The sequence below is a fragment of the Trichomycterus rosablanca genome, chromosome 7 (genome assembly GCF_030014385.1).
Source record: "Trichomycterus rosablanca isolate fTriRos1 chromosome 7, fTriRos1.hap1, whole genome shotgun sequence".
NCBI lineage: Eukaryota > Metazoa > Chordata > Actinopteri > Siluriformes > Trichomycteridae > Trichomycterus > Trichomycterus rosablanca.
This window is the reverse complement of record NC_085994.1, coordinates 10,862,439-10,934,527: the sequence shown is the minus strand read 5'-3', so window position 1 is coordinate 10,934,527 and position 72,089 is coordinate 10,862,439. Positions and strand designations below refer to the sequence as shown.

The 72,089-nt window shown below is 38.7% G+C and overlaps 3 protein-coding genes across 3 annotated transcripts; 1 reads left to right on the top strand and 2 right to left on the bottom strand.

The window, feature by feature from the left end:
• The first annotated feature begins 17,008 nt into the window (after positions 1-17,008).
• On the top strand, positions 17,009-24,614 carry LOC134318174 (uncharacterized). Its single transcript, XM_062998974.1, has 3 exons — positions 17,009-18,118; positions 20,753-23,337; positions 24,401-24,614. The coding sequence occupies exons 1-2, from the start codon at positions 17,389-17,391 to the stop codon at positions 20,878-20,880; spliced, it is 858 nt and encodes a 285-aa protein (XP_062855044.1). The 5' UTR covers positions 17,009-17,388; the 3' UTR covers positions 20,881-23,337; positions 24,401-24,614.
• LOC134317995 (THAP domain-containing protein 6-like) lies at positions 22,934-24,473 on the bottom strand. Its single transcript, XM_062998740.1, has 3 exons — positions 24,301-24,473; positions 23,952-24,147; positions 22,934-23,415 (listed from the first exon to the last, which is right to left on the bottom strand). Exons 1-3 carry the CDS (start codon positions 24,460-24,462, stop codon positions 22,934-22,936), a joined length of 840 nt encoding a protein of 279 aa, XP_062854810.1. The 5' UTR covers positions 24,463-24,473.
• An 8,171-nt stretch (positions 24,615-32,785) lies between the features above and the next one.
• slc6a17 (solute carrier family 6 member 17) lies at positions 32,786-52,738 on the bottom strand. Its single transcript, XM_062998362.1, has 11 exons — positions 52,373-52,738; positions 44,163-44,320; positions 40,590-40,716; positions 39,487-39,668; positions 38,394-38,504; positions 37,647-37,888; positions 36,304-36,496; positions 35,994-36,186; positions 35,299-35,458; positions 35,007-35,169; positions 32,786-33,366 (listed from the first exon to the last, which is right to left on the bottom strand). Exons 1-11 carry the CDS (start codon positions 52,659-52,661, stop codon positions 32,989-32,991), a joined length of 2,196 nt encoding a protein of 731 aa, XP_062854432.1. The 5' UTR covers positions 52,662-52,738; the 3' UTR covers positions 32,786-32,988.
• Positions 52,739-72,089: the final 19,351 nt, after the last annotated feature.

The following is a 72,089-nucleotide window of genomic DNA, read 5'->3' as shown; positions in this document are numbered from 1 at the left end:
GAGGGAAAATGACAAGCAGTGCTCAATTTGGACATTTAGGGGTGTAGTCTCTTAGGGGTGTACTCACTTTTGTTGCCGGTGGTTTAGACATTAATGGCTGTATATTGAGTTATTTTGAGGGAAGAATAAATTTACACTGTTATATAAGCTGCACACAGACTACTTTTCATTGTGTCAAAGTGTCATTTTGTCAGTGTTGTCCCATGAAAAGATATACTTAAATATCTGCAGAAATGTAAAAGGGGGGTACTCACTTTTGTGATACACTGTATATATATATATATATATATACTGTATATATATATAATCTGATATCTCTACACCCGCTCTCTGGGTAAGGTCATAGCCTCCCATGGCTTCTCCTACCACTCCTATGCAGATGACACTCAGCTCGTTCTGTCATTTCCTTCTTCAGACACACAAGTCTCAGCTCGTATCTCAGCATGTCTGCGAGATATCTCACAATGGATGTCAGCTCATCATCTGAAACTTAATCCCAGCAAGACAGAGATGTTGCTCATTCCCGGAGATCAGTCTCCAACCCAGGACCTAGTCATTTCTCTTGATGACTCCCAGATCAGACCATCTGATAAGGTAAGAAGCCTTGGTGTTGTCCTGGATAACCAGCTGACCTTCTCTCCTTATATAGTCCACATGACAAGATCGTGCCGATTCTTCAGTGTTGCGTTCTCTTCAGTGGCTTCCTGTAGCTGCACGCATTCAGTTTAAAACACTGATGCTCGCCTACAAAGCCAAAAATGGACCAGCCCCAAGCTACCTTCGAGGCCTAATCAAACCCCGCTCTGTACCACGCAACCTCCGAGCCACTAGTCTCGCTCGACTTGAGCCTCCACCCAGGACTAAAGGAAGACAAGCATCAAGGCCCTTCTCTGTTCTAGCACCCAAGTGGTGGAATGAACTTCCTCTGTCTGTCCAAACATCTGAGTCTCTTGCTGTCTTTAAAAAACGATTAAAAACCCACCTCTTTACTAAGCACTTAAGCTGACTTGTACCTATTTACTAACATTTTTTCCATAAAAAAAAACAAAAAACAAAAAAACACTGGTTCTAACAGGTTTCAGCAGATTTGTGTTCTTTGACTGTTGTTTACTAAAACTTGAGAAATGAAATGTTTACTATGGAAGCACTTCTGTAAGGATAAGGGCATCTGCTAAATGCAGAAAATGTAAATGTAAATGTAAAATGTAAATGATATGTCACTGGCCTTTCTTTTCACAGAAGAACTGGACACTGGTGACAGTGTGTATTTTGGTCGTTGTTAGGGTTTGCTTGCATGAAACGAGCCATTCCAAAGTCGTAATGTGTCTGTCTGCATGCAGACGCCGACTGCAGACTAGCACATACTGTACATCACCATGGCAATGAGTAGCAATAAATCCCTCTAATTATTGTTGAGATCTCGTGTTCTCTTCTATCTCTCTCTCCAGTTGTGCTCTCTCACAGCATTTATTTTTCTCATATGTAGGAAAGGATGGTGGCAAACGTGTTCAAGAGCTTAAAGGAACACTGTCTTACATTTAATAACAGTTTAAAGGAAACCCTGTAATAAAGCAAAACAAATTCAGTGTGTAAAAATCTTAAAGTGAATATACACTGATCAGCCATAACATTAAAACCACCTCCTTGTTTCTACACTAACTGTTCATTTTATCAGCTCTACTTACCATATAGAAGCACTTTGTAGTTCTACAATTACTGACTGTAGTCCATCTGTTTCTCTACATGCTTTTTTAGCCTGCTTTCACCCTGTTCTTCAATGGTCAGGACCCCCACAGGACCACCACAGAGCAGGTATTATTTAGGTGGTAGATCATTCTCAGCACTGCAGTGACAATGACATGGTGGTGGTGTGTTAGTGTGTGCTGTGTTGGTATGAGTGGATCAGACACAGCAGCGCTGCTGGAGTTGCAGTGCTGAGAATAATCCACCACCCAAATAATACCATTCTTTTCTCTTTTTTCTCTTTTATCAATACAAAAAATGCTCTGTGGTGGTCCTGACAATTGAAGAACAGCACGAAAAGGGGCTAAAAAAGCATGTAGAGAAACAGATGGACTACAGTCAGTAATTGTAAAGCTACAAAGTGCTTCTGTATGGTAAGTGGAGCTAAATTGACAGTGAGTGTAGAAACAAGGAGGTGGTTTTAATGTTATGGCTGATCAGTGTATAATGGCTACACAGCCCTGTTAAAATTCCTGGGTTTGTGATTCAAAAAAATCAGACCTAGTTAAATTATTTCAGATTTTAGTCCACATTTAATGTTAAAGAAAAAAGAATAATGAACTAAAAATAATGTAGTTGCATATGTTTGCACACACTCTTATAATTGGAGGTGTGGCTGAATTTAGAATGAACCAATCACATGCTAAACTCATGTTAAACAATAGTGACACCTGCCGTCAATTAACAAGACTGATTAACCTAATACAAAATTCAGCTCTTCTAGTAGCATCTAGTTGCATCTTAAAGCAAAAGCCAAGCTCTGCAAAGATCTTACAAATGATCAAAGGAATCCTACTGTTGAAACACATGAAGTGCACAAAACAATTGAAAATTAAAGATGGTCATCAAAAGGTGAATAAATTAAAGTGAATGTCCTTCCAAAACTGATGACAAGACAAAAACTGGTCCAAGAGGCCTACAGCAACATTACAGAAGCTGCAGGAATTTCTGGCAAGTACTGGTTGTACTGGTTTGTACTACATGTGACAACAATCTCCTGTATTCCTCACATGTCTGGGCTGTAGAGTAGGGAGGTAAGTGAAAAAACACTTTCTTAACATCCAAGCCTGGCTAGGTTTTTTTTTTTTTTTTTTTTAAATCTACATATTGTCTGCCAAAAGCATTTGGGAAATGTTATGGAGCTATTTTTCCTCAACTGGAACTGGGGGTTTAGTGAAGATGGGGTAAATTAATAACAGGCCTCTGCCAAAAAGATGTAAATGAAAAGGAATATCACATTTTAGTATGACAATGATCCAAAGCATACCTTCTTATCACCAAAAGAATTGCTTTACTATTCTGTATTTTGATAAATCAGTGAGCTGAAGAGAGCTGTGCACAAGGGATGCCTTCACAATCTGACAGACCTGGAGTGCTTTTGCAAGGAAGAGTGGGCAAAGATTGGTAAGTCAAGATGCTGATAGACTCCATGCTGATAGACTCCAACCCATATTATTGTAGTCCACATTAAAGGTGGAAAAAGTTCTAAAAATATTCATCTTTGTCTCATTTTTACATCACAAAAACCTGCCAATGTGACAGTGGTGTGCAGACTTGACTAGACTCAGTATACGCAAAAGACACTAAAGTGCCAAGAGCTCCCTCTATTGTGGCAGAATTCCCAAGACAGTAAATAAATGAAAATGCAGAAATGAAAGATAAATGGCCATAATAAAAGATAAAAATTGCTAAAGTGTACAATAATTTAGGTTGGTAAAATATTTCCGTTACTAAATCCTTTAGTTTTAGCCTCGATGTTCTGGATGGGATACAGGAAAACAGGGTGGCACAGCTGGATTCATGGATCCTGCATGTGTATATTATTCTGCAATGGATTGACACCCAGTCCAGGGTAAATTTGTGCCCTGCACATTTCTGGATCCATTGCAGTCCTAACAAAATAAGGGAACTAGTAAAAAAAATAAAGAAATGATTTAATTTTTCAAAATGCAACTTGTTAAATCAAGAATGAAATGTAAATGTAATAATACAGACTATGGAATTTAGTAGTAAGAAAAGATACTAATAAAAATAATTGAAACTGGAACACCTGTAGCATCATTAAGATCTAGCATTTAACTATTAAAAATATGATTAAAAAAAACACTTGCCATAGAAATATTCTTGTGTTTGAACAGTTTTGCTCACTGGTTTAATTGTTGGGTAGAAATCATGTACATAATGTTGCACCTCTTTATTTGTTTGCTTGGGTTTCTTAGCAGGTCTTATTTCTGGCAGTAATATTATGGGTCATTGATAAAAGAATGGCATAATTTTAAACATGGCAAAACCATAATATAAAATATTTCTAGAATCAGACATCTGAAACAAGATTTTAACACACAGTTTGAATATTTCTTTATCATTTACACGTTACCTTTAAGCACATGATTTTAATGACCTACACCCAATTAATGCTAATATATATTTCAAGATTCATCAGCTGCACCCTAAAACATGAACACTCGAACATATCTGACTGAGTTCTTAATTCAGCCTTGACACAAAAGATGCTTCAAGAAAGAACATTGTGATGTTTATCAGACATGTTAGATGTCTTCCGTCTGTGTCTTCTATTCAACCCACATTTGCTGTCTTTTTTTTACCCCACCAACCCAGTTGTCATGGCAATTTAGCACACGGTTGCCATGGGGAGATGCTCATCTGCTATTTCAGCCCGGTCACAAATGCGGCCAACTGAAAATTAAAAGGAAGGAAAACATCTCTATCTCGATGCTTTAGGAGCTGAGGAGAGGAGAGAAGCGTGGAAAGTTACATTTCTGTAAAAGCCACAAACAGTTAGATTTAAGTGTAGCTGAACAATTAGCTCCTTATTTATTGTGATTGCTATTGGGAAGTTTTCCAGACAAAACATGATCTCAGACATTGGCAGCTTTTATTACTGAAAGGACTGCTCACTCCAAAATGAGTGTTTTGACGAGTTTGGTGTGAAAGAAAAAGCCAAGCTAGCTCACCACTTTGGGCCAAACTTTGTAAGAAAATTGTCATTCAGATCAAAAAGAATGTTTCTCAATGCAATTTTACAAAGAATTGCAAATAAGTCTTTTATTGTCTATCGTAGAAATCTCAGTCCATGCTGGGCAAGGCTGAAAACCACTGTTTAATGTATGTGACTATTGAACCCTCAGATGGCACTGCATGAGAAACTGTTTAGTGTTGTGATAAATATAGCCACATGGGCTTAGAAGTAATTCTGAAAACCTTGTCACCTGTCACCTGTGATTTAACACAGTCTGCCGCTGCATCAAGAAATCAAACCCGAAACTCTATTATGCAAAGAGAACAGCATACATTCTTTGCTTAAATGCTGAAGACTTCTCTGGGCCTGAGCTCATCTCAGAGGGATCAAAGACAGTGAAAATTTGTGTTGATATCAGATCAATCCACGTTTTTGGGAAAACTGGACGTCAAGTTTTAAAAAGGGCCATCCAGACTGTTATCAGTGAAAGGTGCAACAGCCAACATCTGTCATAGTATAGTGGTGTATCAGTGTCCACAGCACATGTGACATGATATGTGGATATATATCCAGGGACCTGGAGGTGTATGCTGGGATTTAAGTAAGACATTTTCTGTCATCAGGGTGAAGTCCTTTTCTGGAAAGTTCATGATTATTTCAGCAGGACAGGGCCAGGTCTTATACCACATGCTTCAACAGTGTTTGAAAATGTATCACGCATCATGAACAACAGAATTAAACAACAGAAACTACAGACAACTGGTATTTCCAAAGATTAAAAAGATGACATAACACAGAGGTAACAAGCCTCTGTTTAAACTTTTTTTTAGTGTATTGCAGGAATCAAATTTTAAATGTGTTTATATTTACAGAATACAATAAAGCTGGTCAGTGAAAACATCAAGATAATCAACACATCATGAATTCTTCATTTTTATTGCATTTTCAACATGTCCCAACTTGTCCAGTAATTGCAGTTAAGGGGTTTGTATTTTCAAGGTTTAAAGTACACTGAACATACCTTGTTTTTAAACTATCAAAATGTATTACAATCATGGCTGGATTACTGACCGGGCCAGTGGGGCCAGCGCCCAGGGGCCCTCGAGGTTAGGGGGTCCTGAGGGGGGGCTCCGGGGGCCCTAGCCATGCTTTTGGGGCCCCTAGACTTCTACAGAAGTCGTTCACCATGGGTCCTTGATCTTCTAGGGACCTAGAAATTGCCAGGCAAGCCACCGTACGCACCAACTCCACAAGGGGAGGGGGGGGGGGGCCGCCGATCGAGCGTTGCTCCACCAAGGGGGAGGGGGCGTGGCGGAAGCAGTGCCTATCATTAACTGGGAGCTGCTGGTTCACCAAGGGGAGGGGAGGGGGGTGTGGTGCGAGGAGGGACGCAGAGATGAAGTGCCTTTCAATACATTGTAGGCTGGGGTAATTCAATATTTTGAACACTTTTAAAGGGTGCCGTGACTGAGTAAAGGTTCAGAAACTCTGGTTTAATGTATTAATCTATTTATGTTTTTGGAGGGGGCCCTGGGCAACTCTTTGCCCAGGGGCCCAGACTATCCTTGTTCCGTCCTTGATTACAATGCACTCATTAAATGTTGTCTTTTTGTTTGTACCTTAAAATTATGCCCTGTTTTTTTTTTTATTTCTACTCTTTGCACATTGTGCTCTTATCATTATTTTTGCAGTATGCACACTTCTATAGAAAGTAGCAACAGTACTAGTCTGTGTTTTATATACACCAATCAGCCATAGCATTAAAATCACCTCCTTGTTTCTACACTCACTGTCCATTTTATTAGCTCCACTTACCATATAGATGCACTTTGTAGTTGTACAATTACTGACTGTAGTCCATCTATTTCTCTGCATGCTTTGTTAGCCCCCCTTTCATGCTGTTCTTCACTGGTCAGGACCCCCCCCCAGGACCACTACAGAGTAGGTATTATTTAGGTGGTGGATGAATCTCAGCACTGCAGAGACACTGACATGGTGGTGGTGTGTTAGTGTGTGTTGTGCTGGTATGAGTGGATCAGACACAGCAGTGCTGAGGGAGTTTTTAAACACCTCACTGTCACTGCTGGACTGAGAATAGTCCACCAACCAAAAACATCCAGCCAACAGCGCCCCGTGGACAGCATCCTGTGACCACTGATGAAGGTGTAGAAGGTGACCAACTCAAACAGCAGCAATAGATGAGCGATTATCTCTGACTTTACATCTACAAGGTGGACCAACTAGGTAGGAGTGTCTAATAGAGTGGACAGTGAGTGGACACGGTATTTAAAAACTCCAGCAGCGCTGCTGTGTCTGATCCACTCATACCAGCACAACACACACGAACACACCAGCACCATGTCATTGTCACTGCAGCGCTGAGAATCATCCACCACCTAAATAATACCTGCTCTGTGGTGGTCCTGTAGGGGTCCTGACCATTGAAGACCAGGGTGAAAGCAGGCTAAAAAACTATGTAGAGAAATAGATGGACTACAGTCAGTAATTGTAGAACTACAAAGTGCTTCTATATGGTAAGTGGAGCTGATAAAATGGACAGTGAGTGTAGAAACAAGGAGGTGGTTTTAATGTTATGGCTGATCAGTGTATATTTATAGCAACAGTATTAGCCTGTGTGTTTTATGAAGACATTTGTCTGTGGTTATTATTTTTTGCTTCTTTGTTAGTCATTGTATTACGAGACTCAAGTTTTCGCTGTCATTTATGAAAGTGCTTTAACCAGACAGAAGAAGTTGCTACAAGCAACATGGTAATAGCCCATACATCAGAAACGGCCGTTTGTTTCTGTAAGTGTTTGGTCAGACTGGTGGGGGGCTAGCATAATGCACGGCTGCATCCTGTCTGTGTATTATTAATGTAGACAGAATGAGTTTGACTTGCTGGTACAAAATACAAAGTACAAAATAATTACGGACAAACTATTTCATGAAACTGTATGTTAGACCCTACACTGCTCTGTGCCCTTAAGCTGTAATGAAAATAGGATGTGGCAGAAAGAAGTTGTCATGGTAACATTGATCTGTGGCTTCTTTGTTTTTTTCCAATGCCATTTTTTTCTCTTTTGCATCACTCTCATCATCTTCCTCACTTTAAGAAACAAGATGTTTCCTGCCACAGTCTGACAAAGTCTGGATGTTTTTTTTTACTCTTCCTCTAATTAGTGTCTCTGTTTCTCTGTTGATCTGCAGGGAACTGTTTTTAGGTCTGATTCAGTATTTATTCACGTTGTACTTACCATATTGTTTAGAGAATTTTTCATTCATCAGCAGGCATCAGCTCTTATTGTCCAAATAGTTGCTTGAAACACTAATTCACTTTTATTTCACTTTGTATCAGTATCATGTTCGATTGATACTGATGGACAATCCTGTAGTCTATGATGAGAAGAATTTCTAAGGTTTTCATATTACATGTAGTGTCATTACAAATTATGAGATATTTTTACTGCAAATAAAAAAAACCCCAAAAAATTACATTAAATGTGCTCTTCACCTGCTTGTAAGCTTGTTGGATATCCTATTCCAAAATCATGGCCATAAATATGTAGTCACTACCTTCCATTTCAAGTTATGCCAGCCAGAAATGTTTGCTCAAAATGATCTGTTTACATGCCCATTTAGTCAGGCATCTAAAATGCATTTCAAAATTTTTGGAAATGCTGTCAAATTCTTTGGGACAAACTAATCTCAGATGGAGCAAGACAGTGGAAATATGTGCTGCGGTCGGATGCGTCCAAGTTTATGCTTGTTTTTGGGAAAAAATTGGACATCGAATTATCTGTGCTAAAGACAAAAAGGACCATCCAGACTGTTATTATTGAAAGGTACAAAAGCCAACATATGCCTACTACTGGATCTGAATCCTGTTTAAATTATAGTGCATCATTTATGTCAGGATATGTACACTATATGACCAAAAACATGTGGGCAACCATTTAAATTAATACTAATAGGTGTATCACCTGCATCAGTTGCAAGAGGTATACAATTATATACATTAATTGGTGCTTTTTAATTTTGTTTGGGCAGGCATTTTCCTGTTCCAGATGACTGTGGCATAAAGCAATGCCTATAAAGACAAGATTTGATGAGTTATGGTTTGATGATGTACAGGAACTCTAGTAGCCTACACAGAGCCCTGACATCAACCAATGGAAAAACTTTTGGATAATTTAAAGATTAATTAAAAGGCCTTCTTGTACAGGCCTTCTCGTTCAGTAACCTTATAAATGCTCTTTGTCTAAATGAGCAGAAATTCCTATAGAATTTTCAAAATCTTGTGCCTTGCCAAAATCTTAAACGTTGTTATAGGCACAACAGGAAAACATGGTTTTGGACTGTATATCCAGCTAATGGTCAGGTGTCCACATATTTTGGCAGTATAGTATATATACATGCTTGTTAAAAGTATAAAAAGCTTTCAGTTTGTACTACAGTTAACTGGCTGACAGTTTGTGTGCTTGTAAACAGCATGTTTAATTGGGCAGTTTAAACGTTTGCTGCACTGGTGAGCTAGTTGCTAGCAGGATAATTGGTACAGTTTATGTTCTGCAGCTTTCAGGCTATACAACATGTAGTTTCATGTCAGTTTAAGTGTGACACACAGCCAGTGACCAGAGGACCATAAAATAATGAACGAAGCCCAAAGTTATTTGGTCCTACAGGGCTTTTAGCCTGTAATGTGTCTGTTTGTTTTCTTGTTTTTTTTTGGACTACTTTATATATTTTTATTTTCATCAACCGGTTCATCCTATTCAGGGTCACTGCAGGCCTGGGAAACACTGGGCTCAAGGCAGAAATACTTTGGACAAATCCATCACAGGGCTTCAGCCATCAGCTACCAAAAAGAAGAAGGGAATGGTTAGGCAGTTAAGAAAGAACCCAATGGTCAATGTAACAGAGCTTCAACAGTCATGTGCAGAAATAGAAGAGATTGGATGTGCAACCATCTCAGCACTGTTGAGTAAAAGGCAAATGACAGCTCACTTGGAGTTTGCCATACTGCATGTAAAGACGACTGGCAAAAAATCACAGGCTCTGAATACTTTTTTTAAATAAGAGATTTTAGGATTCACTGTGGGTGAACATTGTGGGTGATTAAATGTTGATTGATCTGTAAAAATGGCATTTACATCCATTCAAAATGAAATTCACAACACAAAGTGCACAAAAAGTCAAGAGTTCCTTTAGAATCCACTGTACATACTCCAATCAGTCATAATGTTTAAACCACCTGTCTTATATCCTGTCTAAACAGCTGTGATCCGCTGAGACATGGACTCTACAAGACATCTGAAGGAGCCCTGTGGCATCTGATACCAGGACATTACCAGCCGACCTCTGTATGTTGTAAGTTTTATTGTCCTACAGTGCCTTCTGGTGCCATTTATTTCATTAGTAAACCATGCAGATGTGTCCAGCCATCCATATGATCTTGGAATAAACAGGATTTGTCAGACCAGATGATCATGTTTCATGGCTCTGATGTCCAGTTCAGATGCCAGCATGCTCATTATAGAGTGTAGATTGTACAGTGGACAGGAGAAGACATCAAAGCAGCCCCATACACAGAAGGGCCTGATGCACTGTGTTGTGACACATTCATCTCATCACCAGTATTAAGATGATCTGCAATTTGAGCCACAGTAGTTCTTCTGTTGGTCTGTCCTCTGGCATTATTGAATGCTGGTTGCCCATCACCTTGTTGGTGGTTCATGGCTTGTCCCTCTTTGGGACCTCTGTCAGCGGTTACTCACCATGATTGCCTGCAAGCACCCCTTGCTATTTTGCAAGATCACTATTTTTTATGCCTGATCAACTAGAAGTAACTACCATCAGCCCAACATTTACAACTAGGCATTGCCATGCACATTTTGGAGGCTTATCCTACTGTTTTGGCTCATCAGATGATATTCGCATATAAATAGTTTTGCTTATTGTTAGTATGTGTTTAGTACTACGAAAGGAAAAAGGAAAGGAACATTATTTTTTGGTGTCAGGGTTGGCAGCAGGAGAATCAGAAATGTTTGTTGCTAAATCAGTTGTTCCAGTTGTGGGAAAGGGGAAACAACCTCTTTCACCACTGCCCTGTTCACCATGTAAACATGTACAGAGGAACCCACAATCCAGCACTTCCTCTGCTTTAATTAGCCTATCAGGATGTCAGTTCCAGCTGTGTGTGAGTAAAAAGGATGTGTGGTTTGATAGTGTGTTATTTGTGTGTATGTAAGTAAGAGGGTAAGACGATGTGCATGTGTGAGTGTGATTGATAGTGTACAGTATATGTGCAGAGCTGGGTGTTTTCACAGGATATTGATGAGAGAGATGCTTATCGAAGAGAACATCGAAAAATGCTAAAGTTCATACATGATGCACATATAAAGCAAAACAGAAATCTGTCAGCCATGAATACCTCTTTGTTCCTGTGACATTGTACCCAAATATAACTACATAAAACAAAAACAAAAACACATTCACAAAAAAGGACATAATGTTATTCAGGGAAATGGTTGGGAACTGGCCAAAAATCACACACATACAAAAACGGGACATACTGTTACAGGGGAAATGGGCTTAAGTGGATTTTTTTTTGCTTTATTTACTCACAACATACATTAGTCTTAATTACAGACAATCTAAATCTGCTTGAGTTCATGACATGCAATTTTAGTTTAGTCAATGCAATGAAGAGTTACTGCAAACCTAAAGGAATAAAAAGCCACCATGGAGAAAACATATCACTTTACTATGCTTTAAAGCCTGGTGGAGGAAGAATCATAATTTGGGTATACTTTTAATTATGAAGAAAACAATGATACTGTTTGGCGAGGCAAAGTGGCTTGGTGAGTAGCACTGTTGCCTCACAGAAAAAAGGTCCTGGTTTTGATTCACAGGTGGGGCGGTCTGGGTCCTTTCTTGCCTAGCGGTTAGCTACTGGACTAGAAATCAGAGGGTCACTGGTTCAAGCCCTACCACTGCCAGGCTGTCACTTTTGGACCCTTGAGCAAGGCCCTTAACCCTCAATTGCTTAGACTGTATTGTCACAGTAATGTAAGTCGCTTTGGAAAAAAACGTCCACTAAATGCCGAAAATGTAAATACATGCAGTCAGGTTAATTGGAGATACTAAATTGTGAATGTGTGTGTGTGTTTGCCCTGTGATGGACTGGCACCCTGTCCAGGATGTTTCAGAGTATCCACCATGACCCTGAATTGGATAAAGCAGTGGTAAAACCGACAGTGAATGAATGAATGCATTTATTAATGCATCTAAGAATGTCAAGGTAGCAGCCCATCACCTAAGGCTGCATGATGCACTCACTAATGAGGGCTGTTTATGCAAAAAATTCCTGTTTAACACTGTGCAAATCTGATTACCAGCTACAGAAAACATTAAAGCAGATGAAGAATATTTTACCTGTCATTAAAAGAAACAAAATGTATAGACTGGACTGTCAATTATCAGAACTAATAGGAATAAAAATAACAATAAAACTTTTAACATAACAATTTTAAGATGTGTTTGTCTATTGTGAAGATCAGATCAGATTAAAGTATTTAATAAAAAAGCCAGGTGTGGTGAATGCTTAACAAACATGTCCTTGAATGTTTGTATCTCCTTCCATTTCAACCAGTTCAAAGCTTTTTGAAAAGCCATTTCAATTCCCCCGTCTTTAGTAAATCATCATGCTTTTGGCACCACAGATGAGATAAAAAGTTTAAAAGCTGAAATAGCTGCCGAGGTCTTTTTGTTAGTGACAGTTGTTAATCGAGGTTTTTGCATTGTGAGTGCCACTCGCCTCTTCAGGCTCATGCTGGGTAATTTGTGTCAGAGCTGAAATATTAAGCTGCTCTAATGTCAAGGTCCATGTGAGCTGCTCACAGCTAAATTGCTTCATGTGACAATATGGCCAACAAACATCTCAGAACTGAAATGTCCATTTTCAGGGAAATCTGCTCCATCAGGGCATCTCTACAGCAATTTCATCCAATTAGTAAAATAGCTCTAAAAAAGCTTGTGGAAAGGGGTGTGAAAAGAAGCTGTGTAGCTGGGCCAAAAGCAACTACACGGCCCTTTTATCCAATCACATCTCCAGATTCAGTCAGTTCATGTTGAGTTAGTTTACTGAGAGATGGACAAAAAATCACGAGCAAATGAAGAAAAATCTTTCTGCTATTCTGTTTTTGATAAACATAAATCATGATGTTTGTTTGTTTATTAGGATTTTAATGTCATGTTTTTACACTTTTGGTTACATTCATGACAGGAACGGTAGTTACTCATCACACAATGTTTATCACTTCACAAGGTTATATCAAACACAGTCATGGACAATTTTGTGCCTCCAATTCATCTCACTTGCATGTCTTTGGACTGTGGGAGGAAACCCACGCAGACACGGGGAGAACATGCAAACTCCACACAGAAAGGACCCGGACCGCCCAACCTGGGGATCAAACCCAGGACCTTCTTGCTATGAGGCAACAGTGCAAAGTCAGTTTTGAAAGTTAGTTCCTGTTTAATATTTTAATGGACTGTTTTCTCATAATTAAATACAGATAGGAAGGATTATTATCTTTTTATTATAACTAACTATCCACTACCTTAACCACTAGGCTACAACTGCCCTACTACTATCTCCCAAAAACATGACTGTACCTTTTTTTTGCTAATTGCCCTAGGAGGAGTAAAAGAGTTAATAATGCCCTGCAATGGACTGGCACCCTGTCCAAGTTGTATGACATACAGTTTTGTAATATCAGGGGGTTAGAATGATTTCATTACCATATTTTAATTCAATCCATTACTCCAGGCACTATCTGTTACGAGTTTTGGATGTTTGTAGCTTCCTGGTTTCTATCCTGGTTTCCCATCCATCACTTTTTTCATAGTGTATTGCTGCTCTGCTCCCAGTTTTTCTATCTGGTACCAAACCCACTGCAACTCCAACCATAATGACATGGTAAGTGAAATCGAATACATATTTTGTCCATACATCTGGGCATTTACAACATTATTTTAACAAGTAAACACACATATACTGATCCATGTAATATGCAGTAGATACTTTTCCACCTTTCTCCTGAAATACCTCGTTATTGATCTGTAGGCAGTATTTGTTTCCAGTCAGTAAGAAGACTGGCTCTTGTTTTTTTGTTTCTAACTTTCTGCCTGACTTCCTCTTGGAGAAGGATCTTTAACCTCACACACTTGGCTGAACAGACTCCCTATAGACACAGGATGTGCGGGCAATTTCCCAAGGGCTAAATGAATGCAGGGAGGGGATTCATCTACTTATGTATATATCAATCTACATATCTCTCATGAAATGAAAGTGGTTCCTTCTTCCTATCAAAGCAACTAGCCAGCATTATCAATTAAGAAAACAAGTAAGTTCACAGGGAGCCGACTGAATTCATTGCCAGACTGAACAATTCTGCTGTCATTCTGTCATTAACAAAGAACATAAGATTTGGTAAACATGCCTCTGTCCCAAGTTTTGTGTGGGAGCAGCTATCAAATGTGGAATTACAATTTATACTGTGAATTCAGAAAGTATTCAGCCCCCATGATGCTTTGCACACTTAGTTGTGTTGTAGATTTGATTTAAAGTGAATTGGCATTTTACCCACCATGTACTTTTAACATGTTTTTAGAGTTTTTTAAAAAATAAAATAAAATGAAAAACTAAAATTAAACAAAAGAATTTAGACACTATTGTCTTGTGGTGGGCGCCACGGTGGCTAAGTGGGTAGCACTGTCTCCTCACAGCAAGAAGGTCCTGGGTCCTTTCTATGTGGAGTTTACATGTTTCCCTCGTGTCTGCGTGGGTTTCCTCTGGAAACTCCGGTTTCCTCCCACAGTCTGCCCTGGCGCCCCGTCCAGGGTGTTACCGTGTGCCTTGCGCCCATTGAAAAGCTGGGATAGGCTCCAGCACCCCCCTTCCTCGCGACCCTGATTGAATAAGCGGTTAAGACAGTGAGTGAGTGAGTAAGTCATCTTGTGGTCAACGACTTGTGGTCAGGTGCACCAATTGTTGCAATAATTGCGCTAATCATTCTTGAGATGTGTCTAGCTTAACTGGGTCCATCTAATAAAATATGAATTTACTGGCAAAGTTTGGAACCTCTGACAACCTGCTTCTATATGGACCCCAGGTATTACTTAAATGTGAGACCAAAAGTCATGAAGTCCAAGGAAGTGTCTGTGAATATCCGTGTTTAAACTGTAGAAAGGCAAAAATCAGGGCAAGGATAAAAAATTTTACTAAGGCTGTGAGTGTCCCCAGGACCAGATATGAGATATTTTTAAACCCCAATAACTTTGAAATGGAAGAAGCTGTGCACAGCCTTGAACCTTTCTAGAGTTGTCCATCTGGTCAAATTGGGTATTAGGGCAAGAAGGGCCTTGGTTAGGGGAGTAATAAAGAACCCAGCAGTGACTGCAACTGGGCTCTAAATGGCCTGTACAGTGATGGGAAAACTTGTTGGACAGAAAGTTATCTCTATGCCTCTACAGCACTTTGCAAATATGTGTTATACCACTGTTAGGTTAAAGGCAAATGACCTCCCTCTTGGAGTTTGCTAAATAATATGTAAAGGAAAAATACCTTCTGGTATGATGACACAAATACTTAACTCTGGGCAAATTGCAAGCACTATGTCTAACTAATGCCATCTCTAGGGTAAAATATGGTGGTGGAGTTATCATGCTATGAAGGTGCTTCTCAGCAGAAGCAGGTTCATCTTTCAAAACCCGAAGTATTCATCCAAAACAACACTGAAGTGGCTTGGGGGCAAGTTACTTACAGTCCTTAAATGGCCCAGGCAAAACCCTGACATAAACCCCATCAAACATCTGTGGAGTGACATGAAGATGACAGTTCACAAACGCTTGCAATCCAATTTGATTGAATAAATACTTTTGTGAATAAGATGTCAAATTTTTATCCATTTTCAAAAGCCTCTAAAACATGTTTTGAAATTTCTTTGGGTATTTTATGTTCAGGAATTGGTCTTTTTATATGTATTTGTCATATTATGGTAAAAGAAGAAAGCAGTTAGCATCTCTCTAGCATTGTTATCTTTGTCATTGTGAAGTGTTATTCACTGTTCATGTGTGTAGGCTGTAAGGACTGTAAGAGCCACTACTTAACACAGTGAGTCACACTTCATTCTGCAGGTTAAAAAGACAGTTTTGCTAATGCATATGCAACTTTTGTTTGCATCAATGTGTTCACATAACGCAGCATGCAAAGACAACGCAATACGTTTGTTATTCTCGAAAACAGATGCACCATACTCAACATCAATAACTGTGAAATTTTTTTAGGTATCACTATTTTTTAATGGCTCAAAATATTTGTCGTTAGGCCAAGTGTGAACTACAAAAGACAAAGCAGTAGTCCGGTTTAGTCAAATGTATTTGTATAGCACTTTTTACAACAGACATCTCAAAACCACTGACCAGCATTCAGGACCAACAAACAGAAAGCCCCGATCCTTAAGTGGAACCAGACTCAACAGGGGTATAGAGTTTAATTTATTAATATAAATGAAATAGATGTAAAACAAACCATTCATACACAAAAATAATCTTAAACAAAAGTTATAACTAGTGAAAAGGAAAAAAAAAAGTTATTCAGCATTCAGTCCAGTGTCGTAGATCTTTCTGAAGCATGCCCAGCCCTTACTAAGAGGTACCTGTTCCAAAATAGATACAGACACAAATACAGACTACGAAAGAAAAACTGAATTGATTATTTGACCCATTTAGAAAGCTGAGCTAGAACACAATGGCTAGACAGCTTATATAGGACTATAGTGACAGTAGCATTTCAGTTAGCACAGGAATAAACTGAAAGGTAGTACCAGGCTAACACTGAGAAATAAGTTTTATTGCAGACTGCAAAAAACTGGGAATGAATTACACATATTAAAAAAGACATCCTGACTACAGATTAGTGATACAATATAGCAAAAAAGTTAATGTTTCGATTTTCATTAGCTTAGCACCTAAAGTCTATACCAGGGGTGCACAACTTCTTCTTACCAAGGGCCGATTTCACATAAACACCTAAACCAGAGGGCCACACATTTCATTTTTACAGATTCCACGTCTAACCATATGGACTACAATTCCCATGAGCCCCTGGACTGTCACGTGACTACTGTTGTAATATACCTTTAGGATGTTAAAGGGTTAACACATAAAACAGAGTTATGCTTGATGTCATATGCGCATGCGTGGGTTGAAGGGCAATAAAACAAAGCTCTACTAAATAGTTCATCTCCTGTTTTCTTTCAAATAATACTTCATGGTGGCAGCGTAAATGGTTCGCCCGGAAGGACTGAAACTATCCCTTGCATGTAAACGTTGTAAGGAGGGTAACTACTGCTTCTGTGTTACCTAAACTGGTGAATCGCGGGAAAAAGTTCACGCTCACTGCTATCGCGGTATCATTATAAAAGAAAAGCAAGCATAGTTCATGCCGTTTGAGCCACTGTGCACTGTTTCTCAGCGGAACATCAAGAAGCCCGAGTACAAGTTCACCAGCGGAAGAGTTTCACTGAGTTCACATAAAATTTCCTTGCGCATCCTTAGTGAGAGCTGTGACGTGCGTGATTACAGAGCCAAACAAACGAAATGGCAGCGCACTTACCTGTGATGAACTGGTCCGACCAAGACCTAAGTGAGGCAATGTCCTTATTTAAACAAAAAATGACTCTTTATCTTGAAGATGATGAAATAACAGATGCAGCAAAGCAAGCAAGGAAAATATGTCGTGGTATTGGAGATGAAGGACTGAAACGGCTGAATGCCAGTGGGCTTAGTGATGATGAAAAAAAAGTGCCAAACACGTTATGGAACTTTTTCGAAGGTCAGTTAAAACTTAATGTTAATTTCAGAATTCACAGACTACAATTAATGCAGTACAGACAAAAACCAGGAGAGTGCATTGATGATTTTGTGACTAGAGCCAGAACTTTAGCACTAAAATGTCAGTTCACAGATGAAGAACTCAATGAACGTTTAATTGAGCTCATCATTGCAAGCACTCCACATGATGCTCTGCGAAACGATCTTTACAGCAAACCTAAAGGATACCTCATTACTGATGTGCTGGCAGAAGGGCGAAAATATGAAGCTTTGTCAGCAGGCAATGAACAGTTACATCAGCTTGGGTTATCACATACTGAAAAAATCCATGCTATGATGAGAGGTCGAACGTGCCAGAGATGCGATACACACCACAAGCCACACCAGTGTCCAGCATATAATGATGTGTGCTCTGAATGTGGAAAAAAAGGTCACTGGATGAAGTGCTGCAAAAAGAACAGACAGCGGAAACAAAACTCCAGTTGTAACCGAAAAAGTAAGTCTCGACCACCACACAACAAGCATCGCACATACCCTAACCCGAAGAAGGAACATAAGCAAAGGGGAGAGTCACACATTGATAGCAATGATGACAATGATAATGATCATCAAAACAGCGAAGAATGCTGTTACCAAAGACATTTTTATTCTATCACTGTCAGTGCAAAGTGCATGCATAGCATCCATGTCAAACCACCCCGAGATGAAGCGTACACAACTCTGAATATAAAACCACCTCACATGTCAGGTTGTACACATACACTACGCCTGAAAATTTATACAGGTGCTTCTGGGAATACGCTCCCATTGCGTACATTTATGCAAATGTATGGAACAAACAATCATGCCATGAAAAAACTGGGACCAGCACCCGACATAAAACTGACATCATATAGCGGTGATGAGATTCCTTGTTTTGGTGTCATTGACATTTCATGCCAGTACAAGGAGTCTAAGTGGGTCATTGCAAAGTTTTACGTTGTGGACGTACCAGGGCCAGCTGTAGTTGGATTACCCACAAGTGAATTGCTGAATCTGGTAACTGTCAATGTTGATATGATGGCAGAGGAAAGAGGCAATACTCAAAAAACTCAGCTTAAGAAACTCTGCTCGTCAAAAAGCATATCTGATATCACCAAGCTAAAGGAGGCATACCCCAATCAGTTTGACAGGATTGGTAGTTTCAGTGGAACAGCCAAGCTCATCCTAAAGGTATATTACAACATCCCCCCTGTTTAACCATAATACTGAAAGTGTTATGGTTAAACAGGGGGGATGTTGTAATATACCTTTAGGATGTTAAAGGGTTAACACATAAAACAGAGTTATGCTTGATGTCATATGCGCATGCGTGGGTTGAAGGGCAATAAAACAAAGCTCTACTAAATAGTTCATCTCCTGTTTTCTTTCAAATAATACTTCAACTACCACATGTCCCCGGTCAGCCAATCCTGATCGCGCTCACCGGAGTTTTGATTCAGTTCAGCTGTGTTCGGTTCCATGAATCTTATTTAAACTCTTCAGTTTTAGTCTCGTTGTGAAGTTTTGTCGATCGTGTTTGTGTCCTTATTTCTGAATCTAACCGTTACCGTGTATGATCCTTGTTGTCTTCCGTTTGCTGCCTGTCTGTTTATCCTCTGGTTTTGGACTCTGCAGGGTTTTGTACACTGTTTTTGCCCTTTTAATATTAAACGTTCCCTGATTTATATTCCGCGAGCGTCTGGTCAGTTTCTGCCTCGTGACATGTTGGTATTTTAATTAAAATATAAAGTATGTAAACAATCGCGATTGTCACATTCTAACATCATGTGAAAACGTTCATTTTAACTAACAGAATTAATCGTGAAAATCGCCCAGCACTAAATACAGTTACATAACATCAGGTACTGACCAATAACATTGGTCTGACACCAACTGATTAATGTGGTCGCAAGCACAGCAGACATGAGAAAATACCTGTAAGTCCATTCAGGGTTAAATTTTATATGCTCGAGATCCACTTTTCTTTGTTTACTCGTACTTGGTTTGGACAAACACATGGTACAGCTGAAGTAACTTGTATTTACATCATTTACTTTTCAGTCGCAAGTTCATGGAATTACCCGGTGAATTTAAAGTGACAGCATCATTTATTTAAAAATGCATCAGCACTTCATTTGGCGGGCCGGATCGAGAGTTTTGCCGGGCCGGATGTGGCCCGCGGGCCGTATGTTGTGCACACCTGGTCTATACAAAGGCATGGCTATGGGCTAACTCAGAGCGGTAGAGAGAACAGAGTGGCGACACTCCCATAGGGAACCGTTGGAAAGGGGGCGGGACATATTTTCTGTGCAGCTTCCGGGTTGTGGAGCTCTGTATAGTTCCAAACAACCCATAGAGCCCCATTCATTTCCACTACTTATCAAACATTTTTAGCTGTATGTTGCTTTGTTTTAAAAAAATTATGAATTTAATGTCATTAATATACTTAATACTGTTATTGTTTAGCATTTTCTCAGCACTAAATGTTACATGTTTATCTTAATTAATAGGTATAACCGAATTTAGCTTAGCCAGTTAGCTAGCTATCGAGGTTGTTTCACTGCTGAGTTTCAGTCAAATCACTCTTAGTTGTTGACGTAGGGTAAAGTTACATTTTAAATTGTTCTGGTTATCAACTGGTTTATGTTTACACTTAATGTTAGCTGCACTACTGCCGTTTTAGTGCATGGTTGTGTTAAAATGAATGAAAATTGATTTGGGTAACCTGACATTAGCTGGCTAGCTTGCTGGTTTTAGACAACCTCTTAGGAAAAACGAGTGAGGACACAGTGAGAGAAGCTGCTCCATGTGTATTTTCACAAGTATGTTAAATGAAAATTGTACTCTTCACCTCAAAAGAATATACTTTAAGTGCTCTTAAGTGTACTTCCTTTTCACAAGGGATATTTTTGTATTAACAGTATTAATGATTGACGATGGAACAATATTAGATTAATGATAGAAAACAATTAATAAAACAATTAATAAAAATATTAGAACATTATCATAAAGGCTCAAAAATAAAACACACATGAAACCAAAGGGATGAAGAAGCTGACATAACAATGTTTGTTTGTTTATTAGGATTTTTAACATTTTTTTTTTTCAGATCTCCAAACAGAAAGGACCCGGACCGCCCCACCTGGGGATCGAACCCAGGACCTTTTTGCTGTGAGGCGACAGTGCTACCACTTAGCCACCGTGCCACCCGGCATAACAACGACTAGGCTGGCATGACTTATGAGGTTATATGAGTGTTGATGAGGCTGTTGGAGCAACCAGGCTTCCAGTTCCTCCACAGCTTGAAACTGCAGCTGCAGGTTCACAACTAATGTTTATGGCATTGATCAAGGTACTTGACAGTGATGTAATTGTCATAGTTGTTGGTGCTGAAGAATATTTGGTCTTCTTTGCCCTTCGGCTCTGACTCTTACTTCCAAGATGCCCATCATCAATTTGCTTTTCCCTCCTTGCAGCTCTGATACACCTAGACTCTATTCGTAACCTCAGCCTGATGTACCTGGTGATAATTTTTTTTTTTAGATCATGGCATAAGGGAAGCTTGCTTTCCAGGAGCATGGCCTCTCTTTCCAGCAATGTCACTGCATCATGGAGCTCCATGATGGAAACACTTGTTCTCACCCGGAACAGCTGCTCAGCTCTACAGATGAGATCAAATGCTTCATCTGATGGCTGGTAAAGAGCACCCCTCTTGAACTCTTTCAGTCGTAGTAAAATGCTGCATTCTCCATCAGGACTCTCATTGTTGCCTGTAATTGCAGCTTTGCATTTCTCACAAACTGTAGAGTTAGTGATTACCTTCTTAACAATGTAGCCTGCAAGATGGTATAAAACACATGTGTCTGTTTTTGTTAGTTCAGGTGCTGCTCTTGAATCCAGTAGCTCCTCCACCCTCAGACCAGGACTACAGAAGCTGTCAGTTGTCTCCAGGAAGTCTGCTAAATGGTCACTTTCATCCTCCTGGTAGCTTCCAGTTTTCACTGTTGACAGAAACTGTCCAACTGTAATTGCTCGCAGTGCATAACTAAACTCCACTGGAGTTGGGACAGGATTCCTCTGTCTAATACAGCTGAAGGTGTTTTCCAGGCAGTCTTGTGTGAATCTGCTTGTCAACACAAACTTGTGTCCCTGGCTCAGCATGTCTTGCTGGATTTCCAGTATTGTTGATGTAGCCATCACAACTCCGGTTTGTACTGGTTTCCAGGTTCCCTTACAACCGATCTTCAGACCACGAAATAGATGGATCATGTCCTGTAGGAAGCTAATGGCTTTTTGATACTCATCTGGTTTGAATTGGCTCAAGGCTGTGATGACATGGCGTGAGGACATAAGATCAAACCAGTGGTCAACTTGCTCTAGAAACCAAGATGTTGTGAGATAAAATTTGGGCCGTTGTTCCTCTTCCACCAGGTACTTGAGGCCAGCACTTGTTGCCTTGCTGAAGACATGCATCGCAGAGCTCACCTTCATTTTTTCGAAGTGGCTGGGTTGAAGTGTTTTTCTGGAAAGATTTGGAACAATTTTTAAAGGCATCCCCTCTTGAAATATTACCAGATCTTGTAATGGACCAATGGAAACCTCATTAGATGAAAGTTTTTCCTTTCCAACCACATCTGGTGGAATGATAAACGTCTGTCCACGGACCAGAGCACTTTTCAGGTTCTTTACCAGATGTGGAACATCTGGCATGAAGTAAAGCCTCCTTTGCGACTGGACTGGATGTGGGACCGATGTTTGATTGTGGTGAACTCCAAAGGACTTCCACATTGCTCGGTTAGGGCTGCCCATGTCTGTTGTGACATTCACCACATGAAGCCCTATAGAGGCTGCCATTTCTGTTATGGTAAGGATGATTGGCCGGTATACTGCCCCATCAGTGGAATTACCACTGTAGTGGTATGCCACTATCTGTTTCCATCGTGTGGTGATTCCTGCCAACATAAAAACACAGGCATGTGTTGCAGCTCCTGTGTGATTGGGTAGCGTCACATCCCCATACACCTTGCCTGTCCCCATATGCAGCTCCACACTCGGAGTGATGGCCATCTCGTCCAAAGTAAGCACACACTCCCTCTCAAACTTTGTGAGGCCATCAGCTTTCAGTTTTAGCATCTCAAATACCTCCCCTAATACTCCTGGCTCCAGCTTAATGTGCTGCATCCTTCTTTGTATGGTTCTTATGTCCGGTAGTGGAATTTGCATTTCCTGGAGCATTTTGTAGCCAGTGGTACCTGCAGTGAAGCGGATTTTTATTGCTTTTTTTACAGTTTCATTTCTTCTGAATCATAATGTTTTTCTGCCTCAGTGCTGCATTTATTTTTTTCTGCTGTTTCAGTGCGCTCTCTGCTCTTCTTCTCATTGCTCTTTCAGTTTTCAGTTCCTCTTTCAGATCTTGCTGACTGAATTCTGGCTGATTGGCTCCTGGTTCACTGCCTGGATGCTCACTGCCTGGATGCTCACTGCCTAGATGCTCACTCACTGGATGCTGACTGCCTAGATGCTCACTCACTGGATGCTCACTCACTGGATGCTGACTGCCTAGATGCTCACTCACTGGATGCTGACTGCCTAGATGCTCACTCACTGGATGCTCACTCACTGGATGCTGACTGCCTAGATGCTCACTCACTGGATGCTGACTGCCTAGATGCTCACTCACTGGATGCATTTGATGTACTGGAATATCCATCTCATTCACCTCACATTTGCCACAATCTGCACCCTCTCTTTCCTCAAATTCTCCCTCAATTTCTTTAAAAACAATAATGTGCTGATTAACAACATGGCAGGAATGTAGGCTAGACATGAACTGATGTGAAACGAGGAATATTATTAGAAACCCAAATCAGAAAAGGTTAGGATGGTATGGTGAATGTAAATGAAGAAATGAATTATTTGTAAAAGTACTTTTAGTTGGATTTAATTTCATTGCAGACAGTATGCATATGGAATATTTCATGTACAATGGTACAACCCAAATGCCTCCACTCCCACAGGTTTTTAACAGTGTTCTTACACATTTGCTGATAAAGTGATTATCTTCCCCCTATCTTTGCTTCCAAAAAACTTTCCTGGATGCATGCCTTTGTACATGCCTTTAGCGAATGAAATAAATGGAATAAAGCTGTAAAAGATAAAATATCCTTTGTTCATACTGTTTGCAATTCAATACAACTACATACATTTCTAAATCACTGCTTTATTTATTTGCATTTTCCATACCATCCCAACTTTTTCAGATTTAGAGTAGTATATATTACTGAGAGTTCACATGTACAATATCATACCACATGTATTTGTAGCATAGTAGTTGTGGTCACTGGTCACTGCAGTAACTGTTAGCAGTTCTTCTGGAAGTCTCAGTGAAGGGGCCTTCCTCCTCTTAGGCCTAGAGCGATGTACAAATACGGTGGGAATGGCATCAGCCCTCAACTTCATTTGGCCTTTTTTTGTGGAAATGAATTGATCCTCCTCAAAATGTGCCTGCAGAAAGGCTTGCAAGTTCAGCTTCCACACATGCTTTAGACATACCCCATAATGGTCAGTTGGATTTCTAATGTGCTCTTTGTTTAAAAACAAATCACTTTGAAATGTTTACCACAGATAATTTTCTATTTCACTTTACATATAACTTACTTGACATAGTTTTCTGTTATTGTAGTTTTGTGTGATTGTCATGTTGCTTCTGCTGACCATTGCTAACCATTTTTTTCTTCTGTCTCTTTCCTTTGGAAAGCCATACATCTGCATTCCTTTCTCTGACCGATTGGTGCATCCAAATGCTGCACAGCCAACCATGGTACGACAGTGAATCTACAAAATGTTACATGTAGTCATTTTTTTTATTTGCACACATACATTTTTGCTCATACTTCACCATTTTGTCTTGTCTTGTTGTTTCCTCTTACATTGAGGAATTCTTAAATAAATCCCTATATTTGAAACCTAAATTTGTCATTCTCTCTTCTCATGCTATGATCTCATCAACCAGGCAAAACATTGCCGTTTGTTGAGATTGTCATGATACATGCTTATGTTGTACTGTATGTCAGTGTCTTAAAATATAAAGGCTGTGTGGTTGAGCAAGGGTTAACTATTTTCTCACTGAACAGATTTTACATTAGACCTAAGTTACATGGAGAAATCCTGCTTTGTGAACACATATCTCAGAAAATACTGAGGAAAAAATAGTGTCAGATTAATTAATGCCACTAGAGTCTTTTCACCTAAAATGAGTTGATTAATCAAGAGTCTTGTTACAGAAATGATAATAAAACATTAGGACCACAATAAATCATGCTACTTTTACTTTCATACTTAAGTACATTTGAAGGTAAATGCTTTAGTACTTTTACACAAGTGGAGGTAAAGAGTATTTTACTTTCACTACTACTTTTACTGGAGTAATATTTTACCTTCGATATCTCTACTTGAACTCAACTACATGGTTTGTGTACCTTGTCCACCACTTACATTAGACAAAATGAACTTGTGCATATTCATAATGAATTCATTAATGTATTACATGTAGGAATCAATTATTAATCACTCATGAAATAAGAGATGAATTAATGCTATTTCCTGTACCTGCACTATAATGTTAAAGGTTACGGTAGTGTGTTTATCAATCTGTTCATTCAGTGCAGGTAAACCTTATGAATCCAGCCACATGGCTTAGTGTTTAACCAAAATTATTATTATTATGAATCCTCAGGAGAGTGAAGGGAGATTAGTTTATGCAAAAAAAAAACCCCAAAAACTTTAATCTCTGTACTGTATATTGTCTCTAATACTTAATGATATCGCATTATGTAATGTATGCTAATATAATGTACTGTGTGCTAACAAGAACGACCTATTACCAAGTCATTATAAACATCAATCTTCCACTTTATATACCTTCCACTTTATATTGACATTAAAGCAGATGCAGTAAATGTAAAGACAGGTGAAAATACCCAGAAACTGTACAATATTTTATTATTTGCCGTTTAATATGTCAGTTACTGCTGCCTGTCCCATATGATAACATGACAGCGCCGGGTTTGTTTGGAACTATTGGAGGGTTACATGAACCACGTGACCGCGTAGCGGCGAGATCAAGGAGTGTCGCAACTCTCTCTATCTACGGCTCTGGGCTAACTGACTGAAACACTAACGCTTCACTGCACACAGTATAGATTACTGCACTGTAAAATCATTATAGTTAAATATAGACAATTGTGTCTTGTTTATTTAATATGACAAGCACTATTTCTGAAAATTTGAGACATACACAGAGACCATTAGCACACAGGTAGCACACTAGCAAAGCTGCTACTAGCATAAGCATATAAAAAAAATAATAGCTGTCTTTACACCTTTATAGGTGATTGGTTTAAAATCCTGTCACTCATTTGGGGATGTTTGTTTAATTGTTTGTTTATTAGGATTTTAACGTCATGTTTTACACTTTGGTTACATTCATGACAGGAACGGTAGTTACTCATTAAACAAGATTCATTAGTTCACAAGTTTTAATATCAAACACAGTCATGGACAATGTTGTATCTCCAATTCACCTCACTTGCATGTCTTTGGACTGGGGGAGGAAACCGGAGCACCCGGTGGAAACCCACACAGACACGGGAAGAACATGCAAACTCCACACAGAAAAGACCCAGATCGCCCCACCTGGGGATCAAACTCAGGACCTTCTTGCTGTGAGGCAACAGTGCTACCCACTTAGCCATCGTGACGCATTTGGGGATGTACCCTTTAGGAAAATGCTATTTCTTTACTGTAATGAATATATTTATTATTTTTTAAAACAACTTTATATAATCATTTATTTATATTTTAAGAAAGAGAACAAAATACAGACCTGAGAATCAACTCTTTATTGATAGTTTTTGTGATGGTCCATATACAGTAGTCATAGCTCATTTTCTCCCCAAGTGTATCAGAAATACTGTACAATATCAATGACACTGACATCGGAAGAGTCCTTGGTACAGCTAAGAGTAAGAGTGGCTAGTACATACATGTGTTGTAAACCCTATTAAACAGGGTGTGCTGTGGTATGGGGTCATATCAAATCAAAAAGCCTAACTGCTTTGTCACGTTTTCCATTGCAGTTCACAATAGGCTTTGTGACTGTGATATTACCTCACATGTCATGGGTTCCACAGTCCATCTATGGTCTACAGTGCTTGCAGAAATATTGCTTTTTGCACCTACGACTAGTACAACACAGACATCATTATAAGATCAAAGCAAAAAAAATAGTGAAAAGGCATGGCTGTGTTTCACAATAAGCAAGTTAAAAAAATAATATTGCACTAGTTAAACAGAATCAAATTTTACTTACATTTACAATAAATATCTCTGTTGTTAAAAAACACACTTCCAGAGTGCATTTCTGTAATATTTGATTTTATAGTTCTCTTTTGCTTTTTTAACATTTCAACACATTAATACAGTGATGATTTAGCTAAAGGTCTGTAAATATGTGAAATATTAATAACCAACATGAAATGTAGTCAGACTAAACTGAGATGTGCAAGTCCAGATGATATTAAATGACATAAATAATAACACAAACGTAACTGAACAACAGTTAAACATGAACTAACATTGAACAATGTGAAGGAGTGCAGAAAACACTCAGCACAGAGAGTTCATGGCCATGAAGCTTTTACACAGGAAAGAAGCTTTAAAACTATCATTACTAACAACAACCTAAAAATAAAATACACCCTGAATTTTTAAACCACACATTTTCACATCCGACACAATCGTTACACACGATAAACACATGTACAGACGTGTACAAAATATATTCTAACTTCAAAATGTACATCATAGATACTCATACAAGAATACACCCGTTTATATAGTCATACAGTATATACTTCTTACAGTCTTTTAACAAAATGTACACACATTTACAGTTTTTATACTGAGAATCACAATTTACATACATGTACATTATAGTCATTTGCCCACAAAGACCACTCTCTACACTATCTAAAAATATGGAAAATAAGACACCTAGAAATCCTCTGCTTTACTAATCATTGGAACTGGCCCCAGAGTTGCAATCACTTTTCCAGTATCAGGGAAATTCAATTTTGTCTTGTTAAACCAATTTAGTTTAACCACCCATTGCTCATGTAATTTTCTGCCATAAGGCTCCCAGCAAGCAATTCAAATTTAATTTACACTTATTTGTTCTATTAGAAATTGTCCTAATGAATTTTCCAAAGAAAGAACTGTTACTATAGATTTCATTGTGCTCCTGTGAAATGTGTAAAACACATAAGCTTTTTAAAAAGTGCTTTTTAATAAATAAAGGGTTTCTTCTTTTAATATCAATCTGATCAATATGTTACGTTAAAGAGGACTGGTCACATAGTCAAAAAGTATCTTTAGGGTTTAAGGCATAAGTTTGCCAGACTGCCTTGTGCTTATAAGCTGTGGTGTGTGTTTTTCACAGACAAGCAGACTTTGGCTGGTATTATGCAGCCAGACAGATTTAGTGGCCAAACAATGTATTGGCCAGTGTGGCACCAAACATCTTTGGTTTAAGCATGGTTTATAATAGTGGCTTTTTTACTGATTGTTTTATGGAGGCACATGCAGCAGCAAAATGCAGTACATATATTGTTTTACCCTTCTTTGCCAAATAATCAGTTCCAGTGTTATGTTACATGCCATTAATTTAATTCAAGTTGGCTGGATTTTAATAAAATGAGAAATGTGGGTCTGTAAACCCGGATGTAAACCATACCTTCTGTGCCTCACTTCATGATTATGCAAACTCTATTTGAATGAAAAAATATGTATTGCTAATGCTAATCTATTCCCCCTTGGTTCATTTACGATGGCTGGTCATAGCTAGTTCTTAGAGTCAAATGGCTATTATGTTGGCAAAAAGTATTATAAACATACATTTAATTTCTGATGAGAGTAAGGCGGATTGAAGCAATAACTCGGTCTCTATATATATTCTTGGGCATTACACAAAATTTTGTGCAACAAGACAGTTACGATTTAATATGTTTTACAATATAACATTTTCATGCCGCTTGCTCCTGGATACCCTTAATAGCCTGGGGAATGTCTGAAAAATGCCCTCTTGTAAATTTACGATCCTTTGTTCTTATCTAACATGTTATAGTCTGGACTTAGTGGCTCTTATAGCTGAGAGTAGGTATTTGTGTACATTATTTGTGCTTAGACCTATGTGCTTGGTTATTAAACCTTTTCCTGTGTATGTGCTTTTTTGTGTTGCTTTTTTTGTCCCAAGCATGCACCCATATTTGATAACGATGGCATGGCAGAGGGGAACTTTTTTCATGTTGTCCACTATTTCAGATTGTCCTCATTAATCAGCTATTACAAGCTGTTTGTTAGAACACACTAAATAACTGCAATTCTGGGGCCATGATTACAGCCGAAATAAAAGTGCTCCAGGGATGTGGAGGAGAAAAAAGAGGCAGAGTCACATGTTTAAACAGCATTTCATCAGCAGATGATGACACATGGTGGTTACAATGTGATATTACACAATCAACATCAAAGTCCCTTGATTTTCAGAAAGCTCACTAATAACTAATTGGTTCATGTTTATAGATTTAACAACTCAAGTGTCCTACAGACCTGTGTTTGATTAGTAAGTTGTACATTATTTATAGTCTGTTGGTTGCTAACCCTGTTCTGGAGATTGCATATAGCAGAGAAGCAGAAAGTAATGCCATCCAACCTTCTCTCCCTTAAACAATGCCAAGCGCCTTTGCATGGATGCCTGGGGATATTCGAACTTGCACGTTTGAACACTTAGCACTGATGTCCTAGCATTCTAGTGTGTAAGACCACTGTTCTACCCGAGCATCCTTATCTGCAACTGGGTATCGATGTGAACACTCTCACACATTTAGAGTTTCACACAGCAGATCAATTTTGCTATAGTTGCATAAGCAAATTAAGTCAACGTGTTTTAAATCTAATATATCTAACATTTTATTTGCTATTTAATTCATTTGAAAATTCCAGCTGTCACGTTTTAAATATAGTAGAAAGCCTTTTCAGAAGAGTGGAGACTGTTGGAGCAGTAAATGGGAAATAAGTTCCATTTAATACACATAATATTGTACGTTTAAGTGTCAGGTGTCAACAAACTTTATCTATACTGGGATTTTTTTTTTGAGTTAGAATTTGTATTAAAAGCATTTAGGTTTAAATGATCTGCTACAATAATGTAGCAGTGAATTACATTTTACAAGTATTTTTCTAATCATGTAAAACTCAGTCTCTGTTGTTGATGAGCACGAGTGCTGCTGTTGCCAGGGGTTTTGCCACGCTTGTGAGAAAACAGCGTGTTCATGCTGGGAATTGTGGTCTCTCCACCCTCTACCCCACCTGATGAGAATTTGTTAGCACACTGACTGGGACACAGACTCCTGGGGGAAACGCTGCTGCCAGGCACACGGCTCGGGTTTATTTTTACTCCGCGAGCATCTTGACAGTGAAGTAGGAGCACACATGAACTGTGGAGGGATCAAATGCCCTTAGCTTCATTTACAAAATGCAGATTTAAGCAATTGTGTAAAATGTGACTTTTGGCCATGCACAAAGACCAAGACATACATTTGAATTCTACATTTACACTCGTTTAAAAAAAATGACAGACTTTCAAGACAAAGACATCTGACTTTACCACCTAACCTGTAAAAATACTGCTTAAACTGTGAATATTTTTCCTTTTTAACAAATAATGTGGAAAGGAGGATCTGGAGAACACACAAACAATGTGACCCAATATGATCAGGTAGAATATGTGGTTTGAGTTTTTATCAGTCCTCTAAGTAAGTTGGACTTAGACCCTTTTTTCATCTTTTCATGTTTCTGTGTGTGTTTGCATTTGTGTGTGTAACCATCTATAGATAGAGAGATGAGTAGATAACATAACATAATATGCAGCATGAAAGTCAGTAAAAGAAAATAGTAATGCCTCCAAAAACAAGACTTAATCCTGCAGCTGCTTTCTAAAATGAGAAAATTGCCTGTGTTGATAAATCCAACACTTGTATTGCAACATTTATTTTTTCCTATTTTATTAGTTCTCTGACCTTTTCTAATCTACCATATACATTCACTCCTTGTCATATACATTTGAAGCACAAAGGCATAAAGCATTTTAAAAGACAATTTTAAAAATATGGTTCTAAATTCTGTTTGGTTCTAAAAGCAAATGAAATGACTTGGTCCACTACTGAGGTTTTTGTTCAAAAGTAGACCTGTAAAGTAGGCCTACTTGGGCAGTAACTATTAAAATAAAGTGCATATGATGTGTAAATGATTGTTATACCACAAACATGATGCTGACACTCATAAATATTATAACCAGCATTCTTGGCTGCATCTTTTTGTAAAACGTGAGACAACTTATTACATAGGCTCTCTCACAACTTGTATTTGTTACAGTGATCATTCTGTTTAGAAAGATAAAAAACTAACAGTAAACATACCAGATCTGCAAAAATGATGTAGCTATCTCTGTGTGAAAACCTAGGCTAATTTATAGCTTCACAGATGTCTAAAGAGCTTTATTATTGTTCACAATAAAGTATGATGTGCTCATAATTTCTTTTCCAGCATCTGCTCTATTTATACATATACCGTACATTTTGTATGTGCTTACTGCTCTTGTGCTGTTGAAAATCTTTTTTTTTTACTTTATTGCCACTCAAACCATTAAATGTCCTTTTCTGTGCTGTTTATTTATTTACTAAAACTATTTACTTATTTGTTAAAACTATATAAGGAAAATTCAGGTGAGAATTTCCATAATAAAAGCATGCTGTATAATGTTGTGTGTTGGATACTGCATTAAAGATATAAAAAGTGTATATTTTGGTAATATACTCCTTATGAATAAGGACATTTGGCCAGTCCTGTTTCAGATCATATATGATAGTGCTACGCCTATAATAGGTAATCTTAGGGCCTGAACACTTTTAGAACACAGATTACAGAATGTACTAGAGATTAACATTATTTACAGCTGTATGAAAAATGTGGGCACCCCTGGCTAACTTACATACTTTGTAGATTTTTAGGCAAACTCTCTATTATTCTTTCTAAATAGCAATGTTTATTAATTTACTATGTTTCTATTTCTAGGATATTATGGATATCATGCAAAATCTACCCAAAGATTTTATATGAAGTGTAAGTTTGGGGACTTTAAGAGTCAATTCAAAGCTTTAGCTCATGTTTTCTAAAATAGTTTATGATGGATTTTAAGTATGTTTTGCATCATTATTCTATTGTTTCATAACAAACTGTTCCATATTTGCTCCAGGAAGATGAAGATATTTAATGGAATCTATACAGGTAGTTCCATCTGCCTATGTAATGTTTCTTGTGCCACTGGCTGCCACACAAGTCTAAAACATAAGTGATTCACACACAGTGCTTAATAATGTTTTTGTGTCATCATACATATATCCTTTTTCCTTTTTTAAACAACTACATTTGTCAATTTAGTCAAAGGTGTCCAAACATTTGCATACAACTTTATATAGTATGTTTCTCTCTGTTTTGTTACCTGGTTTTGTGCTTGGATCATAGGATAAAACACATTTTTAGTTTTGCTGCTTAATATTTACCACAAATAACTGCCGAAATGAATTTTGAATACATGCAGTTGCTTATATCTCTTAAATGATTTCACCAATTACTCAGCACACACGCAGCTTGGGAAAACATCCATTCATTCACTGTTTTATCACCACTTTATGGTCAAGGTTGGGTGGGTCCGAATAAATGGGAGAAAGACAGGATACATCCCAGAGAGGTTTCTGTGATGTCAATTTGCTGCATATTTGCATGTTTACATGTCTGTGCATATTAACACAGACAAAGAAAAACTGAGAGAAACATAGTGAATGAATACCCTTTACAATTGTGTTTTACACCTCATATATGTATTACTAAACCAGCCTTGTGATAAAGGGTTTAAACAGTACCTACAATATATACAGCCATATGTAGATCAATGTGCAAAATGTTGTAGGGCATTCAGAGTAAACCACTTACCAGAATATACTCTCTTAGTGTTACTGGGATGATTCAGTGCTGTTTACCTGTACATATGTTTAGCAGCTTAAAGACCAAATGAACAGATGCTGATCAGGGTAGTTGAGATGACTTGACTTTCTATATTTTACTTCCATCTTTTCTTTACTTATCCCTTCCTCTGTATGTATGGCTTGGGATAGAATATAATGAATGCCAAAGGCTTCTCTCTTTTTCCACCTCTTTTATCTCCACTCTTCCTCAGTCTCTGGTGGACTCAGACTTGGGCGGTGCAGGGTTGGTCTGGTAGCTGCTGCCGTAGCCGCTGATGGATGTGGAGTTGGTGATGAGTTCTACAGGTGACGTGCTACCTGGGCCCAGGTATGCCCGGTGGCTTGGCATGGGAGAGGGTGTCTCGCTGGGGTGTTTGCCCAAGATGAAACGTGTCTCATCTTCTAGGTTAGAGGTCTCCTTTGTCAAACTCTTCCGGTAAGAGACAGACAGTTTGTTGGAGCCGTCAGGAATCCAGTTGAAGTGGCGTGCAATAAAGACCAGTGGCAAAGGAAGCATCGCTACTATGACGAGTGCAAAACACATGGACAGTGCCCACGGAGGGTAACTCTTAAACTGCTCCATAGCCTGAAGAAAAAACATTTTCAGGTGAGGTAAATAACAGGGTATAATGTAATAGCAAATGTGTGCTATGTAACAGACTCAGCTACACAGGTGATTTGAAATTAAAAGGCAAATACTTCCTTGATTTGTACTGTTTAATTATCAGTATATTTATTTAACTTTAACTTTTTAAATTATTACGCAGCTTTTTTTGTTTTTGAATTTTATGATTTTTAATTTAAGTTTTAGGATTATTTTAAATTTTATTTATTTATTTTAGAGTTTTAGTGTGTTATTCTAGATCTTATTTTAGTAGATCTAGTATTGTTGTGTTATTTATGCCTGTACTTATATAATGTGTTTTAATTAACAGGGTTCATTATGTTCACTGTCTGTGTAACGGGTCGATTACCGGTTTATCGCGCGACAGGAAGCATAAATCGACCTGTTGTGGTTTCAAGCGAACTACAATCCACAGATACATTATTAGGTTGTAGATGTTTATTTTAAATTCTAATCCACACACCAAAAAACAAACAACTTAAACACAAATAATGACAAATGGAACAAAATTGAAAAATGTGCAATTTAGTTACAAGTTAACCAAAATTAAAATATGTTAAATGTAAACTAACCAAATAGAAACAAAGAATGAAAAATGCAGTGAGCCAATTAGAATATAGACTAAGAATGATTTTATAGACTGGTGCTTTATTCCTCCACCAGTCTATAGGGTCAGCCATATGGAGTACAAGCGGCTCTGCCAAAAACCCTTTCATTTCCAGCATAGCCTCGGTGTGAGGGTTTTGAATCTCTGGTTGTAGGCTTGTGACCCTTTCCTCAAAATCAGTCCACACATGAGGTACTGGCTCACTGTGACTTCTGGCAGGTATGTCCTCCACTGAAGCCAGTGCTGGAGTTGCTGCCTGTGCCATTGCCAGCACTACTCTTGATGTGGCCTCCTCTGCATTGCGTTCATTTACAAATGCAGGTTTTTTTGGGTCCAAAAGGGTGGCTGGATCTTTTCAATCTGTCCAAACCATTTTTCCAATTTACGGTGAGTCTGCTCACTTGCCTTGTAAGCCTTGTAAGGACTCCTAGGATCCGGGTTTTATTGAGACTTCGTACTCGTGATTCCTGATTCAGTACTAAGATTCGAATCATTAACCCAGGCGATTTAGGAATCACCCAGGCGATTTAGGAATCGCCCAGCTGTAACTGGGGCTTCGGCTGCGTGTCGGGCAACCAGTGGATTGAGTAGCTGGTTGGTTGACTGTGGTCAGGATCCCACTTTGTGCTCTGTTTCAGCTTTATTTAGTAGAAAAGAGGATTATGAAGTACTCTTTCCCCATGGTGCACTGAACAGTGGGCTGGGCCTAATTCACAGACTTATTTTTGTCCATGAATATATAAATATTTGAGTATCACTTTTTAAATGAAATCGGCAGACTAGATTTCTTGATCTGTATTGATTTTAGAAGACATGGTGCAACACTTTTCTGCATTAGGGCCACTTGTCATTGTACCAGTTACTACTTGGTCAAAAAAAATTAATGTAGTCTTCCTTATGTAAATTATGATGATATACTATGAGCTTCCCTTTCTAGTACGTGTCAGGGATTTGGACAAGTAGAATAATGTTTTTTAAAATGTGTTTCACTTACCTGGTCTTGAACCCATGCATTGTAGCCAGGAGATTTAACTGCCATCTCAATAACACTGGCAGCAATGAGAACAAGGAGGCAGGTTGGAGAAACATACTTCCAGAGGTAGAAGTATATTTTGCATGGTTTAAAACCCAGCATATCTTCTAGATCCTGCATGAACCTGGTAAATATTACACAATATAAATTGGTAAAAGCAGGTTAGCCTTCTTATGATTAGAAACTTGCCACAAATGCTCATAATGCATACAAATGCCACAAACTAAAAGTAAAGCAAATGTATCAACCTCACCTCTTTGTGCCATAAATCCAGGCCACTGATACATTTTCCAAAATAACAACAATTGTCAGGGGCAGGCCAGCAGAGTAGTCGTCAAACATGGTGACAAAGTAGTTTCCAGAGCGTTGGACGAACAGCAAGCCACAGAAAAATGCAATGATACAGCAAGTCACTGAGGACAAACAAGGGCCATAGGTCAGCTGGATTTCCCTGAAATGTCATTACTATGTCTCACATCACATCATCTCAAGCTTTCTAATCTTTATCATTTCAGATTGTAATTTAATACAGTCCCCTCCACAATTTTTGGTGCCCCCAGGAAATAGGGGTATAAAGGTTATAAGAAATTCACCTATTAACTAAAAACATAAACATTTATTATTTAATCAAAGTACAGTTTATTCTAAACTAAACCACATGTGCCACAATTATTAGCACCCCTAGATTTAATATTTTGTACAACCTTGGTGGTTAGTTTTGCAATTAAAGATTTTTTCTTTTTTATACTTGATTTGCATGCTTGATATTATTTACCTGTTGGTCTTTTGGCCACATTCTATAGGTCTTCCATGCAAAATTGTATCCCTAACATTATGTCTGAAATAAGTTTGTGTGCATAAAACAGGCATCCGATTTAGTCATAAATACATTTCTGTAAAATAAAAATACATCCTGTACAGTTGGACAGTTGGTGTGACAGTTCTTACCAGTAAGAATCTCCTTGCGTATTTTAAATGCATCCAGGATGGGTGTAGTAATGCCAGTCATGGTGCCAATCATGCTGCCAAGGCCCAGGTTGATCAACATGAAAAAGAACATCACTGACCAGAAGGGTGATGCTGGGAAATGTGTCATGGCTTCTGTAAAAGCAATAAAGGCCAAACCAGTACCTTGAACAGCCTGTAATGTAAAGTACAAGATGGAGAGGCATTTAGAACATCCCTTCTTGTTAATGGTAAATAATGTTTTTACTTATTGCTGCTAAGAATATAACTAAACATTTTGTATTCAACTGACTTTATTGAGTTCATCCTCCAGTAAACACTGATCCAGGCCCAGCTCAGCAAAACTGCTTTCTTTGACAGTCTTAATCACTCCGTACATATCAGCGTAGTCTGATGTAGTCAGGTGGGAGAAGTTAACATGAGGAGGAATCAGGTCATGGCTTAGCACATGGGAGTTCAGATAGCCCAGGATCTTTTCAGCATTTCTAGAAAGAGAACACAGCCATTGTATAACATTAATAATAATGTAACATCAGTGGAAATGAAAAGTGTTAAAGCAGTTGCAGTTCATATTTTATGGGGCGGCACGGTGGCTAAGTGGGTAGCACTGTCGCCTCACAGCAAGAAGGTCCTGGGTTCGATCCCCAGGTGGGGCGGTCCGGGTCCTTTCTGTGTGGAGTTTGCATGTTCTCCCCGTGTCTGCGTGGGTTTCCTCTGGGAGCTCCGGTTTCCTCCCACAGTCCAAAGACATGCAAGTGAGGTCCAAATTGTTCATGACTGTGTTCGGTATAACCTTGTGAACTGATGGACCTTGTGTGTAATGAGTGACTACCATTTCCTGTCATGAATGTAACCAAAGTGTAAAACATGATGTAAAAATCCTAATAAACAAACAAACATCATATTTTATGGTTGCCTAATATTACATTATTAATAATTTTTCTTTCTATTTAATACTTTCCTACTGCCATTACGATATTTACTGCATGCAAGACTTCCATGCTGTAATCAGCTGACTGCTCTTTACACTGCCAGAAGAGCACTAGATCATGCTTATGGCTTGGCTAAAACCTCTGTCTCCAAATTGGTGGGTTTACATTAGACTATCCACCATACACTTTATTTATATAGTTTTCAGACTTCTGTGATAAAATTACAGATAAGATTTTCTTCTAATTACTCTTCCATTCATGTTTGTGTAAGCAATGCTGCACACTAGGATTTTGCGTAAAATCATGCACCAGGCAACTCTGGTGGGAAAAAGCCACTGTTCTTGAAGAAAGTGTGCATATTTGTGAGTATGAACAAAAATACTGTATAAATGTGAATGTTTATTTAAGGATGATGTATTTAAATAGCAGAAAATGATAAAGCAACTGGATTTAAATATTGATTTTCCAAAATGTATCTTGCTGTAAATGCATAAATTTCTGCATTTTGTCCAGTTCTGACTTCTGTAATGAAACACAGCCCTAATTTCACAACTACGTTTTATCTGCTCTCTGGATGATAAGTCTCTTATCAACTAATTACTTAATCTATGAATGTCTTATATCATCACATCATATATTCAAATAGTTCTACACTATAAAAATCCAACATGGTGTGCTGCAATTTAAAAAAAGGTGCACTCACTCCACCACGCATTTTTCATTCATGATATTGGCCTTGAAGCCAAGCACAGCAAACACCACCAGCGTGGCCAAGATGGATGTCAGGAAGTTGATAACAGAAACCAGCACAGCGTCGAAGTGGCAGTTGTTGTCCCTTTTGTTGTAGCTGGAGAAAGCAATAACTCCACCGAACCCAAGACCTAACGCGAAGAAGACCTGTGTGGCAGCCTCACGCCAGACCTGCGGCTCCAGCATGAGCTCTAGCTGCAAAGAGAAAGGAATGCACACTGAGAGAAAAATCCTCAAATATTTTATGAAGTTAGATTTAATAACATAATTCAGAACATATCAGCTCATCAGTCAGGTTTCCTGGTGTTAAGCAAAATAAATCATTTTTAAAATAAGTTTTCAGTACCTATTTATATGCACCTACAAAAAAAACTAATTAATCAGTCTGCTTTAAAATCCCATGGTCTCTTTCCTTCATAAATGAGTAATGATAGTGAATTTATAGCCGTGACAATGTATGACGTTACTCTAAATTCACCACCAGGGGGAGACAGAGGTCAGAATAACCTGATGAGATGATTGAGACGCGTAGGCCATTTCAAATTAGATTCTTTGCAGCACTGCTAGCTCTTCTAAGTCCTGTTTATTCTGGTATTTTGCTAGTAGTAGAGATGTGGAAAACATCTGTGTCATCCAACTAGCCGTGTGTGTGTGTGTGTGTGTGTGTGTGTGTGTGTGTGAATGGTCACACTCTTCTTGCCTTAGGAGTAAACATGTGAGCAATGCCATCCACAGCACCCTTAAGGAAAAGTCCACGGACCAGGAAGCAGAAGAGCACCAGGTATGGGAACAGGGAGCTGAAGTACATCACCTAGATTTCCAAAAAAAGGAAAGGGAAAACACAGACCTTTTAATTGTCTTCAATATTTTTTATTTGTTCTTTTCATCCATTTGTAATAGACCAGATATTTAATTGCACATTTTTTTCTAAACCAAGTGTTACAACTACGGCACTTTTACGTTTCTACATTTTACTCTTTGGTTCATCATGACTTTTTCTTGTGTACCAGCACTTTTCACAAACTGCTGGTACTCTTTTTTTGCCCTTTCCATATTAAGTTCTGAGCTTATAATAACTATATATAAACTGCATTACCCAGGGGGCACTATGTGACACTCACCTCTTCCCTTTTAGTCTAGTGCAATACAAGTAATGTTAATGATAGTCTAAGTAACATTTATTCAGAATGTAATTCTAAATGATTTGCTGAGACAGATTAATTTACATGTCAACATGTAAATAATAAATGGAATAACTGAATTGCCGGCATGCTTTTCCCACTTGAGCACTGACTAGCACCCCTGATGTTACCTTTTTGTCCAACCGTTGTTTGGCAACATAATGTCACTGTGTATTGTCCTGTAATGCTCAAAGAGACTGGAGAATACAGGGGAAGGACAGTAAAGGAATCATCAGGCTTAAGTATGGTTTAAGTTAATGGGACTGGGATGGTCAGAGCAAAAGCCATTTTTTTGCAGATATGACTATTTTTGGATCAATGTACTCTGCAAGATCTAGTTTTAGCTTCATGTCACAGGGAGAGCATGCAAACTCCACAAAGAAAGGACCCGGACCGCTACACCTGGGAATCAAACCCAGGACACTGTGAGGCGACAGTGCTACACACTGAACCATTGTGCCGCCCTAATTAAGAGGGAGAGGGAAGAATTTATTTTCAAATATTGACAAACTATTTAAGTATTTTATGGTATTTGCCCTTCCACTGTTTCAAAAACAATCAGCTACCATTAAAACTTTTGTTGAGTATTTATGAGACATTTATGTTATTTACCTTGCCAGAGGACTGGATCCCCTTTATGACAGCTAGACAAACGATGATCCATGCAGCCAGCAGAGACAGAGTCATCTTCCAGTTCAGCCCTCCACTGTCAGCAATAGTGCTGGTGATGTTTAGCGTCTGACGGTACCAGAAATATGTGGTTGCCGAGCTTTTCTCGCACTCCGGCTCAACAACTGTTCAGAAAGCAAGTGGAGGATGCAAATGAGAGTGTATTTATGACTTTTATGCTTTGTGCAGTATTTAAAGGATGAGTTATTACTTATATGTTTCTTCTCACATTGTAAATATGGTCTTCTTTAAAATGAGGTAACACTTCAGGGTAATGTTTATAACTGTATATGACACGTACACACACAAGGCCTTTACAGCAAATACAATAAACCATCATTAACACTTTTAAATGCTTATTTCAGTCTAAAAGACTGACTTTACTTAAAATAACAGCAATTTAGTATCAAATTAAAGTGTTAAATGCTCCATATTAAGATTTTAGGTTCCAACCTTAGCAAATGACAATTTCATTACCATAATTTTATTTATAAATGTATTCATCATAAAAATTCTATTTTATTTTTCTCAACTTATCCTAGTCAGGGTCTCAATGGGTCCAGTTTCACCAGTAAACACTGGGTACAAGGTAGGAGTACCCTGGAAGGGTGCCAATCCATCGCAGGGTTTTTTGCAGGCTTCACCCGCTAGCCAATCATGTCTGTGTAGATGCCTGATAGCACAGCTGAGATTCAAATTCAGATCTCAGCTGGGTTAAAAAAAAAACTGAAAAAGACCTTGCTTCAACTCCTAAATGATCTAAAGATGTGACCGAGCTTATACCCAGATTTTGTCTGTTGTATTATTTTTATTGATCTTTTGGCTCTGATCAATTTTTATTACAGCTAGACCTATAAAATCCTGAATTCATAAAGGTTCATAAAGGGTTTTGTACAGTAGCATAGTAAGATGCACCCTGACAGGCTGCTTAAAATAATAGAAAATCTCAGAACAGCAGGCTGTAAAAACAAATCATCTGAGGCAGCTATTTATATCTAGAAGAAGAAGCCTCTGAAGAGTCTATTCTGGTACTGCAGCAAACTTACTGACTTGGCTTCCGTTTCTTCTGATAGGACATTCACTCCAGGGCAGAGGGTACTGGAATGACTGGAAGAAGTAAAAGATGCTCCAGCCAATGATCACATTATAGTAGAGACCCACAAAGCCACAGACCTTCGTAGAGACACAGAGAGTGAAAAAGAATAAACACCAAAAGAAAACAACTTGATTTCTTGACAAGGCTAGGATGATACAGTAACACTAAATGTGTTATCTATATGTTGTCTATATAAAGTATGTAGAATAATACATTGATGAGTATGTTTTTAAATATCCTAAAATTACAAAGAAATTGTTCCAAAGTCCTCCTAACATTTGCTAAGCACATATGACAGTAGGTGAATAACAGGTTAGCAGCTGGGATTTTTTAGGAACTAGCAGCTAAAAGCCCTGGTCTGCTAGCTTACTCAAGCTGGTCATGCTGGAAAGATATCCATGCTGATCAACCAGCTGGTTTTGCTAGAATAGGTTTAACCAACTTGGATCCACAGGTTATGGCAATTTACCAGCTTGATCAAGATAGTTTTGCTGGTTAACAGGCTTGCTTAATCTGGTTATGCTGGCTGACCACCGTGGTTAATATGGTGGTCATCAATATTGACCACCTGAAAATAATAAACAGCAAATATGTGCTAGTTAATAAGCTGTTATTCTAACTGGTCAACTATTATAAATGGCCTAGCCTTCCTAGTGTCTATTCTTAGGGTGTTTGCATGTTCTCCCTGGGTTTCCTCCATGTGCTCCAGTTTTCACCCACAAGTTCAAAGACATGCAATCAGGTCTGTTGGAGTTATTAAATTAAGTGTATCTGCCCTGTGATTGACTGGCAACCTGTCCAGGGTGTTTCATCCCTTTCGCCCAATAAATCAGACCCACTGTAACCCTGACCAGGATGAAGCAATTGAATGAATGAATAAATGTGACTGGCTCTATATTGTGAGGCTTTAAGATTAACTAATGTCAGGCTCCCAAATGACCCCCACACACTTAATTAACATTATTGCATGTATTTATAACACTTTGCTGTTTTTTGCTGATGTTTTATTAGGAATCTGAATTTTTTACTGACAATGCCTCTAGGTCCAGTAAGCAAATGGCTTCTGGCTCCATCACAGATCCACAGGAGAGTTAATAAATTATTAAAGCACATTCACTCTCGGGTTTGGTCCTCCCTCTCTCTCTTTGTGCCTATAAATAGCTGTTTCTCTTACAGCAGACCCATTTCCAGACACTTCAGATTTGGCTTCCTGGTCCTAACACCTGCAGAAGTGTCCCTCAATCTGGTTCTGTCTTTCATTGTTGGTTAAGGTCTTCTTAGGTCAAGCTGGCAGTGATACAAAATTAGTTTTAGTTTTGCCGAATCTAGGCAGGAGAGAGTACAATAGAGATTGTATCACTTGCAGAAATAGGATGTTAGGATGTTCTCAAAGGAGAACTGAGATCAGCTTATTTCTTCTTTTCTGATGATGAAGGCTAAAATATATTTAGCAGATTTTTCAGCAGTGTTTAGTTTGTGCTGAAAATGATTCAGCAGGATAGTAGATAGCACACTGGTAGATTAACGTTTCCAGGCGTAAGTGACTCATCACCGGTATTGTTGGTTCATGTTACCTTCTATTCTGAGAACGTTCTATTGGAAAGTGCAAAGTCAGTTACTGCAATGAAACTATACAGCTGTTCAGCATCTGCTGTGGAAGATGTCAACTAGGTCTGGACAAAATATCTCATGACACTATGTTTGACATTATGGACAGTTTTAATTTGTTTTTCAGTGCAACTATAAGGTAGTACTCAAGAGCAGTAACCACTAGGCTGACTTAAGTTAGATTGTTAACTAGTCTGCTTTTATTCAAAGCAGTCAAACAAGCTATGTAATTTCAGTAGAATAAATAACAGAAGTATATATTATAGGCACTACAAAATCTTACAAATTGTCACCAATTAGCACACGTAAAATACAACTTATTTTTTACATTTCATTTTGCATACAGGTTAAATCAATAGGTGTGGACATTTCCAGATATGAAAGGCCTGGCTGCAGTATCACTACTTGGAAGGTATACATAAAAATATATCATTTAAATCAATTTTTATATATATACACTGATCAGCCATAACATTAAAACCACCTCCTTGTTTCTACACTCACTGTCCATTGTATCAGCTCCACTTACCATATAGAAGCACTTTGAAGTTCTACAATTACTGACTGTAGTTCATCTATTTCTCTACAAACTTTTTTTAGCCTGCTGTTACCCTGTTCTTCAATGATCAGGACCCCCACAGGACCACCACAGAGCAGGTATTATTTAGGTGGTGGATGATTCTCAGCACTGCAGTGACACTGACATGGTGGTGGTGTGTTAGTGTGTGTTGTGCTGGTATGAGTGGATCAGACACAGCAGCACTGCTGGAGTTTTAAAATGCTGTGTCCACTCACTGTCCACTCTATTAGACACTCCTACCTAGTTGGTCCACCTTGTAGATGTAAAGTCAGAGACGCTACTATTGCTGCTGTTTGAGTTGGTCATCTTCTAGACCTTCATCAGTGGTCACAGGACGCTGCCCACAGGGCGCTGTTGGCTGGATATTTTTGGTTGGTGGACTATTCTCAGTCCAGCAGTGACAGTGAGGTGTTTAAAAACTCCATCAGCACTGCTGTGTGTGATCCACTCATACCAGCACAACACACACTAACACACCAACACCTTGTCAGTGTGACTGCAGTGCTGAGATGACCCACCACCCAAATAATACCTACTCTGTGGGGGTCCTGACCATTGAGGAACAGCATGAAAGGGGGCTAACAAAGCATGCAGACAAACAGATGGACTACAGTCAGTAATTGTAGAACTACAAAGTGCTCCTATATAGTGAGTGGAGATGATAAAATGGACAGTAAGTGTAGAAACAAGGAGGTGGTTTTAATGTTAGGGCTGATCGGTGTATGTCTGCAAACTAATACATATCAACTAAGCATTTTGTTTTATATGGTTCTGTGAAAAGGCATTACTTCTTTTGACAGTACCTTGGATAACAAAAAACACAAATTGGTCCTTGACCAAGCCAAACCATAACAAACTCTGTATACTATATTAGCTTAAAAAACGAAACTTGCACAAAAACAATGCAGCAACTGAATCATGTTCCTAAAAGTATTGTACTTTTTAATGTTAAATGCATATATTTCCTCCAAAAGCAATAGTAACCTTGTTAGTATACATAGCATATGGACATCATGATGTAACTGTAGATTTTAAATTAAAATCTATGCTAAAAAGCTAAATCTGGGTCATCGTTACATTTTCTATCTACACAACAAAACTAAAATGTTACTCAAAAATAATGATGTGGTTTGATGACCACAAACTCAAGCTTATATTTATATCCATATTTTGGAGTGTTGGACAAGTCTGGGCAGCCTCATCTACTCTTGCGTTCCTCAAACTGTACACATAAACCACTAGTGGCTTTATTGTAGGCGTGACTTTATAAGCATTAGCCATTGCCTACACTGGAATAATTATTTATTTCCTCATAAGTAAATCCCATTCACTTACCATTAGGCTAGACACACCAATACCACCCAGTCGAGGGTAGACGTAATTCCAGACCCCAAGGCTTCCTCTGCGAATTCTCTGTCCCACAGCCAATTCCATGAAGAATAGAGGGATACCAATAAGGATGAGGAGGATAAAGTACGGGAGAAGGTATGCACCTAAAAAGATAATGGCAATTGCAAGAATTGGATTAAAAAAATAAAGACATCACATTAACACAGCACAGTGGATACATGGATCCATAAACACCAGATACACACACACACATATATATATACAGTGTATCACAAAAGTGAGTACACCCCTCACATTTCTGCAGATATTTAAGTATATCTTTTCATGGGACAACACTGACAAAATGACACTTTGACACAATGAAAAGTAGTCTGTGTGCAGCTTATATAACAGTGTAAATTTATTCTTCCCTCAAAATAACTCAATATACAGCCATTAATGTCTAAACCACCGGCAACAAAAGTGAGTACACCCCTAAGAGACTACACCCCTAAATGTCCAAATTGAGCACTGCTTGTCATTTTCCCTCCAAAATGTCATGTGATTTGTTAGTGTTACTAGGTCTCAGGTGTGCATAGGGAGCAGGTGTGTTCAATTTAGTAGTACAGCTCTCACACTCTCTCATACTGGTCACTGAAAGTTCCAACACTGCACCTCATGGCAAAGAACTCTCTGAGGATCTTAAAAGACGAATTGTTGCGCTACATGAAGATGGCCAAGGCTACAAGAAGATTGCCAACACCCTGAAACTGAGCTGCAGCACAGTGGCCAAGATCATCCAGCGTTTTAAAAGAGCAGGGTCCACTCAGAACAGACCTCGCGTTGATCGTCCAAAGAAGCTGAGTGCACGTGCTCAGCGTCACATCCAACTGCTGTCTTTGAAAGATAGGCGCAGGAGTGCTGTCAGCATTGCTGCAGAGATTGAAAAGGTGGGGGGTCAGCCTGTCAGTGCTCAGACCATACGCCGCACACTACATCAAATTGGTCTGCATGGCCGTCACCCCAGAAGGAAGCCTCTTCTGAAGTCTCTACACAAGAAAGCCCGCAAACAGTTCGCTGAAGACATGTCAACAAAGGACATGGATTACTGGAACCATGTCCTATGGTCTGATGAGACCAAGATTAATTTGTTTGGTTCAGATGGTCTCAAGCATGTGTGGCGGCAATCAGGTGAGGAGTACAAAGATAAGTGTGTCATGCCTACAGTCAAGCATGGTGGTGGGAATGCCATGGTCTGGGGCTGCATGAGTGCAGCAGGTGTTGGGGAGTTACATTTCATTGAGGGACACATGAACTCCAATATGTACTGTGAAATACTGAAGCAGAGCATGATCCCCTCCCTCCGGAAACTGGGTCGCAGGGCAGTGTTCCAGCATGATAATGACCCCAAACACACCTATAAGACGACCACTGCTTTATTGAAGAGGCTGAGGGTAAAGGTGATGGACTGGCCAAGCATGTCTCCAGACCTAAACCCAATAGAACATCTTTGGGGCATCCTCAAGCGGAAGGTGGAGGAGCGCAAAGTCTCGAATATCTGCCAGCTCCGTGATGTCGTCATGGAGGAGTGGAAAAGCATTCCAGTGGCAACCTGTGAAGCTCTGGTAAACTCCATGCCCAGGAGAGTTAAGGCAGTTCTGGGAAATAATGGTGGCCACACAAAATATTGACACTTCAGGAACTTTCACTAAGGGGTGTACTCACTTTTGTTGCCGGTGGTTTAGACATTAATGGCTGTATATTGAGTTATTTTGAGGGAAGAATAAATTTACACTGTTATATAAGCTGCACACAGACTACTTTTCATTGTGTCAAAGTGTCATTTTGTCAGTGTTGTCCCATGAAAAGATATACTTAAATATCTGCAGAAATGTGAGGGGTGTACTCACTTTTGTGATACACTGTATATATATATATATATATATATATATATACAGTATATATTTGTTAAATCTTATTAATATAAGTTCCACTTGTAAATTGTATGGAAGCAGACATAGTATGTCTTAATATAAGGATCTGCACTAGTTTAAGCTAAGAGGCAAACCATCATTTCTTACTTTCGTACTTTGGCAACCAACTGTAGGATTGTTCTAAAATCCACTAAGCACATATACATTAATCCAAACAGCCTGTGCAGCAAAGTGTGATTTGACACAGTATGCATTTCCATTGTTCTAGAGTCTCATGGTAGTGGGCTTTATACCGCTTCGGTTTTTTGAAGTTGCAGAGTATACCGAGCATTTACACTGTACAGAGTCCTGTGTTTGACAGGGGGTGGTAAAAAACCTAACAACAGAGATGCCAGGTGCCACTTGCGATGAAAGGGATGAACCCAATTGCAGGATACTTAGCAAAAGCAGAAAAGCTAATGCATAAAAAAGGAAAATAATAACTAAATAAATGAACAAAAAATAATACTTAACTTATACAAAAAAATTAAACTCAAGAAATACACAAAGCAAAACTAAACCAAAGCCACAGCCAGAGGCAGAACTTAAGAGTAAAAAAAGACTAACAGAAACACTGCACTCCACAGAAAGTGAAAGAATAAAACAGGTCCAAACTGAAGAAGAAAAAGTGAGCTGAGGTGTAACTGTGCCAGCTACTGCATCCACTAAAACAAAAGCAAAAAACAAGAAAGCCACCATGCAACTACTGGACAAAACTTGAGTTACACATAGCTACACACACGGAGGCTGGCAAAAAATAAAAAGCTACTATCATGCACCGAGTTCCTGGAAACCAGGACAAAAGAACGCCATCAAAAGGCCAGCTAAAGAAGCCAGACATATCAGTCAACTGAACAACAAACAGAACTAGCAAACAAACAGACATGCAGGGAGTCAGTAAATCTGAGCACTCTCCCCCGAATCAGACTGCACTTGTAAGAGCTTTCCCACAGATAAAGGTAACATTTGATTAGGTGCAGAGAATGCTTTTGAAGTGCAGTTTAAAGAGCACTTTCGGTTAACCTGTGCCTCCAATCCCCTGCCAGCCAGCAGGGGCACAGCAGGTGGGCATGTTACAGTGGTAGTGGGCTTACACCACTCCAGCTAGTGGAATTTGCACATAATGACAAACAGTTCTTGTAATGAAGTTGGCAGTTCCAGAGGCAGTTTAGAACTTAGTAAGTGTTGCAAACATACAGATTATTTATATGCTCCATTGGCTACAGCTCATGATGGTTCTGGTCAGTATGACTGAGTGTGGCCTAGTGTTGTATGGGTTAAGCTATTGTTACTACTAGAGATGGGACGATCGATCGGCTATGAATCGGTATCGGCCGATTTTTAATCAAAATATGCTATCGGCGATCGGCGATATTTCCTAAAAGTAGCCGATCCGATCGTGTGATATATAAAGGTCACGTTAAGTTAACAGCTCTGGATTGATCCAGACTTTGAGCTACGAAGCACCAACCATCACATCACCATTCATCAACAATCGTACAGAAACCATCGTGAAAGCTCTTACGATGTAATTTTGCTGATTGTAATATTTACTTTAAAAAGTTAATTCAACCCGGTCACATCTGAGTCGATTCTATCAGCACGTTATATAAACTCCTGGTTCACTTTGGTAAATCGTAAGCGGTTCTTACTTGTGATGTAGATGAGAACAGAAAACGTTACAGAGCCAATCAGAGGCAAAAGTTTATTCATTACCAAATTTGTTAGTTCATCTGCTGAACTTTTAGAAAACTTTAAGCTCCTTAGACGGAACGAGTCTGACGGTCGGTTACAGATCTGTGGTAATAGCAGTTTAATTAAGCTTTTTAATGTAAAAAGTCACACAAAATGTTCTGTAGTAGTTGGTGTTTATTTAAAACCACGACATTTAATTAATAACAGTAAACACGGAGAGATAACCGAGAAGAGAAACTTACGCTTCACATAAAAACGAATCAACTCATGAATCAATGAATCACTTATAACGATACTGTGAACAAAGCGTATCTTCTAAAGGCACACACACGCGCGCGCGTGCGCTGCTCTGGTTTATCTTTACTGTGAGGATCTTTTTAAGTTGATTTACTGCTAATCCACCCCCCCCCCACCCCCCAATCGGAATCGGCTATTGGCCGATGTCCCTGAAAGGAGATCGGAGATCGGAATCGGTGCCAAAAACCCTGATCGGTCCATCTCTAGTTACTACTTAAAACATCCATTTTACAATAACAGAAATTGAGAATATTACCAGGGCAAAAATGTGACATCTTATGAAAATGCCTCATTAATAGTCAATTAGCTCTTCAGTATTCAGTGCAATTTTGGTTAATGAGATTACATGGCAGTCAAGCTTACATGCTTGATTTTTGCAGCTGTTAGCAATGTGTATGGCTAAATGAGACATTCTGTAGTTAGAAGAAGTGTTTTGGTTACATTAGGTAGCTCAAAGAAGCAATACTGAATAATAATAATAATAAATGTTAGATTAGTATTAATGATAACATTTTTAATAATGTTAATAGATAATACTTATTTTTTGTTTTTATCTTTTTATTCACAGTGCACCATTCGTATCTAATGAAAATCCAATGACAATACAAAAGCCAGTAAGCATGAGTGAACAGACACAAGCTGATGTGACACATTGAAACAGCAATTCATGATTGGGATGTCTGACGTCTAGCAGCTCCATGGCGACAGAGATTTCAGGCTAAGATGACAAACAACATCTTGATCCTCATTTTTGAGTCCTTTGTTGAATGAGCTTCTGTTTGAAGTCTACGAACATTCTCAAAATAACTGCATAGTAGATCGAGATTAATGCAGAGATATAAAAATGATCAAAGCAATTGTGGAGCAGGATCTTTAATTTGAAGAAAAAAGCAATTTAGGTTTGTTTGTATCTGCTGTTGCTATCCATGCTGACTGATGATGAAAGGACAATTACAGGTCTCCCATAGAATAAGATACAGAACGCAGGGGGTAGGTAGGTTATACAAACGCTGTAGGGTGTTTTATACACATGGATGGTAAAGGAAACAAGGCCCGGTGGGAAGAGGGAAGAGGCAACTCCATGGCTACCAGACAACCTAGGACTTAACATGATAAATCGCTCAAGGTGCCATGTTTTATTCAAGCATCACACTTAAACCTAGGGACAATTAAATGCAGCCAGTCCACCGTTTGTATGTTTTTGGGAGGTGGGATGAAAACCCATATGAACCGACACAGGGGAAAATAGTAAACGCACAGCCAGTGTTATAGGTGATCAAACCCATTATGCTATGTGAGATTCCTGATACCAACAGCATCACCATTAGTATTGAGAGGCCTGAATGTTATGTGTAAATGTATTTTACAAAGCAGCTCAAACATAATTAAATTTAAGAACACATAAACCGGTATTGTATCAGCCTATCACACCTGAAATTCATTCATGAAACAAAATGTTGTCCCACCCTCACTCTTTACTTCTTTCTTGCTTCTTTACTTTTTATTTAACGTTCCTCTTAGATGATTTGGGGAAAAAACTACTCAAATCTTAAAGGTTTAACCCTTGGAGCAAATTACAAAAAATTATATTAACTATGACCCATGGACTTCATGATTTAACACATCTAGGCCACGCTTAGGCCAGAGTCTCAACATCACCTTGACATAAAAACCCTTTGCAGTGTTTTAATTATATATCACCTCCTTCTCACAAATTCAATTCATGTGTTGGCTAACATTGTTTTAACTTATTGGTTTTAACTTGCCTGGGTGACTGAACAGTTTAGCCATTGGGAGGTGCACTTGTCAGTGAGCTCTTAGTGCCAGTATAAAAACTATGCCAAATCAGACATGCAGTCCAGACTGTGTGTGGCGGACCTCTTAATACATGGGAAGGGGGTAACAAATGCTACTGAGCAACAAACGGGCTACAGTCAGTATTTGTATATTTGCAGAGTTAATGTGTATGGTAGGTATAGCTTTAAAATAATAAATAAATTCACCAGATAAGGGTGAATGTAATAAAATTATTAGCAACTATTATATCAATTAGAATTGTAGAAAAATCAAAAATCATTATGTTTGACCAGGTATTTTAAAAAGCAGTGGTATACAGCAGTTGGGTTAGGATAACAACTTCTGCTGGTCTTTGTATTAAAACACTCAAGTTTTACTTTGACAGTATTCTTACTTACACTTACTATGAAGTTCTTTGGGTCAGTGTGCACACTGTGTTGTGTGCATTAATGTTCACACTAATCCTGATCAAGTTGCTGTTTCTTGTGGTGAAAAGCATTTCCAGCATTTGAAGCTACCACCACCACATTTTAAAATAAGGAAGTCAGATACAGTACAGAGAGGCAGAATTGCCCAAATTTAGAGGGAGAATTGGATGTCTCCTCCAAAACTGGACAATGTAATTGGTTAAACTGTAATAAATAAATAAATAAGTAAATTAAATAGGTAGAAAAATTTGGTAAAAAAAACTGCTAACAAACTCTTATCTTTCTTTCTCTTTTAAAGAAGGCTGATAATTATATTAAGTTAGCATTTATGACATGCAATTATGTTACTGAAATGCAATAAATTATTGCAATTGCTTTTTTTTCAAAAACACATAACTGATATAGATAATAAGACAATAAAATAGATAATACAGGTACAATGGCAAGCTGGATTTGGTCTCTATGACTTAATACCACACTGAGATTACTGCAATTTATCTGTCAGGTTGCTATAATTCCACACTTTACTCAGCACAGCCACTTCATAAACCATTCTTTTAATTTCTAGCAGCCAGAAACATATTTGACAGATTAAAATTATATATTATGCCCTTTGTGGCCTTGACCATCCAGTTAATAAAGTGCTTCTAGCTTTGTTTGTGCTTAAACACTGTGCTAAACTCCCAGCTCAATAAATTTGAAAGGCAAGGACTCTACACTACAGGCCGCAAGGATATTTAAAGGAAGTTCTATTCATAAATAATTGTAGGAGCTGGAATCAAATAACTGTAAATGTTTCACATCCTCAAGAATTCCCAGAAGTCCCAGAAATTTGGCCAAAAAGAAAACAAAATGCATACAGTCTCTTAATGAAGCTCACTCTATACATTTTATATAAAAAATGTTTTGTGCATAAAAAAGAAAATACATTGGTAACATTTCATATTTCTTTTAATTGTAAGACTTTAATATCATGTATTGCCAACTTCATTTGTTGATAGTCCACAGCTAAGTACATTTAATAAAGCAGCTGCTATCACTTACTTTACAAGGATTAATACCCTAAGGAACATCAGCTGGATAACTCTGATGATGGTGGTTGCATAATGATATGGAAACACTTTTGAGCAAAAATTTTAGTGATGTTTCACCGCTCAAGCCAATCGCTGAGCAAATCGGCTATTTGCGCCGAGGGTCGGGGTGAGAGTGAAGCACAAAATGCTTCTCACGTCAGTGAACTAAAGAAAACAACAACTGCGACAAACACGTCTACGTCTTCTTATCACCAATAGTTGAGCGATGCTTTTTGCATAAAAAGAAACATCCGTAACAACAGCACAAATACTTGCACATAATCTACGTGCTCTGCCATCACATCACTACTCTTTACTTTTGTTGTGTAACGCCCACCGTTGATGACGCAGGCTTGGTTCCCAAAACTGGGTCGGTTCTCTACAAAACAGGTTCGAAGAAACCTGAACAGAACCGGTTCAAGAACCAGAGCTCTTTTGGTGGTGAGCGCTAGAGGCCCAGTTCTCATTGCTCTCATTGAATTTGAATGTAAAAAAAAACATTTTGGGCAAGGGTAGCTCATTGTTTAATGGACTGGACTTGTAAGCAGAAAGTTGCTGATTTAAACCCCACCAGTGCCAAGTTGCCACACTTGGGTCCCCAGACAAGGCTTATAATCCTCAATTGCTTGCATTGTATAAGTCACAATTGTAAGTTGCTTTGGCTAAATGCATTTGCTAAATGTCATAAACATAAATATAATAACACACAAAAGTATGCCTGCTGCCAAAATATTTTAGTGTTATAGCTGCCAAAGATAGATTATTATGAAATACTAAAATGTTAGTTTTTTTTTTTTTTTTTTTTCTTTACTGAGAAAATAGGTGCCTGATAGAAATCCTAGATGGTAACAATCGTTTACAAAAAAATAGAGGATAAACACTAATAAAAACTGTACCATTGACAGTATGTTCACACTCCAAATAAAATCCACATAAAACTACCAATTTCTTACCTCCTCCATTCTTCTGGCACAAATAGGGAAAGCGCCACACGTTTCCCAACCCCACCGAGAAGCCCACCTGTGCCAGGATGTACTCCAACTTGCTGTTCCAGGCCGGCCGGCCATCCTCAAGGTCTGGAGAGATGTCAGGCTTTGGCCCTGCACCTCCTGCAGTCATGTTCATACTCATCTGGCTACTCTTGTAGTCCATAGGGGCCTCAAGGGCCAGCAGGTCAGCCACAGATTCAGTGACATGTTCATTGCTGTGCTCTTGCTGTGTCACTTTGCTGCTCTTGCGCATGGCTTAATCAGACGAAGTGAGGAATACAAGTGGGACAAGATGGTCAACACACTATCCCCCACGCCGATGAGACAGGAAAGTTGTGCTGTATGGGATAAAAAAATAGGATTAGATATGACGAAGGATAAGCCGGAACATTAATACTTATGTTTTGTTTGGGTTAAAATGACCCATTACGCACAGTTGGATTTATGCTTCTTTTTGACATGAGAGTCAAAAAGGGAAGCTAACTGATCTTTGTAAAGCTCTCAAACTCAAGTATAATTATGCACAAACAATTCAAGAGGATCACGACTATGTGAAGGACCTGTTTTTTCTGCTTACCTGAATTATTTTTATGACTTATAATTATGGCCTTCCTTTTGCTGGTAAGTACACAAAGCAAAGTCATTATAGACAAACAAGGGTTGTATAATAGATTGCGAAATGTAGCAGAATGGGACACAACTCCACTATTTCAGTACAGGCCACAAGCTCACAAAACAGGTCCACAAAACATTAAAGTGTCTAGTAGATCATTGTAAACAAGAGTTGTAGAGTAGTACATACATTTTTCTACCGGGCCATTTGTGTACAATTACTTCTAACTGAATTGTTGTGTTGGTAGGAAACAAGACTTACAGTTATTTGGTTTAGTTCTAAAGTCACTGTATATAAAAACTGCATGTTTTTCCTTGTATATGGTTGGTTTCCTCCAGGTACTCTGGTTACTGGACTGGGGCAGTTTCCTGAGTTTAGTTCTAACTGGTTAGCTGTCAAAGCCAGCTGGATAGAACTGATTTCTGGTTAGAAGTCTGATGAGGGTATTGCTTAGAAAACAGACTTTAAAGTAAAAAGGTTAAAATAATGAGAGAGGGGTGATGGACTAGTGGTGTCACACTCAATTCCACAGTGTTACTAGACCATACATGTTGATGGAGCCCCCAGTAAAGTTGCTGACATTAGGTGACATTTGCTGCTGGAAAGCTGAAGCAGGTTTATGAGATGCATTAAGCATTATGTCTAAAGCCAAGAACCTTTCTGATCCTGCAAAAATGGCAATGTGGGGATCCAGCAAACACAAAATTACAACAAAGTAAATAAGCTGAAGTTGGCATTCCAGCCATAAATAAACTCAATCACATATTTGGATTAATACTGACTTTTACACTATGGTAAGAGATTTTTATTTTTGCCACCCTTTAGTGAAATTAATACAATATTCCTATTAATATCCTCTAGAAACATCCACATAGCTATTGATTTTCGACGTAGTGAAAGCTTAGCTCTGTGGGTGCATAGTCATTTACCCATTACTTCACCCATGGCATCCATAGTTTTTGCAAGCTTACAAATAATATGGTGGCCAAAAGACCGGCAGAGGCAGTGGCTGGTTTCACATACCAGGAAACATGTGCTAGCAGTCACCTTTCTGCACCACGGACCGGTTTCATATAAGATATAATTTCACGGACCGGTGGGATGGGGGATTTAAAATATAGAATAATTATAGAATGGAAAATATGTGTGAATCCTGAGCTTTTTTCTCTGCAACGAGACGCTGCTCCCACCTAGTGGCAATTGGGGACAATAACACCTGAAGAGTTTTGGAAAATTAATTGCTCTTGTAGCGATCTCTAATTACTTATTCTTTCTGTGCGGCCCGATAATAAATGACTAATGGACCGGTACCTGTCCGCGGCCCGGTGGTTGAGGGCCACAGTGTTAGTGGGTTGGTATTAACAAAAGTTAATTTGGAGAGAGAACTGGGATGAAAAAGTTGTAAGAAATGACACATTAAATGTGAAACAGAAAAAGATTATTTATATACATCTATTTTCCTTCTATTAAAAGGAGTAAGGGAACACTAATGCGGATATTTGAATTTCTTAATATCAGATTACGATGACAAAGGAAATATGGTGAGCAGCAAATTAGCTAGATCTTCATCGCATCGATGTGGAAATGTCTGATCAATGGAGGGCAAACAAAGGCAAGAAATTTCTGTGTTGCTAGGCAATGCCCACCAAGTGCTCTTCATGTTCTCACCATGCATATAACATTCCAGCATGATTTGGCTCATATAGCATTTATGGGACTGAAATACTGCTCACATTTTACATCTTAAGTAAATGGAAGTGTAAATACTGCATTAGCACACATAAGCTACATCTGATTTGCAGACACAAGATGTATTTGACAGCCATTTGTTTAGATATTATCAGGATTTTTCTCTGCACTAAAAGAAATAGGGTCATATCAGGATTAAATCAGCTTAATGCGACTGGGCCATTGGATTTTACTATTTTTATCAACAACATGTGACTACGCAATCTAGTATTGACCAAAATTTCCATCAAAGGGTAGTTTAGAAATGCAAACTGCTAGGATGGTAAAGAATATCATTCTGATACCAAGTCTGTTATTCATAAATACTTTCTATTGCACCTATAATTGTCAGGGAACAAATAAATGTGGACACTATGCAATGCAAGGTTCAGATTTACTGAGGTCTTTTGTGTAAAAAATCAAGCTTTATAGGATCAAGTGATTTGCAATTTCTTAACTGATATGAAATGTTAAGCACATAAGGGTGCACAATCCAGGAGGAGTTCATTGCAAATAGATTAAGTAAGTGGCAGCATTGTGATTAACTATGCCAAAATGTTTTGATTTCAAGAGTGTTGATTGTGTACTGAAATCAATACCAGGGAGGGGCAGGTATAAAACATATTCAAGTTTTAAATTAGAAACAGTCTATCTTAATCTTTTGATCAAGGTCAAAATAATGAAAGCCTACTGCCTGCCAAGATTTATGTGGATGCTTTCTCTCTGTAGCTAATGTTCTATATTTACATTTTAGCTATTTTTTTAAGATGTTGATGCTTACAGAGACAGAATTTCCACAAAATTAAATTTTAGAACATTTTCAATGGGGGACTCAGGTGGAGCAGTGGCAAATTACATTAACCCACTACCACTGGGGTCCAGGGTTACAATTGATAACAATACAATTGGTTACAATAATGATTGGCTACATCTGACCAGGATAAAGTGGTGATGACGCACTGTGGCACAGTTTCCACATGCTTTGATAAGTGCTGTCTAACACAGCTGTGTAAAATGTGGGCCTCTGCATATGATTGTGATCAGGTTATCAGTAAGAATAACTTTGTATTGTTTTGAAGTGAGTTTGTTCTCTAAAGAGACAAATGGGGGCTCATTATATGTTTCATTTTAATGAAATATCTGGGATGTTGCTTAATTAAACCCTTAATTCAGTCATTCTTATTTGATAACTGGCATTTATTAAAAGTAGGGTAGACTGCCTACAAACACAACAAAATCACCTGCTATTTAATTGGACCAGGCTGCCAAGAGTACTAAAATTGATTACCTTTGCTGAAAACTAAGCTGCCAATTCCACTCTCAGACTGATTCTGTCCTCAGAGGACATTTAGTAAAGGCACTTAACGTCATTGCAGACGTCAAACCTTCTGCTGATTTTCAGGTTCATTGTCTCAGAGTGTAAAAGTGGTCTTGTTATTACTAAAATAGATAGATAATTTAATTTATTATACTAATGTCCATGAACAACAGGTCCGTCAGGCATCTGTATTGTCATTTTCTCAGCACAGTGAGACAAACATGTAGGTTCAAACATGTAGGTTTATTGTAGGTTTAGTTTAGAGGATTTATTTAAAAAATTCCAAAAAGCTGGGATGGTAAAATACAAATATAAAACGGCTTTAATCTGTAAACTTTACAAAGAAGATAAAGATTTTTTACTTTTATTTTTTAACTTCACAGATTTTTGTAAATATATGCCACGGGTCGAGGTTCATCACGTACCTACCTAATACTACCTAATACAAAGTGATTCGTTCAACAGTTTAGAAAAATAGAAGAAGAGGAATGCCTTTGTCATATATACTGTACATATACAGACGTACAGTAGAACAAAATTCTTTCTTCACATATCCCAGCTTGTTTGGAAGCTGGGGTCAGAGCTCAGGGTCAGCCATCGTACGGCACCCCTAGATCAGAGAGGGTTAAGGGCCTTGCTCAAGGGTCCAACAGTGGCTACATGGCAGAGCAGGGATTCAAACTCTTAACCTTTCAGCCCAAAGCTCTACCCACTAGGCTACCACTGTCCACAAATGTTTAGTTTAAGAACCATTGCCAGGAATTTAGGGACTTTACCATCTACAGTCCATAAATGACCTGAGATGGCAAGGTGATATGTAAAGTGTTGAATAAAAATGTTCAAGATTAAGTCTTAGTAAACAGAGAAAGTATATTTACTAATACATACAATCAGTTTTGATAGCAAAATTTCACATAATGCTCAGTTTAAATGAAAAACTTGTAGTTATCCTGACAAATGTCCATGTGCTCTGTTATTCAACCCCCAGTCTCAGTACCTTGTGAAACATCCTTTTGCCTTGATAACCTCTAATGACTGCTTTTGCTAACAAGCTTCTGACACCTCTCTTGCTTTGCCCTTTCCTACAGCTTACAGCTCATTAACATTTGATGGCTTTTAACTACTTTTGTTTAATTACTCCAAATTTAATTTAAATCAAAAGAAAAAGAAGGTTCTTCAGGATATTCCAGGACTAATTTCTTTACCAAATTTTGGTTACCTTGGAAGTGGGCATAACATTCCTCTTTAAAATGTCTCAGTATTTCTGTGAATCCATGATGGCAGTCACACAGTCAGAATTGCCCGTTCCTGCAGCAGAAAAGCTGTATGTTTTTTTTTTTTTTGCAGTAACATGAAGGGACAGTGGTAACTGTGTAGCACTAACACTACTAATGCACTAAAAGTCTGCCTTTTCCCAGCCAGGGTTATAATGGGTGTGTTCGAAAAGCTAGTGTGCTGTCTACATAGGCAGCATTTTACGTCATCCTGTGCGCGCTCCCGAGAAGGAGGCTGTTCGAAATCCTAGATGCCTTAAAATCCTCACTTCTGAGGCATCTTATTATTTCAATGTTATTTTGGCTCAAGAACGAGTGAGCATCGAACGCTGCCTTAGTGATCAAGACAATCCCAGCATTCATGGCTGACGGGGCGGAGAAACGAATGGAGTTCTTTTCAAACGTAAATAAAATATTACTGATTTTTAACTTGTATAAACTTGTACCGAGTGTTTTTATTAGCAAGTTCGGGCTTGTCAGGAAATTTAACCGTTATCGGTACATAAAGGGAGATGTTATTGACGTTAGCGTGCTGTGCTACCTCAGTTTATTGGTTTTAATGGCGAGATGCTAAATGCTAAACTCGAAATGCTAAACCCGATGGAATCGCTGTCTAAGTAGTGCGTTCGAATAACCTGCCTTTTAAGTCACTGACTTATTAGAATCCTCTCTACTAAGTCAGCTGCCTATGTAGACAGTAAGACAGCAAGGCAGCTCCCTAGGTTTTCGAACACACCCAATGTTTAAGGCAGCACAATATACACACTCACTTATTAACAATCAATAATTATTTAGAGTAGCTATGTTTTAGGAGATGGGAGGATCATTAGCCTACTAACTACAATAGTCATTAACATGGGGCGTTCAATTTTAAGATCAATGACAACAAGATGAAGATAAAACAATTATTTTATCTGCAAGTGATGATTGATGAAAATATGAAAAATGAAGAAAATACTGTATGGACATTATAAACACAGGATGTGTGTATGGTGTACTGTATCTGACAATGCATTCTAGTCTCAAGTCTGTGTAACCAGATGGCGCAGGAACCATCACGACATTGATCACGTCGTAGGGCTAGTGGAAATGACTAAATAAATGATGGATAAGAATGAAGTTTTTGCATTTCTTTAACAATAGGTCAGGGATTTGCAGAATTCAATGCGCAAAATGCCTTTATGAGCCTCTTCTGACCTACTAACACAAGTCAATGGAGGCGCACATATGCGTGAAAACATGAACACGTGCTTTGCACAAACACCGACACGACTGTGGGTGACGGATACGCCGCTCCAGCATCCTCCAGCATCCTCAAGGTCAAACAAGTATGTCACGTTTCCGCCCATAACACAACCCATCAGACAATCGGACCATGCTGTTATAACTGCATCTAATCAATTTACAAAATGTTTCATTATTAGTATAGATGGTATAGAAGAGGAATTAGGAACAGGTTAGAATAGGGAATCAGAAGCATCGATGAGCCGATTCTATACTAAGATACAAAGAAAGAGAATCATCAATCACCCATCAGTATGCACAATACTCACACAAAGTTAAAGCCATCATTTAAACCACTCCAGCAAAATCAGGAACGTCGCTTACCTTTACTGAATGACAAAGACGCGACAATCACATAAACCAATCGCCAGCATATAGACGGGATTTTGCATTGATATATCACGGTGTAGAGTGTGTTGATTCAGTGAGACGCTCGAGCTTCAGCATCAAACCAAACAGTGAAGCGCGAGTCTGACGCAAAGCACCACCTAAGCAGGTCCAGCCCCTCGATCACCCCAAAATAGTAACTTGAGCATCACAGAGTCCAGCCCTGAGACGGTTGTGGCGACCAGCCAACTCGTTAATTTGTTTGGAGAAAAATCAGCAACGTAAGCGACTCTTTTTGTTAGGATTGGAGGAGAAAAGAACGAGTTACTCTTGCGCGTGACTCACCGGCGTGCTTGTGCGTCAGAGGTGCGTAACCGAGCAGCGCGCGAACAAACTGTTCAGAGAGCGTCTGATTCAGTGGTGCTAAGCTAACATCGACTGTAACTTAACTACTAACAACAGAAAGATATCTGTTTGTTAAAGTGTTTAATGATTGGAAATAGTAATATTCACTTGAAACAATGTCTCCCCAATGTCATATCATGTGTGGGTTTGTTTGTTTGTTTATTAGGATTTTAACGTCATGTTTTACACTGGTTACATTCATGACAGGAAGGTAGTTACTCATTACACAAGATTCATCAGTTCACAAGAAACCCGAGCAACCGGAGTAAACCCACGCGGACACGGGGAGAACATGCAAACTCCACACAGAAAGGACCCGGACCGCCTCACCTGGGGATCGAACCCAGGACCTTCTTGCTGTGAGGTGACAGTGCTACCCACTTAGCCACCGTGCCGCCCTCATGTGTGGGTATACATACAGTGTATCACAAAAGTGAGTACACCCCTCACATTTCTGCAGATATTTGAGTATATCTTTTCATGGGACAACACTGACAAAATGACACTTTGACACAATGAAAAGTAGTCTGTGTGCAGCTTATATAACAGTGTAAATTTATTCTTCCCTCAAAATAACTCAATATACAGCCATTAATGTCTAAACCACCGGCAACAAAAGTGAGTACACCCCTAAGAGACTACACCCCTAAATGTCCAAATTGAGCACTGCTTGTCATTTTCCCTCCAAAATGTCATGTGACTTGTTAGTGTTACTAGGTCTCAGGTGTGCATAGGGAGCAGGTGTGTTCAATTTAGTAGTACAGCTCTCACACTCTCTCATACTGGTCACTGAAAGTTCCAACATGGCACCTCATGGCAAAGAACTCTCTGAGGATCTTAAAAGACGAATTGTTGCGCTACATGAAGATGGCCAACACCCTGAAACTGAGCTGCAGCACAGTGGCCAAGATCATCCAGCGTTTTAAAAGAGCAGGGTCCACTCAGAACAGACCTCGCGTTGGTCGTCCAAAGAAGCTGAGTGCACGTGCTCAGCGTCACATCCAACTGCTGTCTTTGAAAGATAGGCGCAGGAGTGCTGTCAGCATTGCTGCAGAGATTGAAAAGGTGGGGGGTCAGCCTGTCAGTGCTCAGACCATACGCCGCACACTACATCAAATTGGTCTGCATGGCTGTCACCCCAGAAGGAAGCCTCTTCTGAAGTCTCTACACAAGAAAGCCCGCAAACAGTTTGCTGAAGACATGTCAACAAAGGACATGGATTACTGGAACCATGTCCTATGGTCTGATGAGACCAAGATTAATTTGTTTGGTTCAGATGGTCTCAAGCATGTGTGGCGGCAATCAGGTGAGGAGTACAAAGATAAGTGTGTCATGCCTACAGTCAAGCATGGTGGTGGGAATGCCATGGTCTGGGGCTGCATGAGTGCAGCAGGTGTTGGGGAGTTACATTTCATTGAGGGACACATGAACTCCAATATGTACTGTGAAATACTGAAGCAGAGCATGATCCCCTCCCTCCGGAAACTGGGTCGCAGGGCAGTGTTCCAGCATGATAATGACCCCAAACACACCTCTAAGACAACCACTGCTTTATTGAAGAGGCTGAGGGTAAAGGTGATGGACTGGCCAAGCATGTCTCCAGACCTAAACCCAATAGAACATCTTTGGGGCATCCTCAAGCGGAAGGTGGAGGAGCGCAAAGTCTCGAATATCCGCCAGCTCCGTGATGTCGTCATGGAGGAGTGGAAAAGCATTCCAGTGGCAACCTGTGAAGCTCTGGTGAACTCCATGCCCAGGAGAGTTAAGGCAGTTCTGGGAAATAATGGTGGCCACACAAAATATTGACACTTCAGGAACTTTCACTAAGGGGTGTACTCACTTTTGTTGCCGGTGGATTAGACATTAATGGCTGTATATTGAGTTATTTTGAGGGAAGAATAAATTTACACTGTTATATAAGCTGCACACAGACTACTTTTCATTGTGTCAAAGTGTCATTTTGTCAGTGTTGTCCCATAAAAAGATATACTTAAATATCTGCAGAAATGTGAGGGGTGTACTCACTTTTGTGATACACTGTATATATGTGTGGGTATACATGTGTAGGCATATCATGTGGAAGCATACAGTCAACTCCAGAATTATTGGCACTAAAGGTGTAATGTCTTTGTTATTTGGTTTTAATTGCAAAATATGTTTACATTTATTACATAAAAATGTATAAAAAGAGAAAGAAAGTTATCAGTGAATAAATAACATTTGCATTAGATCACATCATGCACGTTTTTGGGGTGGCCCTAATGTTTTGGCTAATCAGTGTACTTCTTCAAAGACATAGAAATGTTTTTAAGCAACCATAGTATCCATGAAGTACCATATTTTTTTTACTAACGTGTCAACCAAAAAGCTAAAAAATCCAGTAGACCAATCATTTAAATTAGTACACCTGAATCTACAAAGAAATGTTGCAATGTACTAAGTAAAAACATTAAAGTGAGGACCTAAAAGCCAGAAGATGGTTGGATTCTGTAGGCCTATTGAAGAGTTCTCTAGAATCCTAGCTGTTTATTCTCCAGATTTTCCTAAACCATAGGATTCTATGTCGTAATAACAGCAGTAAAAGTATTTATATTGTATAATGAATATACTGTCATTTTGTGTACTGCTATTTGTATGTCCACGGTGCCAGCTCTACCTAATAAGCTTGTAAGTTGTTGCTTAGGGCATCTTGTTTGTATATCAAGAAATCACCATATTAAAAAAAAAAAAAAAATACAAAATATACTTATTGAAGTTTGTGACATTTTCTTTAAAATACAGCCAGCTACTGCTAGTTTTTCAAATAGCAATCTTATTAGAAACCTTATAACCTAAACATATTACAATTGACAGGGATGGCAACCTTCCACAGACCCTGCTCTTATGGACCCTGGGACTGGAAAGATTGAGGAAGCACAGTTTCAGGCTTCTCCTCTGGTTACTGTGTGTGTGTGTGTGTGTGTGTGTGTGTGTGTGTGTTTGTTTGTAAAGTTTGCTATGTTCTTCTCAGGTCCACAAAAGTTTTCCTGTGATAGCCTGGTAAGTCTTGCCCACCTCTCAAAAACGATAAACCTGGCTACTCTAAATTCTGTAAATGCCTTGTAAATAAGTGTCATGTCCACCACAGTTGTTTACAGAATAAATAATTTACTAAAAATGAATAACTGAATACTAAAATTCCCTACCCTCGAATCACAATGACATTACTCATCATGTGACTAATTTAACAAGTGATGAAAGAATGTACCTGTTATGTTTGCACATTTACCAAGGTTCATTAACAAGAGATACATTTTAATTCATGAGATACAGGTTAATCATGAGAAACTGACATCTGTACAACAAAACACTAGCCTGAGGTGAGGGCAGCTCAAACAGCTGCAGGCCATATATACCACAACAAACAATATGTGACTCCAGTGGAAGCAGTGAGTGAAAGGCCTTGTGTTATGCTGTGTACATGTGTGTGAGGGTGTGTTTGTACAAAGGCTGAGCTAAGCTTGTATATTCGCCTGGTCTGGGAGATCGATGCTCAGACCCAGCTGTTCAGCTTAATTCTGGATGTTGTATAGAGTCTGGAAGAGTAAATAGTGTCTGATGTCACAGTGGTAACCAAATGCAATATAGAACATGCATGTATTTGAATTCCATCTGTTCTGTAATTTAGGGCAGTATTTAGAATACACTTACACTGTCATTTCTTAAATACCTTTAAATGTTCTAGAAAAAATTCTGCTTAAAATGTACATACAGTTAAGGTAAAACAAGTATTCAACCACGTATTTTTCCTTTTTTTTTTTCCTTTTTTTAAAAATTTTGTTTGTGCATTTTCTCCCCTTTTTCTCCCTTTTAGTGCGTCCAGTTGCCCGATTGCGTCATGCTTCCTCTCCACCAGTGCCGATCCCTGCTCTGATTTAGCAGAACGAAGCTAACCCACGCCCCCTCCGACACATGGGCAGCATGCCGTATGCATCTTATCACCTACACTTTGACGAGTGCAGTGAAGCTCAGCATTGTGTACGGAGAGACACACCCTGAGAGCACTCTTTTCTCATCTCTGTGAAGGCGCCATCAATCAGCCAGCAGATTCAAGTTCATGTGGCTGCTCAGATTTTTTCTTATTTAACATACACTATGTGATCAAAAGTATGCAGACACCTGACTGTGCTGTTCTAGGAACTGTCCTTTTTTTCTATTTATTTATGCATTTTCTCCCACTTTTCTTAGCGCAGTCAATTTGTCTTCTGCTGCTGGGGATCCCCGATTGCATTTGAGGAAGGTATATTTCACGCAGTTCTTAGCGGACCCTTTTTTTTCACCCATGCATTCTGCACAGGCGCCTCTACCTGCTAATTAGGGTTGCACAGCATAAGAAGACCCCACCCACATAGTCCGGTCATCCCGCCCTAGCAGACACGGTAGCCAATTAGTGTCTGCTACAGGCACTGCCACTTATGCCCACTAGATGGCACTCAACCCACCGGTGGCAACGTCAAGTTTCGAACCGAGGAGTTCAGAATCTTGGCGCTGGTGTGCTAGCAAAAGGCAGAATTGTTTGTTCAAAAGAATCTCAAAAAATAATTTGATTTGTTCACCATTCATATTGATTAGACTATTGAATAATTCCATAGGTGCTGTTTTATAGTTTTCCCTTTTTCATCCCAATATCCAATCCTCCAATTAAGTTCCTCCATTGCTGCAGACCCCCACCCTGACTGAGAAGAGCTGCCGACTATCACGCACCCCCTCTGACACGCGAGCAGTTGCTAATGGCTTCTTTTCATATAAGGTCTTAGTGATAGCAGTATTGCATTAGAAGAGGCAAGCCATACTTTCTGCGAATCAACCATTTCTCGTTCAGGTGCCTCGAACAGCCAGCAGAGGCCACAACTGCAGCAGCATTGAGGAACCCATTCGACCATTCCCGTTCTCAAGACGGAGCCAATCATGTCTGTGTGGCCGGCAGCCGATCATTAGCACAGCTGACATTCGAACTTGAGAGCTTGAGATCTCAGAGGTGGTGCGCTAGTGCACCTGTGTTGTTTAACAGTTTGTATGGCTTTTTAGTTATATTTTTTAGAGGCAGCAAATAAATCTATGACTGGACTTTATTTTTAACTAGCACTGTAAATTGACAATGTCTTATGTCTAAAAATACTATTATTTTAATTTCCCACACTGTAAACACAACAGAAGGATGACAAATAGCACACAGTAGAGTTGTGCATACATATGTTCACCAAATTAAAATAACTTGGTCTGAGACGAGCAGTAATCCAGCGTGCTCGTTTGGAGTGGAGTATCGCAAGCCTGCAATATGTGTGTGTGTGTGTGTGTGTGATGCACAGAAAGCTCCTCTCATGTGATTCACCTTGCCAATGCCCACTGCTGGGATCAGTTTCCATGGCAACAGCGGATCATATGATTCTTACTCAGCACAGTCCCCCGCCCACCCACCAACCGGTGCTCTTGTCAGGGTGGCATGAATGGACCTCAGAGATTATGGATATTAGGAAAATACCAGAGGCACAAGCCTGGTCAGAGAATCTTTCATCATACTTCTGATTGTTCTGGCATATCTAATGATCAAAAGTTTTCTGCTCCAATCATATCTAACATCTGTGTTATTGATGTGCCATAGCATGTAATACAGCATATACAGTATATTCCTCATACATAGCAGCACAAAGCAGCAATAAGGATTTACTATTAATTATTTAAAGATCTCCTGCATAACTGTGATGACCTTGAGTGTGTCATGTAGTGCTGATGGACATCAAACATGCTCATATTACTGCACAATCCACTGCACCAAAACCACTCTCATTGAAATGTTACAGTAGCAAAGCTAGAAACCACAATTTGAATATGAACAGGAAAGTGTGGTTACATTTCTGTAATGTGCATATAATTGGTGTGGGCTGGTTCCAGGTTCTATAAAAATGCACGTCTGAGCTTGCCTAACTAAAAACTAAACAAAAACATTAAAATACCTGTTTATTATTATTATTATTATTATTATTATTATTATTATTTTACAAATGAACTATATCGCTCTCTAAAAATATATTGTTGCATGTAACATTTTGTAGATAGGCTGAATTTTTTTTTCTGTAAAAAATGCACAGTTGTATATCTGAAGTGTAAAAGGCACTGCTCACCAATTTTATAAAAGCTATGAAACAAGGTGAAGGGGGCATCAGGAGTAGGGCTGATTTGCTACTGGACAGCTTTGAAATTATTAAGGAAATAATAATAATTTTAAAACTAGATTATCAAATGTTACATGTGAGGAATGTGAGGATCATGGTCACATTTTATGAATATGAAGTAACAAGACAATGACTCAAAACACTAAGAATTCAGATCTGAAGAAAGCATTGCTTCTTCAAGATATGTTATTCCATTTATTATATACAAATTCAGGATTAAGACCATATGGATTAATATACACTGGTCAGCCATAACATTAAAACCTCCTTGTTTCTACACTCTATTTTATCAGCTCCACTTACCATATAGAAGCACTTTGTAGTTCTACAATTACTGACTGTAGTCCATCTGTTTCTCTGCATGCTTTGTAGCCCCCTTTCATGCTGTTCTTTAATGGTCAGGACTGTCCTACAGGACCACTACAGAGTAGGTATTATTTGGGTGGTGGATTATTCTCAGCACAGCAGTGACACTGACATGGTGGTGGTGTGTTAGTGTGTGTTGTGCTGGTATGAGTGGATCAGACACAGCAGCGCTGATGGAGTTTTTAAACACCTCACTGTCACTGCTGGACTGAGAATAGTCCACCAACCAAAATATCCAGCCAACAGCGCCCCGTAGGCAGCATCCTGTGACCACTGATGAAGGTCTAGTAGATGACCAACTCAAACAGCAGCAATAGATGACTTTACGTCTACAAGGTGGACCAACTAGGTAGGAGTGTCTAATAGAGGGGACAGTGAGTGGACACAGTATTTAAAAACTACAGCAGCGCTGCTGTCTCTGATCCACTCATACCAGCACAACACACACTAACACACCACCACCATGTCATTGTCACTGCAGTGCTGAGACTGATCCACCACCTAAATAATACCTGCTCTGTAGTGGTCCTGTGGGGGTCCTGACCATTGAAGAACAGGGTAAAAGCAGGCTAAAAAAGTATGTAGAGAAACAGATGTACTACAATCAGTAATTGTAGAACTACAAGGTGCTTTTATATGGTAAGTGGAGCTGATAAAATGGACAGTGAGTGTAGAAACAAGGAGGTGGTTTTAATGTTATGGCTGATCAGTGTATCTAGACATCCCATTATAAAACCACGGGCGTTACTATTGAGTTTCTCCACACTAAACCTGTCAAACCATCTTTTTGAACTGTGGTTTTTGGCAGAAAAGGACTCTCCCTAAAGTAGGGGCAATGTTAAAGCATCTAATTGATTTTATGTTATACATTTTATACACCTTTTTTACACAATGGGTAAGGCTTAAACACCTATAATAAGAAAAGGGTCACGCTATTTTGTCTATATAGTAAATATTATCACCTGGAGATTAAACTATGCTAAAAAATAAATCCATCAAGGGTGGCATGATGGTGTGGAGTTTGCATGTTCTTCCAGTGTCCATGTGGGTTTCCACCTACAGCCCAAAGACATGCAGTCAGGCCACTTGGAGAAAAATTGTGAGTGTGAGTATTAATGTGTGTGTCTGCCCTGCGGTAGACTGGGGATCTGTTCGGAATGTTTACTGCCTATATCGCCCAATGAATCTGACCCACCATGACCCTGACCAGGATAAAGCAGTGGTGAAATGGACAATGAATAAGTGACTAATCTAGTTATTTGCAAATGGTTCAAATAAAGATTCATGTGTGTTTGCTTCCTAGGCTTCAAATAAATCCTCCTCTAGGATGGCTGTCACTCCCTAGTGCTGATAAAGACATCATGTGCTATGATAAAGGTTTGTGGGCAGCAGCTGCAGGAACCTGACAGGTTGGATGTTTATTACTAAGCTAATGGAGCGTGGTGCACAGCCTCAATTTACAGCATGCCTATACTGATATTTTATGGCTGGCTTTTATACACAGTAAATGCCTATGATATATTAAATACAGACCTGCTATTACTAGTTAGCAAGAAAGTGAGCCTTTATTAAAGACTTTAAAAACGTATGCTGTATAGTCCTGGTTTGCCTGTAGGAAAACCTTAGTAACTTAAAAGGACCACTAAACACATATATTCTTTAGTGAATGTCTAATAAAACACAAAAACGGTCTTTATATTTAACTTAATTTACCAGGATATATATTTATGAACATAGAAATAATAATAAAAAAAAAAAACAGACAGGCTGCTATTTGTGAATAATCTACATTAGCTCACGTTTGTAACTGGGATTCCAGTAACACACTCTTCATTTGAGTGATTAAATGATTATTAACAAAAGTAAAACGGTCAAAGATCCAACCAGAGTGTTGCCAACATTTTGTTTATGATTAAAAACAGCCAATTTTTGTGAAATAGGCTAAATTTAAGGTGTGCTATGTCTATAATTTTTATCTGGCAGATTCAGGTCAGGGTTGGTGCAAGGCAAAGACCCACCCTGGACATGGTGCCAATCTATTGCAGGACATCATACACTAACTCATTTTCTTCCTTTAGTTTATCTGTTTTATCTATCTTTATATTTATCTGAACTTTATCAAAGCTTTTTGCCAAACCATTTTATAACTAGAAATCTTAAATTTTATGCAAAATATATGTATCCTATATCATTTCTGTCTTAATGGAACTATTTTACGTTATTTTCTTTTTTCAATTTCAAACCAATTAGAAACAGATGTTCCATATAGTCTGAAATGCTATTCAATAATATAAAAGATGTGCTGTCATGCAGCTCACAGTAATAATTAAACAGATGTTGCTCTAACAAACCACACTCTGCATTAAAGACACATTAGGCTACAACAAAAATCTATTTGTGCATTTAAAACTGTCCGTGGCTGATGCTAAACCTGAACAGAGAAATGTAGTTTTGAAAAAAGGGAAACCAAAAGAAAAATCCACTGGAACTGATGGAAAAATAACAGTGTTAGCAAAAGTTCTGTGTAGTGAAAGGCTCATTAATTTACGGAGGAATTAAAACCTAAACAAGTCACTCTGAGTCATCCATGATGAGTCAAACTCAATCTTCTATTCCTTTTCCTTCTTACTGCTGCTCCCATAAGGGGTTGCCACAGCTGATCATTTGTCTCCGTCTTGCCCAGTCCTGAACATCCTCCTCTGTCATGCCAGCCACCTGCATGTCCCTCCTCACCACATCCATAAACCTTTATGACCTTCCACTCCTCCTTTTGCCTGGTGGCTCCATCCTTAGCAACATTCTCCCTATAAACTGTAACTCTCAATCCCTCCTCATATACAGGTACTTGCCCAAACCATTTCCATCTCATCTCCCTAACCATTCTACCTGCTCTGTCCCTCTAATAAACTCGCTCTTAATCTCGTCCATCCTCATTACTCTCAAAGTAAATCACATCATCCTCATTTAATTCACAAACAAGTATTATTTAAATTACTACTATCACAATATTTCTCTATATTATTAAATTGCTATTATCATATAACTTCTCAACATAATGCTAAGAAATGAGTAAAAACTTTTTCTTCTCATTAGCTTGGATAAGTGAAATGCGTTGCTATCTGACTTTTCTGAAGTCTGTTTTGTTTTTAAAAAAGCTTTAGCTAGTTCAGAATGATACAGCACATGGTTTTACCAGAAGAAAGTCTTATCATCCATAGGATTACTCATAGTTTAATACGTTTTTCTGTTTCTATAATTTGCCCCTGAACTCTGAGATAATGTCCTAAGGATAATATGCAAAGCTCTATAACTGTCATTAAATCTAAAATAACCTTGTAAAACCTGGCCTATTCATAGCTCTTACTATTAAATCCATTAAATCACTAACCATCTTCACTTCATTAATTCTTTAATCTGTTTTTGGAAAGCACTTTGAGATTGGTGCTATATAATTAAAAATGATTGTTATTATTATAGATATTAATACTACTACTACTACTACAAATAATAATAATAATAATAATAATAATAATAATAATCCCATAGGAGCCATATTGACCTTTACATTGTAGAACAAGGAGCAAAATGCACAGCAAGAATGATGGCAAGACCTGAAATTTGTTGTCTGCTGTGATGTTGCTCATGCACACCAGGTGCTGACGAAAAAAGGAGGAGGGAACGACACTGTCTTAAAAAGGAGGGGAGGAAGGAAGATGTGCTAGAGGGATTAGAGGAGGATGCTTCAGCTATTACGGTTATAACTCTGTGGAGAGAACAGAAAATATTCCAAGATTGTATCACTGGACATAAAGGGCTTGGCAGAGAGATGCCTTTTTTACAGGCAGAATTTAATTTATATCAAACATGATACTATTGTTTCATTATTGTAAAATTCAGACTAAGCAAAAAAAAATCAAGTTTTTAATTCATACCATGTTTATCATAATCACAATTAAAGTTTTTAAATAGTGCTTTAATGTCTAAACGTATATATATATCTACATCCACTACTGATGCCCTTGGCACATACTGCTTTTCTCTGTCTTGTGCGTCATAGAAAGAGAGGCTGCTGCCACATAGTGATCACACTTTCAGAGCTACTGACAAAGAAAAATACATCCCTTATTGTTATTCAGAATGAGTCTTCCCTATCCAGTAGAAATGTCAGACATGAGAAGAATCATTAAGCACCTGAAACCACCTTATTTTATGATGCTGTAACAATCTTCATGCATAATTGAAGAACTAATGACCAGATCAAAACCATAAAAGACAACACTTTGGAATACACTGACACCTATAAAGAGCTTTAAAATAAATGTGTTCATAATAAAAACAAGAAAATTACTATTAATGCAGTAACAATTGCCATTACAGTAAATGTATGAATTATTAACCTTTACATATAGTTACAGTAATATGTCTTGGTTTACACTGACAACACTTTTAGTTAGTAAATGCAAAACAAAGTAATTCCATATAGTTTATATAAACAAAAGAGGTAGGATTTTAAGGTTAGTATATATACTACCATTATTTTAGCATTTACATTATTAACATTTTAAATATTGCAGTATTAGAGTATAATATAATAATGACTAAAATAAATATTAGTATCAAAATGTATATTTTTCATTAAGCCACGTTTCAGACAATGTAAATATATACAATATAGTATCATAGATCACCAGGAGTGGGTGGCACGGTGGCTAAGTGGGTAGCACTGTCACCTCACAGCAAGAAGGTCCTGGGTTTGATCCCCAGGTGGAGCGGTCCGGGTCCTTTCTGTGTGGAGTTTGCATGTTCTCCCCGTGCCGTGTGGGTTTCCGCCGGGTGCTCCGGTTTCCTCCCACAGTCCAAAGACATGCAAGTGAGGTAAATTGGAGATACAAAATTGTCCATGACTGTGTTCAATATAACCTTGTGAACTAATGAATCTTGTGTAATGAGTAACTACCGTTCCTGTCATGAATGTAACCAAAGTGTAAAACATGACGTTAAAATCTCAATAAACAAAAAAACAGACATCACCAGGAGCATGGCTGGATTACTGACCGGGCCAGTGGGGCCAGCGCCCAGGGGCCCTTGAGGTCAGGGGGCCCCAGGGGGGGCCCTGGCCCAAAACATTTTGCGATGCCTATCAACATTTATGATACAATATATTTTTATTTCTGAGGGCCCTTCATTTTAAGGATCCTCTGACTATTAGGGACTTTGACCCCAGGGCCTCTTGGGGGCCCTAGCCATGCTTTTGGGGCCCCTAGACATGCTTTTGGGCCCTAGCCATGCTTTTGGGGGCCCTAGCCATGCTTTTGGGCCCTAGCCATGGTTTTGGGCCCCTCATTTACATTTACATTTTCATTTACATTTTCAGCATTTAGCAGACGCTCTTATCCAGAGCGACTTACAGACGTGCTTCCAAAGTGAACATTTCATTTCTCAAGTTTAGGTAAACAACAGTCGAAGAACACAAATCTGCTAAAACCTGTTAGAACCAAAGTTTTTTATTTATTTATTTATTTATTTTTTGGAAATGGAAAAGGATGAAACAAGATGTTAGTAAATAAGTACAAGTCAGCTTAAGTGCTTCATAAAAAGGTGGGGTTTTAATCGCACAGCATGTCACCTGACCATCCCAGCATCAACTGATCATCCCCACCTGAAGCTTATGTCAGACCTGATTTCATTCCCTTTATACAGTATACCGTCTATGCCACAAACTCATTGCACAACGTTATGCATTAACCATGTGGTCTTGCGCTGCCATGTCACCCTAGCTTTGGGCATTTCCAAGTGTTTCATATAGATCCAGGTATTTAGTTATGTTTCCTTGATCTTGTTATTCTGATGTTTGTACAGAATAGGGATTAGTTTAGCCTTTAGCATAGAAAGTATAGCCTTATTAGCTTAGCGGTTAGCCTGTTTGTTCCATGCTTGTTTTGTTTGTTGTGTAGTTTTAGTGTATGTGTAGTATTATGTAGTTAGCATTAACATTCAAAGTGTTTTCTATTCTTTTGTGTTGTGTTCATTTATATCTATTTTACATTGTAAACAATTACCTTGCACTAGTGTTTGCTTAATAACCTAGTTGTTTAGTGTGCCTACTTGTTACAGCCATGAATGTTTCATTTATTTTACTCTCATACCCCTGTGT

What these genes read in the sequence shown, in the direction of transcription:
- LOC134318174 (XM_062998974.1), top strand. Translation starts at nt 17,389, where the DNA reads ATGGCAGCGCACTTACCTGTGATGAACTGGTCCGACCAAGACCTAAGT. An exon ending in CTCCAGTTGTAACCGAAAAA is followed by an intron (nt 18,119 to 20,752) that starts GTAAGTCTCGAC and finishes TTTTTTTTTCAG; the next exon opens with ATCTCCAAACAGAAAGGACC.
- LOC134317995 (XM_062998740.1), bottom strand. Translation starts at nt 24,462, where the DNA reads ATGGTTGGCTGTGCAGCATTTGGATGCACCAATCGGTCAGAGAAAGGA. An exon ending in ATAACAGAAAACTATGTCAA is followed by an intron (nt 24,148 to 24,300) that starts GTAAGTTATATG and finishes GCCTTTCTGCAG; the next exon opens with GCACATTTTGAGGAGGATCA. An exon ending in CTATGCTACAAATACATGTG is followed by an intron (nt 23,416 to 23,951) that starts GTATGATATTGT and finishes TTGTTTTTAAAG; the next exon opens with AAATTGAGGGAGAATTTGAG.
- slc6a17 (XM_062998362.1), bottom strand. Translation starts at nt 52,661, where the DNA reads ATGCGCAAGAGCAGCAAAGTGACACAGCAAGAGCACAGCAATGAACAT. An exon ending in AAGAAACGGAAGCCAAGTCA is followed by an intron (nt 39,669 to 40,589) that starts GTAAGTTTGCTG and finishes CTTTCTGAACAG; the next exon opens with TTGTTGAGCCGGAGTGCGAG. An exon ending in ATGCATGGGTTCAAGACCAG is followed by an intron (nt 33,367 to 35,006) that starts GTAAGTGAAACA and finishes TTTTTTCTTCAG; the next exon opens with GCTATGGAGCAGTTTAAGAG.